Source organism: Loxodonta africana, chromosome 11 (genome assembly GCF_030014295.1).
Source record: "Loxodonta africana isolate mLoxAfr1 chromosome 11, mLoxAfr1.hap2, whole genome shotgun sequence".
Taxonomy (NCBI): domain Eukaryota; kingdom Metazoa; phylum Chordata; class Mammalia; order Proboscidea; family Elephantidae; genus Loxodonta; species Loxodonta africana.
Genome location: NC_087352.1, coordinates 108,895,224 through 108,964,737, shown reverse-complemented (window position 1 = coordinate 108,964,737; position 69,514 = coordinate 108,895,224).

Sequence of the window (69,514 nt, the reverse complement as noted above, 5' to 3'; positions counted from 1 at the left end):
ATTTCTCTAGGCAGTCTGTTTTCCCTGGGCCTCGCTGTAGGAACACTATCTCGCCAGGGCAACACTGCATGGGATTTCCTCTGCCAGGAGAGAGCTGCTGCTTTGTAGTTTGTGCTGGGAAACCTTGCTTTGGCAAGTGCCAATTGACCGCATTCGGGCAGAAAGAAAAGAGAATCGCAAGAGGCCTTTTCTCGCCGGCTGCTCTGCCAAGCCCTTCCAGCTAAAACTATGCCGTTGCTCCTCTGGAAGGATCCCTGCACCGCGACGTAGTTTTTCAGAAGAAGCCTTGCGTTTGCAAGAGCAAAGGAGGAATTCGTTGCAGGAAAGAGGAAGGAAAGAAAGTTTCTCTCCGTCTGCCTGCTTTGCTCAGAGGACTGGATGAAGTCAGGGAGTTCTCCCTTTCACTGAGAAACGTGCGGGCTGCTGTTGCCTGTGCGCTCTCTTCTTTGCAAAAGAGTCTGCTGTTCCACGCTTTGAACCGTGGAAAGGCGCCGGGCTCTGCTAAGATTTCCCCCGGCGCTTCGTTTGCCCTGGGCCAAAGCGAGCCTTCACAATAGCTGAACGCTAACACTGCATACTCGTTCCACTTCCAGAACAGGGCTACCGCGAGGCAGTTCTCCGGGAGAAAACGGCCCTTCGCGAAGGGCAGATCTGCCGAGCTCACTGCGGGAAAGCGAAAGCAAAGGACGCTTTTCTCCCTCTAACCGCTTTCGTCAGAGGAACGGGGGAAGTGACAGTGTTCTTTCTCTCCCTGAGATACACACAATCTGACGTTGCCTCTGAGCTCCGTTGCTGGCAAAGAACTGAAACTGACATACATTCCTGTGGGGAAACACAGGGCTTTGCTAGGATTTCTCTAGGCAGTCTGTTTTCCCTGGGCCTCGCTGTAGCAACACTATCTCGCCAGGGCAACACTGCATGGGATTTCCTCTGCCAGGAGAGAGCTGCTGCTTTGTAGTTTGTGCTGGGAAACCTTGCTTTGGCAAGTGCCAATTGACCGCATTCAGGCAGAAAGAAAAGAGAATCGCAAGAGGCCTTTTCTCCCCGGCTGCTCTGCCAAGCCCTTCCAGCTAAAACTATGCCGTTGCTCCTCTGGAAGGATCCCTGCACCGCGACGTAGTTTTTCAGAAGAAGCCTTGCGTTTGCAAGAGCAAAGGAGGAATTCGTTGCAGGAAAGAGGAAGGAAAGAAAGTTTCTCTCCCTCTGCCTGCTTTGCTCAGAGGACTGGATGAAGTCAGGGAGTTCTCCCTTTCACTGAGAAACGTGCGGGCTGCTGTTGCCTGTGCGCTCTCTTCTTTGCAAAAGAGTCTGCTGTTCCACGCTTTGAACCGTGGAAAGGCGCCGGGCTCTGCTAAGATTTACCCCGGCGCTTCGTTTGCCCTGGGCCAAAGCGAGCCTTCACAATAGCTGAACGCTAACACTGCATACTCGTTCCACTTCCAGAACAGGGCTACCGCGAGGCAGTTCTCCGGGGGAAAACGGCCCTTCGCGAAGGGCAGATCTGCCGAGCTCACTGCGGGAAAGCGAAAGCAAAGGACGCTTTTCTCCCTCTAACCGCTTTCGTCAGAGGAACGGGGGAAGTCCCAGTGTTCTTTCTCTCACTGAGATACACACAATCTGATGTTGCCTGTGAGCTCCGTTGCTGGCAAAGAACTGAAACTGACATACATTCCTGTGGGGAAACACAGGGCTTTGCTAGGATTTCTCTAGGCAGTCTGTTTTCCCTGGGCCTCGCTGTAGCAACACTATCTCGCCAGGGCAACACTGCATGGGATTTCCTCTGCCAGGAGAGAGCTGCTGCTTTGTAGTTTGTGCTGGGAAACCTTGCTTTGGCAAGTGCCAATTGACCGCATTCAGGCAGAAAGAAAAGAGAATCGCAAGAGGCCTTTTCTCCCCGGCTGCTCTGCCAAGCCCTTCCAGCTAAAACTATGCCGTTGCTCCTCTGGAAGGATCCCTGCACCGCGACGTAGTTTTTCAGAAGAAGCCTTGCGTTTGCAAGAGCAAAGGAGGAATTCGTTGCAGGAAAGAGGAAGGAAAGAAAGTTTCTCTCCCTCTGCCTGCTTTGCTCAGAGGACTGGATGAAGTCAGGGAGTTCTCCCTTTCACTGAGAAACGTGCAGGCTGCTGTTGCCTGTGCGCTCTCTTCTTTGCAAAAGAGTCTGCTGTTCCACGCTTTGAACCGTGGAAAGGCGCCGGGCTCCGCTAAGATTTCCCCCGGCGCTTCGTTTGCCCTGGGCCAAAGCGAGCCTTCACAATAGCTGAACGCTAACACTGCATACTCGTTCCACTTCCAGAACAGGGCTACCGCGAGGCAGTTCTGCGGGGGAAAACGGCCCTTCGCGAAGGGCAGATCTGCCGAGCTCACTGCGGGAAAGCGAAAGCAAAGGACGCTTTTCTCCCTCTAACCGCTTTCGTCAGAGGAACGGGGGAAGTCACAGTGTTCTTTCTCTCACTGAGATACACACAATCTGATGTTGCCTGTGAGCTCCGTTGCTGGCAAAGAACTGAAACTGACATACATTCCTGTGGGGAAACACAGGGCTTTGCTAGGATTTCTCTAGGCAGTCTGTTTTCCCTGGGCCTCGCTGTAGCAACACTATCTCGCCAGGGCAACACTGCATGGGATTTCCTCTGCCAGGAGAGAGCTGCTGCTTTGTAGTTTGTGCTGGGAAACCTTGCTTTGGCAAGTGCCAATTGACCGCATTCAGGCGGAAAGAAAAGAGAATCGCAAGAGGCCTTTTCTCCCCGGCTGCTCTGCCAAGCCCTTCCAGCTAAAACTATGCCGTTGCTCCTCTGGAAGGATCCCTGCACCGCGACGTAGTTTTTCAGAAGAAGCCTTGCGTTTGCAAGAGCAAAGGAGGAATTCGTTGCAGGAAAGAGGAAGGAAAGAAAGTTTCTCTCCCTCTGCCTGCTTTGCTCAGAGGACTGGATGAAGTCAGGGAGTTCTCCCTTTCACTGAGAAACGTGCGGGCTGCTGTTGCCTGTGCGCTCTCTTCTTTGCAAAAGAGTCTGCTGTTCCACGCTTTGAACCGTGGAAAGGCGCCGGGCTCTGCTAAGATTTCCCCCGGCGCTTCGTTTGCCCTGGGCCAAAGCGAGCCTTCACAATAGCTGAACGCTAACACTGCATACTCGTTCCACTTCCAGAACAGGGCTACCGCGAGGCAGTTCTGCGGGGGAAAACGGCCCTTCGCGAAGGGCAGATCTGCCGAGCTCACTGCGGGAAAGCGAAAGCAAAGGACGCTTTTCTCCCTCTAACCGCTTTCGTCAGAGGAACGGGGGAAGTCCCAGTGTTCTTTCTCTCACTGAGATACACACAATCTGATGTTGCCTGTGAGCTCCGTTGCTGGCAAAGAACTGAAACTGACATACATTCCTGTGGGGAAACACAGGGCTTTGCTAGGATTTCTCTAGGCAGTCTGTTTTCCCTGGGCCTCGCTGTAGCAACACTATCTCGCCAGGGCAACACTGCATGGGATTTCCTCTGCCAGGAGAGAGCTGCTGCTTTGTAGTTTGTGCTGGGAAACCTTGCTTTGGCAAGTGCCAATTGACCGCATTCAGGCAGAAAGAAAAGAGAATCGCAAGAGGCCTTTTCTCCCCGGCTGCTCTGCCAAGCCCTTCCAGCTAAAACTATGCCGTTGCTCCTCTGGAAGGATCCCTGCACCGCGACGTAGTTTTTCAGAAGAAGCCTTGCGTTTGCAAGAGCAAAGGAGGAATTCTTTGCAGGAAAGAGGAAGAAAAGTTTCTCTCCCTCTGCCTGCTTTGCTCAGAGGACTGGATGAAGTCAGGGAGTTCTCCCTTTCCCTGAGAAACGTGCGGGCTGCTGTTGCCTGTGCGCTCTCTTCTTTGCAAAAGAGTCTGCTGTTCCACGCTTTGAACCGTGGAAAGGCGCCGGGCTCTGCTAAGATTTCCCCCGGCGCTTCGTTTGCCCTGGGCCAAAGCGAGCCTTCACAATAGCTGAACGCTAACACTGCATACTCGTTCCACTTCCAGAACAGGGCTACCGCGAGGCAGTTCTCCGGGGGAAAACGGCCCTTCGCGAAGGGCAGATCTGCCGAGCTCACTGCGGGAAAGCGAAAGCAAAGGACGCTTTTCTCCCTCTAACCGCTTTCGTCAGAGGAACGGGGGAAGTGACAGTGTTCTTTCTCTCACTGAGATACACACAATCTGACGTTGCCTCTGAGCTCCGTTGCTGGCAAAGAACTGAAACTGACATACATTCCTGTGGGGAAACACAGGGCTTTGCTAGGATTTCTCTAGGCAGTCTGTTTTCCCTGGGCCTCGCTGTAGCAACACTATCTCGCCAGGGCAACACTGCATGGGATTTCCTCTGCCAGGAGAGAGCTGCTGCTTTGTAGTTTGTGCTGGGAAACCTTGCTTTGGCAAGTGCCAATTGACCGCATTCAGGCAGAAAGAAAAGAGAATCGCAAGAGGCCTTTTCTCCCCGGCTGCTCTGCCAAGCCCTTCCAGCTAAAACTATGCCGTTGCTCCTCTGGAAGGATCCCTGCACCGCGACGTAGTTTTTCAGAAGAAGCCTTGCGTTTGCAAGAGCAAAGGAGGAATTCGTTGCAGGAAAGAGGAAGGAAAGAAAGTTTCTCTCCCTCTGCCTGCTTTGCTCAGAGGACTGGATGAAGTCAGGGAGTTCTCCCTTTCACTGAGAAACGTGCGGGCTGCTGTTGCCTGTGCGCTCTCTTCTTTGCAAAAGAGTCTGCTGTTCCACGCTTTGAACCGTGGAAAGGCGCCGGGCTCTGCTAAGATTTACCCCGGCGCTTCGTTTGCCCTGGGCCAAAGCGAGCCTTCACAATAGCTGAACGCTAACACTGCATACTCGTTCCACTTCCAGAACAGGGCTACCGCGAGGCAGTTCTCCGGGGGAAAACGGCCCTTCGCGAAGGGCAGATCTGCCGAGCTCACTGCGGGAAAGCGAAAGCAAAGGACGCTTTTCTCCCTCTAACCGCTTTCGTCAGAGGAACGGGGGAAGTCCCAGTGTTCTTTCTCTCACTGAGATACACACAATCTGATGTTGCCTGTGAGCTCCGTTGCTGGCAAAGAACTGAAACTGACATACATTCCTGTGGGGAAACACAGGGCTTTGCTAGGATTTCTCTAGGCAGTCTGTTTTCCCTGGGCCTCGCTGTAGCAACACTATCTCGCCAGGGCAACACTGCATGGGATTTCCTCTGCCAGGAGAGAGCTGCTGCTTTGTAGTTTGTGCTGGGAAACCTTGCTTTGGCAAGTGCCAATTGACCGCATTCAGGCAGAAAGAAAAGAGAATCGCAAGAGGCCTTTTCTCCCCGGCTGCTCTGCCAAGCCCTTCCAGCTAAAACTATGCCGTTGCTCCTCTGGAAGGATCCCTGCACCGCGACGTAGTTTTTCAGAAGAAGCCTTGCGTTTGCAAGAGCAAAGGAGGAATTCGTTGCAGGAAAGAGGAAGGAAAGAAAGTTTCTCTCCCTCTGCCTGCTTTGCTCAGAGGACTGGATGAAGTCAGGGAGTTCTCCCTTTCACTGAGAAACGTGCAGGCTGCTGTTGCCTGTGCGCTCTCTTCTTTGCAAAAGAGTCTGCTGTTCCACGCTTTGAACCGTGGAAAGGCGCCGGGCTCCGCTAAGATTTCCCCCGGCGCTTCGTTTGCCCTGGGCCAAAGCGAGCCTTCACAATAGCTGAACGCTAACACTGCATACTCGTTCCACTTCCAGAACAGGGCTACCGCGAGGCAGTTCTGCGGGGGAAAACGGCCCTTCGCGAAGGGCAGATCTGCCGAGCTCACTGCGGGAAAGCGAAAGCAAAGGACGCTTTTCTCCCTCTAACCGCTTTCGTCAGAGGAACGGGGGAAGTCACAGTGTTCTTTCTCTCACTGAGATACACACAATCTGATGTTGCCTGTGAGCTCCGTTGCTGGCAAAGAACTGAAACTGACATACATTCCTGTGGGGAAACACAGGGCTTTGCTAGGATTTCTCTAGGCAGTCTGTTTTCCCTGGGCCTCGCTGTAGCAACACTATCTCGCCAGGGCAACACTGCATGGGATTTCCTCTGCCAGGAGAGAGCTGCTGCTTTGTAGTTTGTGCTGGGAAACCTTGCTTTGGCAAGTGCCAATTGACCGCATTCAGGCGGAAAGAAAAGAGAATCGCAAGAGGCCTTTTCTCCCCGGCTGCTCTGCCAAGCCCTTCCAGCTAAAACTATGCCGTTGCTCCTCTGGAAGGATCCCTGCACCGCGACGTAGTTTTTCAGAAGAAGCCTTGCGTTTGCAAGAGCAAAGGAGGAATTCGTTGCAGGAAAGAGGAAGGAAAGAAAGTTTCTCTCCCTCTGCCTGCTTTGCTCAGAGGACTGGATGAAGTCAGGGAGTTCTCCCTTTCACTGAGAAACGTGCGGGCTGCTGTTGCCTGTGCGCTCTCTTCTTTGCAAAAGAGTCTGCTGTTCCACGCTTTGAACCGTGGAAAGGCGCCGGGCTCTGCTAAGATTTCCCCCGGCGCTTCGTTTGCCCTGGGCCAAAGCGAGCCTTCACAATAGCTGAACGCTAACACTGCATACTCGTTCCACTTCCAGAACAGGGCTACCGCGAGGCAGTTCTGCGGGGGAAAACGGCCCTTCGCGAAGGTCAGATCTGCCGAGCTCACTGCGGGAAAGCGAAAGCAAAGGACGCTTTTCTCCCTCTAACCGCTTTCGTCAGAGGAACGGGGGAAGTCCCAGTGTTCTTTCTCTCACTGAGATACACACAATCTGATGTTGCCTGTGAGCTCCGTTGCTGGCAAAGAACTGAAACTGACATACATTCCTGTGGGGAAACACAGGGCTTTGCTAGGATTTCTCTAGGCAGTCTGTTTTCCCTGGGCCTCGCTGTAGCAACACTATCTCGCCAGGGCAACACTGCATGGGATTTCCTCTGCCAGGAGAGAGCTGCTGCTTTGTAGTTTGTGCTGGGAAACCTTGCTTTGGCAAGTGCCAATTGACCGCATTCAGGCAGAAAGAAAAGAGAATCGCAAGAGGCCTTTTCTCCCCGGCTGCTCTGCCAAGCCCTTCCAGCTAAAACTATGCCGTTGCTCCTCTGGAAGGATCCCTGCACCGCGACGTAGTTTTTCAGAAGAAGCCTTGCGTTTGCAAGAGCAAAGGAGGAATTCTTTGCAGGAAAGAGGAAGAAAAGTTTCTCTCCCTCTGCCTGCTTTGCTCAGAGGACTGGATGAAGTCAGGGAGTTCTCCCTTTCCCTGAGAAACGTGCGGGCTGCTGTTGCCTGTGCGCTCTCTTCTTTGCAAAAGAGTCTGCTGTTCCACGCTTTGAACCGTGGAAAGGCGCCGGGCTCTGCTAAGATTTCCCCCGGCGCTTCGTTTGCCCTGGGCCAAAGCGAGCCTTCACAATAGCTGAACGCTAACACTGCATACTCGTTCCACTTCCAGAACAGGGCTACCGCGAGGCAGTTCTCCGGGGGAAAACGGCCCTTCGCGAAGGGCAGATCTGCCGAGCTCACTGCGGGAAAGCGAAAGCAAAGGACGCTTTTCTCCCTCTAACCGCTTTCGTCAGAGGAACGGGGGAAGTGACAGTGTTCTTTCTCTCACTGAGATACACACAATCTGACGTTGCCTCTGAGCTCCGTTGCTGGCAAAGAACTGAAACTGACATACATTCCTGTGGGGAAACACAGGGCTTTGCTAGGATTTCTCTAGGCAGTCTGTTTTCCCTGGGCCTCGCTGTAGCAACACTATCTCGCCAGGGCAACACTGCATGGGATTTCCTCTGCCAGGAGAGAGCTGCTGCTTTGTAGTTTGTGCTGGGAAACCTTGCTTTGGCAAGTGCCAATTGACCGCATTCAGGCAGAAAGAAAAGAGAATCGCAAGAGGCCTTTTCTCCCCGGCTGCTCTGCCAAGCCCTTCCAGCTAAAACTATGCCGTTGCTCCTCTGGAAGGATCCCTGCACCGCGACGTAGTTTTTCAGAAGAAGCCTTGCGTTTGCAAGAGCAAAGGAGGAATTCGTTGCAGGAAAGAGGAAGGAAAGAAAGTTTCTCTCCCTCTGCCTGCTTTGCTCAGAGGACTGGATGAAGTCAGGGAGTTCTCCCTTTCACTGAGAAACGTGCGGGCTGCTGTTGCCTGTGCGCTCTCTTCTTTGCAAAAGAGTCTGCTGTTCCACGCTTTGAACCGTGGAAAGGCGCCGGGCTCTGCTAAGATTTACCCCGGCGCTTCGTTTGCCCTGGGCCAAAGCGAGCCTTCACAATAGCTGAACGCTAACACTGCATACTCGTTCCACTTCCAGAACAGGGCTACCGCGAGGCAGTTCTCCGGGGGAAAACGGCCCTTCGCGAAGGGCAGATCTGCCGAGCTCACTGCGGGAAAGCGAAAGCAAAGGACGCTTTTCTCCCTCTAACCGCTTTCGTCAGAGGAACGGGGGAAGTCCCAGTGTTCTTTCTCTCACTGAGATACACACAATCTGATGTTGCCTGTGAGCTCCGTTGCTGGCAAAGAACTGAAACTGACATACATTCCTGTGGGGAAACACAGGGCTTTGCTAGGATTTCTCTAGGCAGTCTGTTTTCCCTGGGCCTCGCTGTAGCAACACTATCTCGCCAGGGCAACACTGCATGGGATTTCCTCTGCCAGGAGAGAGCTGCTGCTTTGTAGTTTGTGCTGGGAAACCTTGCTTTGGCAAGTGCCAATTGACCGCATTCAGGCAGAAAGAAAAGAGAATCGCAAGAGGCCTTTTCTCCCCGGCTGCTCTGCCAAGCCCTTCCAGCTAAAACTATGCCGTTGCTCCTCTGGAAGGATCCCTGCACCGCGACGTAGTTTTTCAGAAGAAGCCTTGCGTTTGCAAGAGCAAAGGAGGAATTCGTTGCAGGAAAGAGGAAGGAAAGAAAGTTTCTCTCCCTCTGCCTGCTTTGCTCAGAGGACTGGATGAAGTCAGGGAGTTCTCCCTTTCACTGAGAAACGTGCAGGCTGCTGTTGCCTGTGCGCTCTCTTCTTTGCAAAAGAGTCTGCTGTTCCACGCTTTGAACCGTGGAAAGGCGCCGGGCTCCGCTAAGATTTCCCCCGGCGCTTCGTTTGCCCTGGGCCAAAGCGAGCCTTCACAATAGCTGAACGCTAACACTGCATACTCGTTCCACTTCCAGAACAGGGCTACCGCGAGGCAGTTCTGCGGGGGAAAACGGCCCTTCGCGAAGGGCAGATCTGCCGAGCTCACTGCGGGAAAGCGAAAGCAAAGGACGCTTTTCTCCCTCTAACCGCTTTCGTCAGAGGAACGGGGGAAGTCACAGTGTTCTTTCTCTCACTGAGATACACACAATCTGATGTTGCCTGTGAGCTCCGTTGCTGGCAAAGAACTGAAACTGACATACATTCCTGTGGGGAAACACAGGGCTTTGCTAGGATTTCTCTAGGCAGTCTGTTTTCCCTGGGCCTCGCTGTAGCAACACTATCTCGCCAGGGCAACACTGCATGGGATTTCCTCTGCCAGGAGAGAGCTGCTGCTTTGTAGTTTGTGCTGGGAAACCTTGCTTTGGCAAGTGCCAATTGACCGCATTCAGGCGGAAAGAAAAGAGAATCGCAAGAGGCCTTTTCTCCCCGGCTGCTCTGCCAAGCCCTTCCAGCTAAAACTATGCCGTTGCTCCTCTGGAAGGATCCCTGCACCGCGACGTAGTTTTTCAGAAGAAGCCTTGCGTTTGCAAGAGCAAAGGAGGAATTCGTTGCAGGAAAGAGGAAGGAAAGAAAGTTTCTCTCCCTCTGCCTGCTTTGCTCAGAGGACTGGATGAAGTCAGGGAGTTCTCCCTTTCACTGAGAAACGTGCGGGCTGCTGTTGCCTGTGCGCTCTCTTCTTTGCAAAAGAGTCTGCTGTTCCACGCTTTGAACCGTGGAAAGGCGCCGGGCTCTGCTAAGATTTCCCCCGGCGCTTCGTTTGCCCTGGGCCAAAGCGAGCCTTCACAATAGCTGAACGCTAACACTGCATACTCGTTCCACTTCCAGAACAGGGCTACCGCGAGGCAGTTCTGCGGGGGAAAACGGCCCTTCGCGAAGGGCAGATCTGCCGAGCTCACTGCGGGAAAGCGAAAGCAAAGGACGCTTTTCTCCCTCTAACCGCTTTCGTCAGAGGAACGGGGGAAGTCCCAGTGTTCTTTCTCTCACTGAGATACACACAATCTGATGTTGCCTGTGAGCTCCGTTGCTGGCAAAGAACTGAAACTGACATACATTCCTGTGGGGAAACACAGGGCTTTGCTAGGATTTCTCTAGGCAGTCTGTTTTCCCTGGGCCTCGCTGTAGCAACACTATCTCGCCAGGGCAACACTGCATGGGATTTCCTCTGCCAGGAGAGAGCTGCTGCTTTGTAGTTTGTGCTGGGAAACCTTGCTTTGGCAAGTGCCAATTGACCGCATTCAGGCAGAAAGAAAAGAGAATCGCAAGAGGCCTTTTCTCCCCGGCTGCTCTGCCAAGCCCTTCCAGCTAAAACTATGCCGTTGCTCCTCTGGAAGGATCCCTGCACCGCGACGTAGTTTTTCAGAAGAAGCCTTGCGTTTGCAAGAGCAAAGGAGGAATTCTTTGCAGGAAAGAGGAAGAAAAGTTTCTCTCCCTCTGCCTGCTTTGCTCAGAGGACTGGATGAAGTCAGGGAGTTCTCCCTTTCCCTGAGAAACGTGCGGGCTGCTGTTGCCTGTGCGCTCTCTTCTTTGCAAAAGAGTCTGCTGTTCCACGCTTTGAACCGTGGAAAGGCGCCGGGCTCTGCTAAGATTTCCCCCGGCGCTTCGTTTGCCCTGGGCCAAAGCGAGCCTTCACAATAGCTGAACGCTAACACTGCATACTCGTTCCACTTCCAGAACAGGGCTACCGCGAGGCAGTTCTGCGGGGGAAAACGGCCCTTCGCGAAGGGCAGATCTGCCGAGCTCACTGCGGGAAAGCGAAAGCAAAGGACGCTTTTCTCCCTCTAACCGCTTTCGTCAGAGGAACGGGGGAAGTGACAGTGTTCTTTCTCTCACTGAGATACACACAATCTGACGTTGCCTCTGAGCTCCGTTGCTGGCAAAGAACTGAAACTGACATACATTCCTGTGGGGAAACACAGGGCTTTGCTAGGATTTCTCTAGGCAGTCTGTTTTCCCTGGGCCTCGCTGTAGCAACACTATCTCGCCAGGGCAACACTGCATGGGATTTCCTCTGCCACGAGAGAGCTGCTGCTTTGTAGTTTGTGCTGGGAAACCTTGCTTTGGCAAGTGCCAATTGACCGCATTCAGGCAGAAAGAAAAGAGAATCGCAAGAGGCCTTTTCTCCCCGGCTGCTCTGCCAAGCCCTTCCAGCTAAAACTATGCCGTTGCTCCTCTGGAAGGATCCCTGCACCGCGACGTAGTTTTTCAGAAGAAGCCTTGCGTTTGCAAGAGCAAAGGAGGAATTCGTTGCAGGAAAGAGGAAGGAAAGAAAGTTTCTCTCCCTCTGCCTGCTTTGCTCAGAGGACTGGATGAAGTCAGGGAGTTCTCCCTTTCACTGAGAAACGTGCGGGCTGCTGTTGCCTGTGCGCTCTCTTCTTTGCAAAAGAGTCTGCTGTTCCACGCTTTGAACCGTGGAAAGGCGCCGGGCTCTGCTAAGATTTCCCCCGGCGCTTCGTTTGCCCTGGGCCAAAGCGAGCCTTCAGAATAGCTGAACGCTAACACTGCATACTCGTTCCACTTCCAGAACAGGGCTACCGCGAGGCAGTTCTCCGGGGGAAAACGGCCCTTCGCGAAGGGCAGATCTGCCGAGCTCACTGCGGGAAAGCGAAAGCAAAGGACGCTTTTCTCCCTCTAACCGCTTTCGTCAGAGGAACGGGGGAAGTCCCAGTGTTCTTTCTCTCACTGAGATACACACAATCTGATGTTGCCTGTGAGCTCCGTTGCTGGCAAAGAACTGAAACTGACATACATTCCTGTGGGGAAACACAGGGCTTTGCTAGGATTTCTCTAGGCAGTCTGTTTTCCCTGGGCCTCGCTGTAGCAACACTATCTCGCCAGGGCAACACTGCATGGGATTTCCTCTGCCAGGAGAGAGCTGCTGCTTTGTAGTTTGTGCTGGGAAACCTTGCTTTGGCAAGTGCCAATTGACCGCATTCGGGCAGAAAGAAAAGAGAATCGCAAGAGGCCTTTTCTCCCCGGCTGCTCTGCCAAGCCCTTCCAGCTAAAACTATGCCGTTGCTCCTCTGGAAGGATCCCTGCACCGCGACGTAGTTTTTCAGAAGAAGCCTTGCGTTTGCAAGAGCAAAGGAGGAATTCGTTGCAGGAAAGAGGAAGGAAAGAAAGTTTCTCTCCCTCTGCCTGCTTTGCTCAGAGGACTGGATGAAGTCAGGGAGTTCTCCCTTTCACTGAGAAACGTGCGGGCTGCTGTTGCCTGTGCGCTCTCTTCTTTGCAAAAGAGTCTGCTGTTCCACGCTTTGAACCGTGGAAAGGCGCCGGGCTCTGCTAAGATTTCCCCCGGCGCTTCGTTTGCCCTGGGCCAAAGCGAGCCTTCACAATAGCTGAACGCTAACACTGCATACTCGTTCCACTTCCAGAACAGGGCTACCGCGAGGCAGTTCTCCGGGGGAAAACGGCCCTTCGCGAAGGGCAGATCTGCCGAGCTCACTGCGGGAAAGCGAAAGCAAAGGACGCTTTTCTCCCTCTAACCGCTTTCGTCAGAGGAACGGGGGAAGTCACAGTGTTCTTTCTCTCACTGAGATACACACAATCTGACGTTGCCTGTGAGCTCCGTTGCTGGCAAAGAACTGAAACTGACATACATTCCTGTGGGGAAACACAGGGCTTTGCTAGGATTTCTCTAGGCAGTCTGTTTTCCCTGGGCCTCGCTGTAGGAACACTATCTCGCCAGGGCAACACTGCATGGGATTTCCTCTGCCAGGAGAGAGCTGCTGCTTTGTAGTTTGTGCTGGGAAACCTTGCTTTGGCAAGTGCCAATTGACCGCATTCGGGCAGAAAGAAAAGAGAATCGCAAGAGGCCTTTTCTCCCCGGCTGCTCTGCCAAGCCCTTCCAGCTAAAACTATGCCGTTGCTCCTCTGGAAGGATCCCTGCACCGCGACGTAGTTTTTCAGAAGAAACCTTGCGTTTGCAAGAGCAAAGGAGGAATTCGTTGCAGGAAAGAGGAAGGAAAGAAAGTTTCTCTCCCTCTGCCTGCTTTGCTCAGAGGACTGGATGAAGTCAGGGAGTTCTCCCTTTCACTGAGAAACGTGCGGGCTGCTGTTGCCTGTGCGCTCTCTTCTTTGCAAAAGAGTCTGCTGTTCCACGCTTTGAACCGTGGAAAGGCGCCGGGCTCTGCTAAGATTTCCCCCGGCGCTTCGTTTGCCCTGGGCCAAAGCGAGCCTTCACAATAGCTGAACGCTAACACTGCATACTCGTTCCACTTCCAGAACAGGGCTACCGCGAGGCAGTTCTCCGGGAGAAAACGGCCCTTCGCGAAGGGCAGATCTGCCGAGCTCACTGCGGGAAAGCGAAAGCAAAGGACGCTTTTCTCCCTCTAACCCCTTTCGTCAGAGGAACGGGGGAAGTCACAGTGTTCTTTCTCTCACTGAGATACACACAATCTGATGTTGCCTCTGAGCTCCGTTGCTGGCAAAGAACTGAAACTGACATACATTCCTGTGGGGAAACACAGGGCTTTGCTAGGATTTCTCTAGGCAGTCTGTTTTCCCTGGGCCTCGCTGTAGCAACACTATCTCGCCAGGGCAACACTGCATGGGATTTCCTCTGCCAGGAGAGAGCTGCTGCTTTGTAGTTTGTGCTGGGAAACCTTGCTTTGGCAAGTGCCAATTGACCGCATTCGGGCAGAAAGAAAAGAGAATCGCAAGAGGCCTTTTCTCCCCGGCTGCTCTGCCAAGCCCTTCCAGCTAAAACTATGCCGTTGCTCCTCTGGAAGGATCCCTGCACCGCGACGTAGTTTTTCAGAAGAAGCCTTGCGTTTGCAAGAGCAAAGGAGGAATTCGTTGCAGGAAAGAGGAAGGAAAGAAAGTTTCTCTCCCTCTGCCTGCTTTGCTCAGAGGACTGGATGAAGTCAGGGAGTTCTCCCTTTCACTGAGAAACGTGCGGGCTGCTGTTGCCTGTGCGCTCTCTTCTTTGCAAAAGAGTCTGCTGTTCCACGCTTTGAACCGTGGAAAGGCGCCGGGCTCTGCTAAGATTTCCCCCGGCGCTTCGTTTGCCCTGGGCCAAAGCGAGCCTTCACAATAGCTGAACGCTAACACTGCATACTCGTTCCACTTCCAGAACAGGGCTACCGCGAGGCAGTTCTCCGGGGGAAAACGGCCCTTCGCGAAGGGCAGATCTGCCGAGCTCACTGCGGGAAAGCGAAAGCAAAGGACGCTTTTCTCCCTCTAACCGCTTTCGTCAGAGGAACGGGGGAAGTGACAGTGTTCTTTCTCTCACTGAGATACACACAATCTGACGTTGCCTGTGAGCTCCGTTGCTGGCAAAGAACTGAAACTGACATACATTCCTGTGGGGAAACACAGGGCTTTGCTAGGATTTCTCTAGGCAGTCTGTTTTCCCTGGGCCTCGCTGTAGGAACACTATCTCGCCAGGGCAACACTGCATGGGATTTCCTCTGCCAGGAGAGAGCTGCTGCTTTGTAGTTTGTGCTGGGAAACCTTGCTTTGGCAAGTGCCAATTGACCGCATTCAGGCAGAAAGAAAAGAGAATCGCAGGAGGCCTTTTCTCCCCGGCTGCTCTGCCAAGCCCTTCCAGCTAAAACTATGCCGTTGCTCCTCTGGAAGGATCCCTGCACCGCGACGTAGTTTTTCAGAAGAAGCCTTGCGTTTGCAAGAGCAAAGGAGGAATTCGTTGCAGGAAAGAGGAAGGAAAGAAAGTTTCTCTCCCTCTGCCTGCTTTGCTCAGAGGACTGGATGAAGTCAGGGAGTTCTCCCTTTCACTGAGAAACGTGCGGGCTGCTGTTGCCTGTGCGCTCTCTTCTTTGCAAAAGAGTCTGCTGTTCCACGCTTTGAACCGTGGAAAGGCGCCGGGCTCTGCTAAGATTTCCCCCGGCGCTTCGTTTGCCCTGGGCCAAAGCGAGCCTTCACAATAGCTGAACGCTAACACTGCATACTCGTTCCACTTCCAGAACAGGGCTACCGCGAGGCAGTTCTCCGGGGGAAAACGGCCCTTCGCGAAGGGCAGATCTGCCGAGCTCACTGCGGGAAAGCGAAAGCAAAGGACGCTTTTCTCCCTCTAACCGCTTTCGTCAGAGGAACGGGGGAAGTGACAGTGTTCTTTCTCTCACTGAGATACACACAATCTGACGTTGCCTCTGAGCTCCGTTGCTGGCAAAGAACTGAAACTGACATACATTCCTGTGGGGAAACACAGGGCTTTGCTAGGATTTCTCTAGGCAGTCTGTTTTCCCTGGGCCTCGCTGTAGCAACACTATCTCGCCAGGGCAACACTGCATGGGATTTCCTCTGCCAGGAGAGAGCTGCTGCTTTGTAGTTTGTGCTGGGAAACCTTGCTTTGGCAAGTGCCAATTGACCGCATTCGGGCAGAAAGAAAAGAGAATCGCAAGAGGCCTTTTCTCCCCGGCTGCTCTGCCAAGCCCTTCCAGCTAAAACTATGCCGTTGCTCCTCTGGAAGGATCCCTGCACCGCGACGTAGTTTTTCAGAAGAAGCCTTGCGTTTGCAAGAGCAAAGGAGGAATTCGTTGCAGGAAAGAGGAAGGAAAGAAAGTTTCTCTCCCTCTGCCTGCTTTGCTCAGAGGACTGGATGAAGTCAGGGAGTTCTCCCTTTCACTGAGAAACGTGCGGGCTGCTGTTGCCTGTGCGCTCTCTTCTTTGCAAAAGAGTCTGCTGTTCCACGCTTTGAACCGTGGAAAGGCGCCGGGCTCTGCTAAGATTTCCCCCGGCGCTTCGTTTGCCCTGGGCCAAAGCGAGCCTTCACAATAGCTGAACGCTAACACTGCATACTCGTTCCACTTCCAGAACAGGGCTACCGCGAGGCAGTTCTCCGGGGGAAAACGGCCCTTCGCGAAGGGCAGATCTGCCGAGCTCACTGCGGGAAAGCGAAAGCAAAGGACGCTTTTCTCCCTCTAACCGCTTTCGTCAGAGGAACGGGGGAAGTGACAGTGTTCTTTCTCTCACTGAGATACACACAATCTGACGTTGCCTCTGAGCTCCGTTGCTGGCAAAGAACTGAAACTGACATACATTCCTGTGGGGAAACACAGGGCTTTGCTAGGATTTCTCTAGGCAGTCTGTTTTCCCTGGGCCTCGCTGTAGCAACACTATCTCGCCAGGGCAACACTGCATGGGATTTCCTCTGCCAGGAGAGAGCTGCTGCTTTGTAGTTTGTGCTGGGAAACCTTGCTTTGGCAAGTGCCAATTGACCGCATTCGGGCAGAAAGAAAAGAGAATCGCAAGAGGCCTTTTCTCCCCGGCTGCTCTGCCAAGCCCTTCCAGCTAAAACTATGCCGTTGCTCCTCTGGAAGGATCCCTGCACCGCGACGTAGTTTTTCAGAAGAAGCCTTGCGTTTGCAAGAGCAAAGGAGGAATTCGTTGCAGGAAAGAGGAAGGAAAGAAAGTTTCTCTCCCTCTGCCTGCTTTGCTCAGAGGACTGGATGAAGTCAGGGAGTTCTCCCTTTCACTGAGAAACGTGCGGGCTGCTGTTGCCTGTGCGCTCTCTTCTTTGCAAAAGAGTCTGCTGTTCCACGCTTTGAACCGTGGAAAGGCGCCGGGCTCTGCTAAGATTTCCCCCGGCGCTTCGTTTGCCCTGGGCCAAAGCGAGCCTTCACAATAGCTGAACGCTAACACTGCATACTCGTTCCACTTCCAGAACAGGGCTACCGCGAGGCAGTTCTCCGGGGGAAAACGGCCCTTCGCGAAGGGCAGATCTGCCGAGCTCACTGCGGGAAAGCGAAAGCAAAGGACGCTTTTCTCCCTCTAACCGCTTTCGTCAGAGGAACGGGGGAAGTGACAGTGTTCTTTCTCTCACTGAGATACACACAATCTGACGTTGCCTCTGAGCTCCGTTGCTGGCAAAGAACTGAAACTGACATACATTCCTGTGGGGAAACACAGGGCTTTGCTAGGATTTCTCTAGGCAGTCTGTTTTCCCTGGGCCTCGCTGTAGCAACACTATCTCGCCAGGGCAACACTGCATGGGATTTCCTCTGCCAGGAGAGAGCTGCTGCTTTGTAGTTTGTGCTGGGAAACCTTGCTTTGGCAAGTGCCAATTGACCGCATTCAGGCAGAAAGAAAAGAGAATCGCAGGAGGCCTTTTCTCCCCGGCTGCTCTGCCAAGCCCTTCCAGCTAAAACTATGCCGTTGCTCCTCTGGAAGGATCCCTGCACCGCGACGTAGTTTTTCAGAAGAAGCCTTGCGTTTGCAAGAGCAAAGGAGGAATTCGTTGCAGGAAAGAGGAAGGAAAGAAAGTTTCTCTCCCTCTGCCTGCTTTGCTCAGAGGACTGGATGAAGTCAGGGAGTTCTCCCTTTCACTGAGAAACGTGCGGGCTGCTGTTGCCTGTGCGCTCTCTTCTTTGCAAAAGAGTCTGCTGTTCCACGCTTTGAACCGTGGAAAGGCGCCGGGCTCTGCTAAGATTTCCCCCGGCGCTTCGTTTGCCCTGGGCCAAAGCGAGCCTTCACAATAGCTGAACGCTAACACTGCATACTCGTTCCACTTCCAGAACAGGGCTACCGCGAGGCAGTTCTGCGGGGGAAAACGGCCCTTCGCGAAGGGCAGATCTGCCGAGCTCACTGCGGGAAAGCGAAAGCAAAGGACGCTTTTCTCCCTCTAACCGCTTTCGTCAGAGGAACGGGGGAAGTCACAGTGTTCTTTCTCTCACTGAGATACACACAATCTGATGTTGCCTCTGAGCTCCGTTGCTGGCAAAGAACTGAAACTGACGTACATTCCTGTGGGGAAACACAGGGCTTTGCTAGGATTTCTCTAGGCAGTCTGTTTTCCCTGGGCCTCGCTGTAGCAACACTATCTCGCCAGGGCAACACTGCATGGGATTTCCTCTGCCAGGAGAGAGCTGCTGCTTTGTAGTTTGTGCTGGGAAACCTTGCTTTGGCAAGTGCCAATTGACCGCATTCGGGCAGAAAGAAAAGAGAATCGCAAGAGGCCTTTTCTCCCCGGCTGCTCTGCCAAGCCCTTCCAGCTAAAACTATGCCGTTGCTCCTCTGGAAGGATCCCTGCACCGCGACGTAGTTTTTCAGAAGAAGCCTTGCGTTTGCAAGAGCAAAGGAGGAATTCGTTGCAGGAAAGAGGAAGGAAAGAAAGTTTCTCTCCCTCTGCCTGCTTTGCTCAGAGGACTGGATGAAGTCAGGGAGTTCTCCCTTTCACTGAGAAACGTGCGGGCTGCTGTTGCCTGTGCGCTCTCTTCTTTGCAAAAGAGTCTGCTGTTCCACGCTTTGAACCGTGGAAAGGCGCCGGGCTCTGCTAAGATTTCCCCCGGCGCTTCGTTTGCCCTGGGCCAAAGCGAGCCTTCACAATAGCTGAACGCTAACACTGCATACTCGTTCCACTTCCAGAACAGGGCTACCGCGAGGCAGTTCTCCGGGGGAAAACGGCCCTTCGCGAAGGGCAGATCTGCCGAGCTCACTGCGGGAAAGCGAAAGCAAAGGACGCTTTTCTCCCTCTAACCGCTTTCGTCAGAGGAACGGGGGAAGTGACAGTGTTCTTTCTCTCACTGAGATACACACAATCTGACGTTGCCTCTGAGCTCCGTTGCTGGCAAAGAACTGAAACTGACATACATTCCTGTGGGGAAACACAGGGCTTTGCTAGGATTTCTCTAGGCAGTCTGTTTTCCCTGGGCCTCGCTGTAGCAACACTATCTCGCCAGGGCAACACTGCATGGGATTTCCTCTGCCAGGAGAGAGCTGCTGCTTTGTAGTTTGTGCTGGGAAACCTTGCTTTGGCAAGTGCCAATTGACCGCATTCAGGCAGAAAGAAAAGAGAATCGCAGGAGGCCTTTTCTCCCCGGCTGCTCTGCCAAGCCCTTCCAGCTAAAACTATGCCGTTGCTCCTCTGGAAGGATCCCTGCACCGCGACGTAGTTTTTCAGAAGAAGCCTTGCGTTTGCAAGAGCAAAGGAGGAATTCGTTGCAGGAAAGAGGAAGGAAAGAAAGTTTCTCTCCCTCTGCCTGCTTTGCTCAGAGGACTGGATGAAGTCAGGGAGTTCTCCCTTTCACTGAGAAACGTGCGGGCTGCTGTTGCCTGTGCGCTCTCTTCTTTGCAAAAGAGTCTGCTGTTCCACGCTTTGAACCGTGGAAAGGCGCCGGGCTCTGCTAAGATATCCCCCGGCGCTTCGTTTGCCCTGGGCCAAAGCGAGCCTTCACAATAGCTGAACGCTAACACTGCATACTCGTTCCACTTCCAGAACAGGGCTACCGCGAGGCAGTTCTCCGGGGGAAAACGGCCCTTCGCGAAGGGCAGATCTGCCGAGCTCACTGCGGGAAAGCGAAAGCAAAGGACGCTTTTCTCCCTCTAACCGCTTTCGTCAGAGGAACGGGGGAAGTCACAGTGTTCTTTCTCTCACTGAGATACACACAATCTGATGTTGCCTGTGAGCACCGTTGCTGGCAAAGAACTGAAACTGACATACATTCCTGTGGGGAAACACAGGGCTTTGCTAGGATTTCTCTAGGCAGTCTGTTTTCCCTGGGCCTCGCTGTAGCAACACTATCTCGCCAGGGCAACACTGCATGGGATTTCCTCTGCCAGGAGAGAGCTGCTGCTTTGTAGTTTGTGCTGGGAAACCTTGCTTTGGCAAGTGCCAATTGACCGCATTCAGGCAGAAAGAAAAGAGAATCGCAAGAGGCCTTTTCTCCCCGGCTGCTCTGCCAAGCCCTTCCAGCTAAAACTATGCCGTTGCTCCTCTGGAAGGATCCCTGCACCGCGACGTAGTTTTTCAGAAGAAGCCTTGCGTTTGCAAGAGCAAAGGAGGAATTCGTTGCAGGAAAGAGGAAGGAAAGAAAGTTTCTCTCCCTCTGCCTGCTTTGCTCAGAGGACTGGATGAAGTCAGGGAGTTCTCCCTTTCACTGAGAAACGTGCGGGCTGCTGTTGCCTGTGCGCTCTCTTCTTTGCAAAAGAGTCTGCTGTTCCACGCTTTGAACCGTGGAAAGGCGCCGGGCTCTGCTAAGATTTCCCCCGGCGCTTCGTTTGCCCTGGGCCAAAGCGAGCCTTCACAATAGCTGAACGCTAACACTGCATACTCGTTCCACTTCCAGAACAGGGCTACCGCGAGGCAGTTCTCCGGGAGAAAACGGCCCTTCGCGAAGGGCAGATCTGCCGAGCTCACTGCGGGAAAGCGAAAGCAAAGGACGCTTTTCTCCCTCTAACCGCTTTCGTCAGAGGAACGGGGGAAGTCACAGTGTTCTTTCTCTCACTGAGATACACACAATCTGATGTTGCCTGTGAGCTCCGTTGCTGGCAAAGAACTGAAACTGACATACGTTCCTGTGGGGAAACACAGGGCTTTGCTAGGATTTCTCTAGGCAGTCTGTTTTCCCTGGGCCTCGCTGTAGCAACACTATCTCGCCAGGGCAACACTGCATGGGATTTCCTCTGCCAGGAGAGAGCTGCTGCTTTGTAGTTTGTGCTGGGAAACCTTGCTTTGGCAAGTGCCAATTGACCGCATTCAGGCAGAAAGAAAAGAGAATCGCAAGAGGCCTTTTCTCCCCGGCTGCTCTGCCAAGCCCTTCCAGCTAAAACTATGCCGTTGCTCCTCTGGAAGGATCCCTGCACCGCGACGTAGTTTTTCAGAAGAAGCCTTGCGTTTGCAAGAGCAAAGGAGGAATTCGTTGCAGGAAAGAGGAAGGAAAGAAAGTTTCTCTCCCTCTGCCTGCTTTGCTCAGAGGACTGGATGAAGTCAGGGAGTTCTCCCTTTCACTGAGAAACGTGCGGGCTGCTGTTGCCTGTGCGCTCTCTTCTTTGCAAAAGAGTCTGCTGTTCCACGCTTTGAACCGTGGAAAGGCGCCGGGCTCTGCTAAGATTTCCCCCGGCGCTTCGTTTGCCCTGGGCCAAAGCGAGCCTGCACAATAGCTGAACGCTAACACTGCATACTCGTTCCACTTCCAGAACAGGGCTACCGCGAGGCAGTTCTCCGGGGGAAAACGGCCCTTCGCGAAGGGCAGATCTGCCGAGCTCACTGCGGGAAAGCGAAAGCAAAGGACGCTTTTCTCCCTCTAACCGCTTTCGTCAGAGGAACGGGGGAAGTCCCAGTGTTCTTTCTCTCACTGAGATACACACAATCTGACGTTGCCTCTGAGCTCCGTTGCTGGCAAAGAACTGAAACTGACATACATTCCTGTGGGGAAACACAGGGCTTTGCTAGGATTTCTCTAGGCAGTCTGTTTTCCCTGGGCCTCGCTGTAGCAACACTATCTCGCCAGGGCAACACTGCATGGGATTTCCTCTGCCAGGAGAGAGCTGCTGCTTTGTAGTTTGTGCTGGGAAACCTTGCTTTGGTAAGTGCCAATTGACCGCATTCGGGCAGAAAGAAAAGAGAATCGCAAGAGGCCTTTTCTCCCCGGCTGCTCTGCCAAGCCCTTCCAGCTAAAACTATGCCGTTGCTCCTCTGGAAGGATCCCTGCACCGCGACGTAGTTTTTCAGAAGAAGCCTTGCGTTTGCAAGAGCAAAGGAGGAATTCGTTGCAGGAAAGCGGAAGGAAAGAAAGTTTCTCTCCCTCTGCCTGCTTTGCTCAGAGGACTGGATGAAGTCAGGGAGTTCTCCCTTTCACTGAGAAACGTGCGGGCTGCTGTTGCCTGTGCGCTCTCTTCTTTGCAAAAGAGTCTGCTGTTCCACGCTTTGAACCGTGGAAAGGCGCCGGGCTCTGCTAAGATTTCCCCCGGCGCTTCGTTTGCCCTGGGCCAAAGCGAGCCTTCACAATAGCTGAACGCTAACACTGCATACTCGTTCCACTTCCAGAACAGGGCTACCGCGAGGCAGTTCTGCGGGGGAAAACGGCCCTTCGCGAAGGGCAGATCTGCCGAGCTCACTGCGGGAAAGCGAAAGCAAAGGACGCTTTTCTCCCTCTAACCGCTTTCGTCAGAGGAACGGGGGAAGTGACAGTGTTCTTTCTCTCACTGAGATACACACAATCTGACGTTGCCTGTGAGCACCGTTGCTGGCAAAGAACTGAAACTGACATACATTCCTGTGGGGAAACACAGGGCTTTGCTAGGATTTCTCTAGGCAGTCTGTTTTCCCTGGGCCTCGCTGTAGCAACACTATCTCGCCAGGGCAACACTGCATGGGATTTCCTCTGCCAGGAGAGAGCTGCTGCTTTGTAGTTTGTGCTGGGAAACCTTGCTTTGGCAAGGGCCAATTGACCGCATTCAGGCAGAAAGAAAAGAGAATCGCAAGAGGCCTTTTCTCCCCGGCTGCTCTGCCAAGCCCTTCCAGCTAAAACTATGCCGTTGCTCCTCTGGAAGGATCCCTGCACCGCGACGTAGTTTTTCAGAAGAAGCCTTGCGTTTGCAAGAGCAAAGGAGGAATTCGTTGCAGGAAAGAGGAAGGAAAGAAAGTTTCTCTCCCTCTGCCTGCTTTGCTCAGAGGACTGGATGAAGTCAGGGAGTTCTCCCTTTCACTGAGAAACGTGCGGGCTGCTGTTGCCTGTGCGCTCTCTTCTTTGCAAAAGAGTCTGCTGTTCCACGCTTTGAACCGTGGAAAGGCGCCGGGCTCTGCTAAGATTTCCCCCGGCGCTTCGTTTGCCCTGGGCCAAAGCGAGCCTTCACAATAGCTGAACGCTAACACTGCATACTCGTTCCACTTCCAGAACAGGGCTACCGCGAGGCAGTTCTCTGGGGGAAAACGGCCCTTCGCGAAGGGCAGATCTGCCGAGCTCACTGCGGGAAAGCGAAAGCAAAGGACGCTTTTCTCCCTCTAACCGCTTTCGTCAGAGGAACGGGGGAATTCACAGTGTTCTTTCTCTCACTGAGATACACACAATCTGACGTTGCCTGTGAGCTCCGTTGCTGGCAAAGAACTGAAACTGACATACATTCCTGTGGGGAAACACAGGGCTTTGCTAGGATTTCTCTAGGCAGTCTGTTTTCCCTGGGCCTCGCTGTAGCAACACTATCTCGCCAGGGCAACACTGCATGGGATTTCCTCTGCCAGGAGAGAGCTGCTGCTTTGTAGTTTGTGCTGGGAAACCTTGCTTTGGTAAGTGCCAATTGACCGCATTCAGGCAGAAAGAAAAGAGAATCGCAGGAGGCCTTTTCTCCCCGGCTGCTCTGCCAAGCCCTTCCAGCTAAAACTATGCCGTTGCTCCTCTGGAAGGAACCCTGCACCGCGACGTAGTTTTTCAGAAGAAGCCTTGCGTTTGCAAGAGCAAAGGAGGAATTCGTTGCAGGAAAGAGGAAGGAAAGAAAGTTTCTCTCCCTCTGCCTGCTTTGCTCAGAGGACTGGATGAAGTCAGGGAGTTCTCCCTTTCACTGAGAAACGTGCGGGCTGCTGTTGCCTGTGCGCTCTCTTCTTTGCAAAAGAGTCTGCTGTTCCACGCTTTGAACCGTGGAAAGGCGCCGGGCTCTGCTAAGATTTCCCCCGGCGCTTCGTTTGCCCTGGGCCAAAGCGAGCCTTCACAATAGCTGAACGCTAACACTGCATACTCGTTCCACTTCCAGAACAGGGCTACCGCGAGGCAGTTCTCCGGGGGAAAACGGCCCTTCGCGAAGGGCAGATCTGCCGAGCTCACTGCGGGAAAGCGAAAGCAAAGGACGCTTTTCTCCCTCTAACCGCTTTCGTCAGAGGAACGGGGGAAGTCACAGTGTTCTTTCTCTCACTGAGATACACACAATCTGACGTTGCCTGTGAGCTCCGTTGCTGGCAAAGAACTGAAACTGACATACATTCCTGTGGGGAAACACAGGGCTTTGCTAGGATTTCTCTAGGCAGTCTGTTTTCCCTGGGCCTCGCTGTAGCAACACTATCTCGCCAGGGCAACACTGCATGGGATTTCCTCTGCCACGAGAGAGCTGCTGCTTTGTAGTTTGTGCTGGGAAACCTTGCTTTGGCAAGTGCCAATTGACCACATTCAGGCAGAAAGAAAAGAGAATCGCAAGAGGCCTTTTCTCCCCGGCTGCTCTGCCAAGCCCTTCCAGCTAAAACTATGCCGTTGCTCCTCTGGAAGGATCCCTGCACCGCGACGTAGTTTTTCAGAAGAACCCTTGCGTTTGCAAGAGCAAAGGAGGAATTCGTTGCAGGAAAGCGGAAGGAAAGAAAGTTTCTCTCCCTCTGCCTGCTTTGCTCAGAGGACTGGATGAAGTCAGGGAGTTCTCCCTTTCACTGAGAAACGTGCGGGCTGCTGTTGCCTGTGCGCTCTCTTCTTTGCAAAAGAGTCTGCTGTTCCACGCTTTGAACCGTGGAAAGGCGCCGGGCTCTGCTAAGATTTCCCCCGGCGCTTCGTTTGCCCTGGGCCAAAGCGAGCCTTCACAATAGCTGAACGCTAACACTGCATACTCGTTCCACTTCCAGAACAGGGCTACCGCGAGGCAGTTCTCCGGGGGAAAACGGCCCTTCGCGAAGGGCAGATCTGCCGAGCTCACTGCGGGAAAGCGAAAGCAAAGGACGCTTTTCTCCCTCTAACCGCTTTCGTCAGAGGAACGGGGGAACTGACAGTGTTCTTTCTCTCACTGAGATACACACAATCTGACGTTGCCTCTGAGCTCCGTTGCTGGCAAAGAACTGAAACTGACATACATTCCTGTGGGGAAACACAGGGCTTTGCTAGGATTTCTCTAGGCAGTCTGTTTTCCCTGGGCCTCGCTGTAGCAACACTATCTCGCCAGGGCAACACTGCATGGGATTTCCTCTGCCAGGAGAGAGCTGCTGCTTTGTAGTTTGTGCTGGGAAACCTTGCTTTGGCAAGGGCCAATTGACCGCATTCAGGCAGAAAGAAAAGAGAATCGCAAGAGGCCTTTTCTCCCCGGCTGCTCTGCCAAGCCCTTCCAGCTAAAACTATGCCGTTGCTCCTCTGGAAGGATCCCTGCACCGCGACGTAGTTTTTCAGAAGAAGCCTTGCGTTTGCAAGAGCAAAGGAGGAATTCGTTGCAGGAAAGAGGAAGGAAAGAAAGTTTCTCTCCCTCTGCCTGCTTTGCTCAGAGGACTGGATGAAGTCAGGGAGTTCTCCCTTTCACTGAGAAACGTGCGGGCTGCTGTTGCCTGTGCGCTCTCTTCTTTGCAAAAGAGTCTGCTGTTCCACGCTTTGAACCGTGGAAAGGCGCCGGGCTCTGCTAAGATTTCCCCCGGCGCTTCGTTTGCCCTGGGCCAAAGCGAGCCTTCACAATAGCTGAACGCTAACACTGCATACTCGTTCCACTTCCAGAACAGGGCTACCGCGAGGCAGTTCTCCGGGAGAAAACGGCCCTTCGCGAAGGGCAGATCTGCCGAGCTCACTGCGGGAAAGCGAAAGCAAAGGACGCTTTTCTCCCTCTAACCGCTTTCGTCAGAGGAACGGGGGAAGTCCCAGTGTTCTTTCTCTCACTGAGATACACACAATCTGATGTTGCCTGTGAGCTCCGTTGCTGGCAAAGAACTGAAACTGACATACATTCCTGTGGGGAAACACAGGGCTTTGCTAGGATTTCTCTAGGCAGTCTGTTTTCCCTGGGCCTCGCTGTAGCAACACTATCTCGCCAGGGCAACACTGCATGGGATTTCCTCTGCCAGGAGAGAGCTGCTGCTTTGTAGTTTGTGCTGGGAAACCTTGCTTTGGTAAGTGCCAATTGACCGCATTCAGGCAGAAAGAAAAGAGAATCGCAGGAGGCCTTTTCTCCCCGGCTGCTCTGCCAAGCCCTTCCAGCTAAAACTATGCCGTTGCTCCTCTGGAAGGAACCCTGCACCGCGACGTAGTTTTTCAGAAGAAGCCTTGCGTTTGCAAGAGCAAAGGAGGAATTCGTTGCAGGAAAGAGGAAGGAAAGAAAGTTTCTCTCCCTCTGCCTGCTTTGCTCAGAGGACTGGATGAAGTCAGGGAGTTCTCCCTTTCACTGAGAAACGTGCGGGCTGCTGTTGCCTGTGCGCTCTCTTCTTTGCAAAAGAGTCTGCTGTTCCACGCTTTGAACCGTGGAAAGGCGCCGGGCTCTGCTAAGATTTCCCCCGGCGCTTCGTTTGCCCTGGGCCAAAGCGAGCCTTCACAATAGCTGAACGCTAACACTGCATACTCGTTCCACTTCCAGAACAGGGCTACCGCGAGGCAGTTCTGCGGGGGAAAACGGCCCTTCGCGAAGGGCAGATCTGCCGAGCTCACTGCGGGAAAGCGAAAGCAAAGGACGCTTTTCTCCCTCTAACCGCTTTCGTCAGAGGAACGGGGGAAGTCCCAGTGTTCTTTCTCTCACTGAGATACACACAATCTGATGTTGCCTCTGAGCTCCGTTGCTGGCAAAGAACTGAAACTGACATACATTCCTGTGGGGAAACACAGGGCTTTGCTAGGATTTCTCTAGGCAGTCTGTTTTCCCTGGGCCTCGCTGTAGCAACACTATCTCGCCAGGGCAACACTGCATGGGATTTCCTCTGCCAGGAGAGAGCTGCTGCTTTGTAGTTTGTGCTGGGAAACCTTGCTTTGGCAAGTGCCAATTGACCGCATTCAGGCAGAAAGAAAAGAGAATCGCAAGAGGCCTTTTCTCCCCGGCTGCTCTGCCAAGCCCTTCCAGCTAAAACTATGCCGTTGCTCCTCTGGAAGGATCCCTGCACCGCGACGTAGTTTTTCAGAAGAAGCCTTGCGTTTGCAAGAGCAAAGGAGGAATTCGTTGCAGGAAAGAGGAAGGAAAGAAAGTTTCTCTCCCTCTGCCTGCTTTGCTCAGAGGACTGGATGAAGTCAGGGAGTTCTCCCTTGCACTGAGAAACGTGCGGGCTGCTGTTGCCTGTGCGCTCTCTTCTTTGCAAAAGAGTCTGCTGTTCCACGCTTTGAACCGTGGAAAGGCGCCGGGCTCTGCTAAGATTTCCCCCGGCGCTTCGTTTGCCCTGGGCCAAAGCGAGCCTTCACAATAGCTGAACGCTAACACTGCATACTCGTTCCACTTCCAGAACAGGGCTACCGCGAGGCAGTTCTCCGGGGGAAAACGGCCCTTCGCGAAGGGCAGATCTGCCGAGCTCACTGCGGGAAAGCGAAAGCAAAGGACGCTTTTCTCCCTCCAACCGCTTTCGTCAGAGGAACGGGGGAAGTCACAGTGTTCTTTCTCTCACTGAGATACACACAATCTGATGTTGCCTCTGAGCTCCGTTGCTGGCAAAGAACTGAAACTGACATACATTCCTGTGGGGAAACACAGGGCTTTGCTAGGATTTCTCTAGGCAGTCTGTTTTCCCTGGGCCTCGCTGTAGCAACACTATCTCGCCAGGGCAACACTGCATGGGATTTCCTCTGCCACGAGAGAGCTGCTGCTTTGTAGTTTGTGCTGGGAAACCTTGCTTTGGCAAGTGCCAATTGACCACATTCAGGCAGAAAGAAAAGAGAATCGCAAGAGGCCTTTTCTCCCCGGCTGCTCTGCCAAGCCCTTCCAGCTAAAACTATGCCGTTGCTCCTCTGGAAGGATCCCTGCACCGCGACGTAGTTTTTCAGAAGAAGCCTTGCGTTTGCAAGAGCAAATGAGGAATTCGTTGCAGGAAAGAGGAAGGAAAGAAAGTCTCTCTCCCTCTGCCTGCTTTGCTCAGAGGACTGGATGAAGTCAGGGAGTTCTCCCTTTCACTGAGAAACGTGCGGGCTGCTGTTGCCTGTGCGCTCTCTTCTTTGCAAAAGAGTCTGCTGTTCCACGCTTTGAACCGTGGAAAGGCGCCGGGCTCTGCTAAGATTTCCCCCGGCGCTTCGTTTGCCCTGGGCCAAAGCGAGCCTTCACAATAGCTGAACGCTAACACTGCATACTCGTTCCACTTCCAGAACAGGGCTACCGCGAGGCAGTTCTGCGGGGGAAAACGGCCCTTCGCGAAGGGCAGATCTGCCGAGCTCACTGCGGGAAAGCGAAAGCAAAGGACGCTTTTCTCCCTCTAACCGCTTTCGTCAGAGGAACGGGGGAAGTCACAGTGTTCTTTCTCTCACTGAGATACACACAATCTGATGTTGCCTCTGAGCTCCGTTGCTGGCAAAGAACTGAAACTGACATACATTCCTGTGGGGAAACACAGGGCTTTGCTAGGATTTCTCTAGGCAGTCTGTTTTCCCTGGGCCTCGCTGTAGCAACACTATCTCGCCAGGGCAACACTGCATGGGATTTCCTCTGCCACGAGAGAGCTGCTGCTTTGTAGTTTGTGCTGGGAAACCTTGCTTTGGCAAGTGCCAATTGACCGCATTCAGGCAGAAAGAAAAGAGAATCGCAAGAGGCCTTTTCTCCCCGGCTGCTCTGCCAAGCCCTTCCAGCTAAAACTATGCCGTTGCTCCTCTGGAAGGATCCCTGCACCGCGACGTAGTTTTTCAGAAGAAGCCTTGCGTTTGCAAGAGCAAAGGAGGAATTCGTTGCAGGAAAGAGGAAGGAAAGAAAGTTTCTCTCCCTCTGCCTGCTTTGCTCAGAGAACTGGATGAAGTCAGGGAGTTCTCCCTTTCACTGAGAAACGTGCGGGCTGCTGTTGCCTGTGCGCTCTCTTCTTTGCAAAAGAGTCTGCTGTTCCACGCTTTGAACCGTGGAAAGGCGCCGGGCTCTGCTAAGATTTCCCCCGGCGCTTCGTTTGCCCTGGGCCAAAGCGAGCCTTCACAATAGCTGAACGCTAACACTGCATACTCGTTCCACTTCCACAACAGGGCTACCGCGAGGCAGTTCTCCGGGGGAAAACGGCCCTTCACGAAGGGCAGATCTGCCGAGCTCACTGCGGGAAAGCGAAAGCAAAGGACGCTTTTCTCCCTCTAACCGCTTTCGTCAGAGGAACGGGGGAAGTCACAGTGTTCTTTCTCTCACTGAGATACACACAATCTGACGTTGCCTGTGAGCTCCGTTGCTGGCAAAGAACTGAAACTGACATACATTCCTGTGGGGAAACACAGGGCTTTGCTAGGATTTCTCTAGGCAGTCTGTTTTCCCTGGGCCTCGCTGTAGCAACACTATCTCGCCAGGGCAACACTGCATGGGATTTCCTCTGCCAGGAGAGAGCTGCTGCTTTGTAGTTTGTGCTGGGAAACCTTGCTTTGGCAAGTGCCAATTGACCGCATTCAGGCAGAAAGAAAAGAGAATCGCAAGAGGCCTTTTCTCCCCGGCTGCTCTGCCAAGCCCTTCCAGCTAAAACTATGCCGTTGCTCCTCTGGAAGGATCCCTGCACCGCGACGTAGTTTTTCAGAAGAAGCCTTGCGTTTGCAAGAGCAAAGGAGGAATTCGTTGCAGGAAAGAGGAAGGAAAGAAAGTTTCTCTCCCTCTGCCTGCTTTGCTCAGAGGACTGGATGAAGTCAGGGAGTTCTCCCTTTCACTGAGAAACGTGCGGGCTGCTGTTGCCTGTGCGCTCTCTTCTTTGCAAAAGAGTCTGCTGTTCCACGCTTTGAACCGTGGAAAGGCGCCGGGCTCTGCTAAGATTTCCCCCGGCGCTTCGTTTGCCCTGGGCCAAAGCGAGCCTTCACAATAGCTGAACGCTAACACTGCATACTCGTTCCACTTCCAGAATAGGGCTACCGCGAGGCAGTTCTGCGGGGGAAAACGGCCCTTCGCGAAGGGCAGATCTGCCGAGCTCACTGCGGGAAAGCGAAAGCAAAGGACGCTTTTCTCCCTCTAACCGCTTTCGTCAGAGGAACGGGGGAAGTCACAGTGTTCTTTCTCTCACTGAGATACACACAATCTGACGTTGCCTCTGAGCTCCGTTGCTGGCAAAGAACTGAAACTGACATACATTCCTGTGGGGAAACACAGGGCTTTGCTAGGATTTCTCTAGGCAGTCTGTTTTCCCTGGGCCTCGCTGTAGCAACACTATCTCGCCAGGGCAACACTGCATGGGATTTCCTCTGCCACGAGAGAGCTGCTGCTTTGTAGTTTGTGCTGGGAAACCTTGCTTTGGCAAGTGCCAATTGACCACATTCAGGCAGAAAGAAAAGAGAATCGCAAGAGGCCTTTTCTCCCCGGCTGCTCTGCCAAGCCCTTCCAGCTAAAACTATGCCGTTGCTCCTCTGGAAGGATCCCTGCACCGCGACGTAGTTTTTCAGAAGAAGCCTTGCGTTTGCAAGAGCAAAGGAGGAATTCGTTGCAGGAAAGCGGAAGGAAAGAAAGTTTCTCTCCCTCTGCCTGCTTTGCTCAGAGGACTGGATGAAGTCAGGGAGTTCTCCCTTTCACTGAGAAACGTGCGGGCTGCTGTTGCCTGAGCGCTCTCTTCTTTGCAAAAGAGTCTGCTGTTCCACGCTTTGAACCGTGGAAAGGCGCCGGGCTCTGCTAAGATTTCCCCCGGCGCTTCGTTTGCCCTGGGCCAAAGCGAGCCTTCACAATAGCTGAACGCTAACACTGCATACTCGTTCCACTTCCAGAACAGGGCTACCGCGAGGCAGTTCTGCGGGGGAAAACGGCCCTTCGCGAAGGGCAGATCTGCCGAGCTCACTGCGGGAAAGCGAAAGCAAAGGACGCTTTTCTCCCTCTAACCGCTTTCGTCAGAGGAACGGGGGAACTGACAGTGTTCTTTCTCTCACTGAGATACACACAATCTGACGTTGCCTCTGAGCTCCGTTGCTGGCAAAGAACTGAAACTGACATACATTCCTGTGGGGAAACACAGGGCTTTGCTAGGATTTCTCCAGGCAGTCTGTTTTCCCTGGGCCTCGCTGTAGCAACACTATCTCGCCAGGGCAACACTGCATGGGATTTCCTCTGCCAGGAGAGAGCTGCTGCTTTGTAGTTTGTGCTGGGAAACCTTGCTTTGGCAAGTGCCAATTGACCGCATTCAGGCAGAAAGAAAAGAGAATCGCAAGAGGCCTTTTCTCCCCGGCTGCTCTGCCAAGCCCTTCCAGCTAAAACTATGCCGTTGCTTCTCTGGAAGGATCCCTGCACCGCGACGTAGTTTTTCAGAAGAAGCCTTGCGTTTGCAAGAGCAAAGGAGGAATTCGTTGCAGGAAAGAGGAAGGAAAGAAAGTTTCTCTCCCTCTGCCTGCTTTGCTCAGAGGACTGGATGAAGTCAGGGAGTTCTCCCTTTCACTGAGAAACGTGCGGGCTGCTGTTGCCTGTGCGCTCTCTTCTTTGCAAAAGAGTCTGCTGTTCCACGCTTTGAACCGTGGAAAGGCGCCGGGCTCTGCTAAGATTTCCCCCGGCGCTTCGTTTGCCCTGGGCCAAAGCGAGCCTTCACAATAGCTGAACGCTAACACTGCATACTCGTTCCACTTCCAGAACAGGGCTACCGCGAGGCAGTTCTCCGGGGGAAAACGGCCCTTCGCGAAGGGCAGATCTGCCGAGCTCATTGCGGGAAAGCGAAAGCAAAGGACGCTTTTCTCCCTCTAACCACTTTCGTCAGAGGAACGGGGGAAGTCCCAGTGTTCTTTCTCTCACTGAGATACACACAATCTGATGTTGCCTGTGAGCTCCGTTGCTGGCAAAGAACTGAAACTGACATACATTCCTGTGGGGAAACACAGGGCTTTGCTAGGATTTCTCTAGGCAGTCTGTTTTCCCTGGGCCTCGCTGTAGCAACACTATCTCGCCAGGGCAACACTGCATGGGATTTCCTCTGCCAGGAGAGAGCTGCTGCTTTGTAGTTTGTGCTGGGAAACCTTGCTTTGGCAAGTGCCAATTGACCGCATTCAGGCAGAAAGAAAAGAGAATCGCAGGAGGCCTTTTCTCCCCGGCTGCTCTGCCAAGCCCTTCCAGCTAAAACTATGCCGTTGCTCCTCTGGAAGGATCCCTGCACCGCGACGTAGTTTTTCAGAAGAAGCCTTGCGTTTGCAAGAGCAAAGGAGGAATTCGTTGCAGGAAAGAGGAAGGAAAGAAAGTCTCTCTCCCTCTGCCTGCTTTGCTCAGAGGACTGGATGAAGTCAGGGAGTTCTCCCTTTCACTGAGAAACGTGCGGGCTGCTGTTGCCTGTGCGCTCTCTTCTTTGCAAAAGAGTCTGCTGTTCCACGCTTTGAACCGTGGAAAGGCGCCGGGCTCTGCTAAGATTTCCCCCGGCGCTTCGTTTGCCCTGGGCCAAAGCGAGCCTTCACAATAGCTGAACGCTAACACTGCATACTCGTTCCACTTCCAGAACAGGGCTACCGCGAGGCAGTTCTGCGGGGGAAAACGGCCCTTCGCGAAGGGCAGATCTGCCGAGCTCACTGCGGGAAAGCGAAAGCAAAGGACGCTTTTCTCCCTCTAACCGCTTTCGTCAGAGGAACGGGGGAAGTCACAGTGTTCTTTCTCTCACTGAGATACACACAATCTGATGGTGCCTCTGAGCTCCGTTGCTGGCAAAGAACTGAAATTGACATACATTCCTGTGGGAAACACAGGGCTTTGCTAGGATTTCTCTAGGCAGTCTGTTTTCCCTGGGCCTCGCTGTAGCAACACTATCTCGCCAGGGCAACACTGCATGGGATTTCCTCTGCCAGGAGAGAGCTGCTGCTTTGTAGTTTGTGCTGGGAAACCTTGCTTTGGTAAGTGCCAATTGACCACATTCAGGCAGAAAGAAAAGAGAATCGCAGGAGGCCTTTTCTCCCCGGCTGCTCTGCCAAGCCCTTCCAGCTAAAACTATGCCGTTGCTCCTCTGGAAGGAACCCTGCACCGCGACGTAGTTTTTCAGAAGAAGCCTTGCGTTTGCAAGAGCAAAGGAGGAATTCGTTGCAGGAAAGAGGAAGGAAAGAAAGTTTCTCTCCCTCTGCCTGCTTTGCTCAGAGGACTGGATGAAGTCAGGGAGTTCTCCCTTTCACTGAGAAACGTGCGGGCTGCTGTTGCCTGTGCGCTCTCTTCTTTGCAAAAGAGTCTGCTGTTCCACGCTTTGAACCGTGGAAAGGCGCCGGGCTCTGCTAAGATTTCCCCCGGCGCTTCGTTTGCCCTGGGCCAAAGCGAGCCTTCACAATAGCTGAACGCTAACACTGCATACTCGTTCCACTTCCAGAACAGGGCTACCGCGAGGCAGTTCTCCGGGGGAAAACGGCCCTTCGCGAAGGGCAGATCTGCCGAGCTCACTGCGGGAAAGCGAAAGCAAAGGACGCTTTTCTCCCTCTAACCGCTTTCGTCAGAGGAACGGGGGAAGTGACAGTGTTCTTTCTCTCACTGAGATACACACAATCTGATGTTGCCTGTGAGCTCCGTTGCTGGCAAAGAACTGAAACTGACATACATTCCTGTGGGGAAACACAGGGCTTTGCTAGGATTTCTCTAGGCAGTCTGTTTTCCCTGGGCCTCGCTGTAGCAACACTATCTCGCCAGGGCAACACTGCATGGGATTTCCTCTGCCACGAGAGAGCTGCTGCTTTGTAGTTTGTGCTGGGAAACCTTGCTTTGGCAATTGCCAATTGACCACATTCAGGCAGAAAGAAAAGAGAATCGCAAGAGGCCTTTTCTCCCCGGCTGCTCTGCCAAGCCCTTCCAGCTAAAACTATGCCGTTGCTCCTCTGGAAGGATCCCTGCACCGCGACGTAGTTTTTCAGAAGAAGCCTTGCGTTTGCAAGAGCAAAGGAGGAATTCGTTGCAGGAAAGAGGAAGGAAAGAAAGTTTCTCTCCCTCTGCCTGCTTTGCTCAGAGGACTGGATGAAGTCAGGGAGTTCTCCCTTTCACTGAGAAACGTGCGGGCTGCTGTTGCCTGTGCGCTCTCTTCTTTGCAAAAGAGTCTGCTGTTCCACGCTTTGAACCGTGGAAAGGCGCCGGGCTCTGCTAAGATTTCCCCCGGCGCTTCGTTTGCCCTGGGCCAAAGCGAGCCTTCACAATAGCTGAACGCTAACACTGCATACTCGTTCCACTTCCAGAACAGGGCTACCGCGAGGCAGTTCTCCGGGGGAAAACGGCCCTTCGCGAAGGGCAGATCTGCCGAGCTCACTGCGGGAAAGCGAAAGCAAAGGACGCTTTTCTCCCTCTAACCGCTTTCGTCAGAGGAACGGGGGAAGTCACAGTGTTCTTTCTCTCACTGAGATACACACAATCTGATGGTGCCTCTGAGCTCCGTTGCTGGCAAAGAACTGAAATTGACATACATTCCTGTGGGAAACACAGGGCTTTGCTAGGATTTCTCTAGGCAGTCTGTTTTCCCTGGGCCTCGCTGTAGCAACACTATCTCGCCAGGGCAACACTGCATGGGATTTCCTCTGCCAGGAGAGAGCTGCTGCTTTGTAGTTTGTGCTGGGAAACCTTGCTTTGGTAAGTGCCAATTGACCACATTCAGGCAGAAAGAAAAGAGAATCGCAGGAGGCCTTTTCTCCCCGGCTGCTCTGCCAAGCCCTTCCAGCTAAAACTATGCCGTTGCTCCTCTGGAAGGAACCCTGCACCGCGACGTAGTTTTTCAGAAGAAGCCTTGCGTTTGCAAGAGCAAAGGAGGAATTCGTTGCAGGAAAGAGGAAGGAAAGAAAGTTTCTCTCCCTCTGCCTGCTTTGCTCAGAGGACTGGATGAAGTCAGGGAGTTCTCCCTTTCACTGAGAAACGTGCGGGCTGCTGTTGCCTGTGCGCTCTCTTCTTTGCAAAAGAGTCTGCTGTTCCACGCTTTGAACCGTGGAAAGGCGCCGGGCTCTGCTAAGATTTCCCCCGGCGCTTCGTTTGCCCTGGGCCAAAGCGAGCCTTCACAATAGCTGAACGCTAACACTGCATACTCGTTCCACTTCCAGAACAGGGCTACCGCGAGGCAGTTCTGCGGGGGAAAACGGCCCTTCGCGAAGGGCAGATCTGCCGAGCTCACTGCGGGAAAGCGAAAGCAAAGGACGCTTTTCTCCCTCTAACCGCTTTCGTCAGAGGAACGGGGGAAGTCACAGTGTTCTTTCTCTCACTGAGATACACACAATCTGACGTTGCCTGTGAGCTCCGTTGCTGGCAAAGAACTGAAACTGACATACATTCCTGTGGGGAAACACAGGGCTTTGCTAGGATTTCTCTAGGCAGTCTGTTTTCCCTGGGCCTCGCTGTAGCAACACTATCTCGCCAGGGCAACACTGCATGGGATTTCCTCTGCCAGGAGAGAGCTGCTGCTTTGTAGTTTGTGCTGGGAAACCTTGCTTTGGCAAGTGCCAATTGACCACATTCAGGCAGAAAGAAAAGAGAATCGCAAGAGGCCTTTTCTCCCCGGCTGCTCTGCCAAGCCCTTCCAGCTAAAACTATGCCGTTGCTCCTCTGGAAGGATCCCTGCACCGCGACGTAGTTTTTCAGAAGAAGCCTTGCGTTTGCAAGAGCAAAGGAGGAATTCGTTGCAGGAAAGAGGAAGGAAAGAAAGTTTCTCTCCCTCTGCCTGCTTTGCTCAGAGGACTGGATGAAGTCAGGGAGTTCTCCCTTTCACTGAGAAACGTGCGGGCTGCTGTTGCCTGTGCGCTCTCTTCTTTGCAAAAGAGTCTGCTGTTCCACGCTTTGAACCGTGGAAAGGCGCCGGGCTCTGCTAAGATTTCCCCCGGCGCTTCGTTTGCCCTGGGCCAAAGCGAGCCTTCACAATAGCTGAACGCTAACACTGCATACTCGTTCCACTTCCAGAACAGGGCTACCGCGAGGCAGTTCTCCGGGGGAAAACGGCCCTTCGCGAAGGGCAGATCTGCCGAGCTCACTGCGGGAAAGCGAAAGCAAAGGACGCTTTTCTCCCTCTAACCGCTTTCGTCAGAGGAACGGGGGAAGTCACAGTGTTCTTTCTCTCACTGAGATACACACAATCTGATGTTGCCTCTGAGCTCCGTTGCTGGCAAAGAACTGAAACTGACATACATTCCTGTGGGGAAACACAGGGCTTTGCTAGGATTTCTCTAGGCAGTCTGTTTTCCCTGGGCCTCGCTGTAGCAACACTATCTCGCCAGGGGAACACTGCGTGCGATTTCCTCTGCCAGGACAGAGCTTCTGCTTTGTAGTTTGTGCTGGGAAACCTTGCTTTGGCAAGTGCGAATTGACCGCATTCAGGCAGAAAGAAAAGAGAATAGCAAGAGGCCTTTTCTCCCCGGCTGCTTTCCCAAGCCCTTCCAGCTCAAACTATGTCTTTGCTCCTCTGGAAGGATCCCTGCACCGCGACGTAGTTTCTCAGAAGAAGCCCTGCGTTTGCAAGAGCAAATGAGGAATTCGTTGCAGGAAAGAGGAAGGAAAGAAAGTTTCTCTCCCTCTGCCTGCTTTGCTCAGAGGACTGGATGAAGTCAGGGAGTTCTCCCTTTCACTGAGAAACGTGCGGGCTGCTGTTGTCTGTGCGCTCTCTTCTTTGCAAAAGAGTCTGCAGTTCCACGCTTTGAACCGTGGAAAGGCGCCGGGCTCTGCTAAGACTTCCCCGGGCGCTTCGTTTGCCCTGGGCCAAAGCGAGCCTTCACATTAGCTGAACGCTAACACTGCATACTCGTTCCACTTCCAGAACAGGGCTACCGCGAGGCAGTTCTCCGGGGGAAAACGGCCCTTCGCGAAGGGCAGATCTGCCGAGCTCATTGCCGGAAAGCGAAAGCAAAGGACGCTTTTCTCCCTCTAACCGCTTTCGTCAGAGGAACGGGGGAAGTCACAGTGTTCTTTCTCTCACTGAGATACACACAATCTGACGTTGCCTCTTTGCTCCGTTGCTGGCAAAGAACTGAAACTGACCTGCATTCCTGTGGGGAAACACAGGGCTTTGCTAGGATTTCTCTAGGCAGTCTGTTTTCCCTGGGTCTCACTGTAGCAACACTATCTCGCAAGGGCAGCACTGCATGGGATTTCCTCTGCCAGGAGAGAGCTGCTGCTTTGTAGTTTGTGCTGGGAAACCATGCTTTGGCAAGTGCCAATTGACCGCATTCAGGCAGAAAGAAAAGATAAGAGCAAGAGGCCTTTTCTCCCCGGCTGCTCATCCAAGCCCTTCCACCTAAAACTATGTCGTTGCTCCTCTGGAAGGATCCCTGCACCGTGACGTAGTTTTGTAGAAGAAGCCTTGCGTTTGCAAGAGCAAATGAGGAATTCGTTGCAGGAAAGAGGAAGGAAAGAAACGTTTTCTCCCTCTGCCTGCTTTGCTCAGAGGACTGGATGAAGTCAGGGAGTTCTTCCTTTCACTGAGAAACGTGCGGGCTGCTGTTGCCTGTGCGCTCTCTTCTTTGCAAAAGAGTCTGCAGTTCCACGCTTTGAACCTTGGAAAGGCGACGGGCTCTGCTAAGACTTCCCCGGGCGCTTCGTTTGCCCTTGGCCAAAGCGAGCCTTCACAATAGCTGAACGCTAACACTGCATACTCGTTCCACTTCCAGAACAGGGCTACCGAGAGGCAGTTCTCCGGGGGAAAACGGCCCTTCGCGAAGGGCAGATCTGCCGAGCTCATTGCGGGAAAGCGAAAGCAAAGGACGCTTTTCTCCCTCTAACCGCTTTCGTCAGAGGAACGGGGGAAGTCACAGTGTTCTTTCTCTCACTGAGATACACACAATCTGACGTTGCCTCTTTGCTCCGTTGCCGGCAAAGAACTGAAACCGACATACATTCCTGTGGGGAAACACAGGGCTTTGCTAGGATTTCTCTAGGCAGTGTGTTTTCCCTGGGTCTCACTGTAGCAACACTATCTCGCAAGGGCAGCACTGCATGGGATTTCCTCTGCCAGGAGAGAGCTGCTGCTTTGTAGTTTGTGCAGGGAAACCTTGCTTTGGCAAGTGCGAATTGACCGCAGTGAGGCAGAAAGAAAAGAGAATAGCAAGAGGCCTTTTCTCCCCGGCTGCTTTCCCAAGCCCTTCCGGCTAAAACTATGTCGTTGCTCCTCTGGAAGGATCCCTGCACCGCGACGTAGTTTCTCAGAAGAAGCCCTGCTTTTGCAAGAGCAAATGAGGAATTCGTTGCAGGAAAAAGGAAGGAAAGAAAGTTTCTCTCCCTCTGCCTGCTTTGCTCAGAGGACTGGATGAAGTCAGGGAGTTCTCCCTTTCACTGAGAAACGTGCGGGCTGCTGTTGCCTGTGCGCTCTCTTCTTTGCAAAAGAGTCTGCAGTTCCACGCTTTGAACCGTGGAAAGGCGCCGGGCTCTGCTAAGATTTCCCCCGGCGCTTCGTTTGCCCTGGGCCAAAGCGAGCCTTCACATTAGCTGAACGCTAACACTGCATACTCCTTCCACTTCCAGAACAGGGCTACCGCGAGGCAGTTCTCCGGGGGAAAACGGCCCTTCGCGAAGGGCAGATCTGCCGAGCTCATGCGGGAAAGCGAAAGCAAAGGACGCCTTTCTCCCTCTAACCGCTTTCGTCAGAGGAACGGGGGAAGTCACAGTGTTCTTTCTCTCACTGAGATACACACAATCTGACGTTGCCTCTGAGCTCCGTTGCTGGCAAAGAACTGAAACTGACATGCATTCCTGTGGGGAAACACAGGGCTTTGCTAGGATTTCTCTAGGCAGTCTGTTTTCCCTGGGCCTCGCTGTAGCAACACTATCTCGCCAGGGCAACACTGCGTGGGATTTCCTCTGCCAGGAGAGAGCTGCTGCTTTGTAGTTTGTGCTGGGAAACCTTGCTTTGGCAAGTGCGAATTGACCTCATTCAGGCAGAAACAACAAACAACTCTAACCCACTAACAACAAACAAAACTAACCCCCTAACAAACAACACTAACCCCCAACAAAAAAATCGCTAACCCCCAACAGCAAACAGCACTAACCCACTAAAAAGAAACAATACTAACCCACTAAGAACAAACAACCCTAAACCCCTAACAACAAAAACAACCCTCGCCCCCTCACAAAAACAACCCTAACCCCCAATGAACCCCCCTAAGCCCCTAACAAGCACAACTCTAAACCCCTAAAAATACAAACGCAACCCCGTAACAAACACAACCCTAACCCCCTAACAAACCCTAACAATAACTTTAAACCTGACCATAAGGATAACCCCAAACCCTAGCACTAACTCTAACTCTAAACCTAACACTAACCTAGCCCTGCCCTTTACCGTAAACCTAGCCTTAACCCTAACCTTACCCCTACCCGAACCCTAACTCTATACCTAACCCGAACACTAACCTTGACCCTACTCTAACTTTAACTCTAACGTGACTATTAACTGAAACATCACCCTAACCCTAAGCCTAACTCTAACTCGAGCCCTAACCATAACAATTACCCTAAACCCTCGCCTTAACTGTAAACCTAACCCTAACCCTCACCCTAATCCTTAACCGTATCCCCAACCCTAAACCTAACGCTATCCCCAAACTTATCCCTAACCCTAACCCTAATACGAACAGTAACCCAAATCTAACCCTAACCCTAATATTAAACCTAAACTTAAACCTACCCTAACCATAAACCTAACCCTAACACCCTAAACCTAACGTCTAACACCGTCTATAATCCTAACCCTTATCATAACCCTCACCCTTAACCTAAACTTCACACTAACCCTAAACGTAACCTAACGCTGACCCGAGACATAACGCCTAACCCTAACCGAACCCTAAACCTATCCTTAACACTAACCTGAACACAAACCCAAACCCTAGCCCTCACCATAAAAATAACCCTCACCCTATCCTGAACTTCATCCAAACACTAACCATAACCTTAACCCTAAACCTAGACCTAACCCATACCCTAACCTTAAGCCTAACTCTAAGAATAACACTAGTCCATCTGTAACCCTAAACTGAACACTTACAATAGCCCTGAACCTAACCCTAAAATAATCCTAATCCTAACCCTAGACCTAATCCTAACCCTACCCCTAACCTTTACCCTAAATAGAACACTAAGTCTAACCCTCAACATGGACCTAAATCTAATTCTTACCCTACACCTAACCCTAATCCTAAACCAAACCCTAACTCTGACTATAACCCTAATCATAACAATTACCCTAAACCCTCACCTTAACTGTAAAACTAACCGTAACCCTCACCCTAAATCCTAAACGTATCCCACGACCCTAACCCTAATGCTATCCCTAACCCTAACCCTAACATTAACCTGAAACCCCTGAGCCCTAATGATAAACCTAACCCTAACACAAACCCTAACCCTAACACCAAAGCCTAGCAAAAGCCTTAACCCTAACTCTCACCCTAACTCTAACACTAACCCGAAACCGAATCATGAACCTAACCCTAACCCTAAACCAAACCTAACCATGACCAGAACCGCAAGGCCTAACCGGAACCCTCACCCAAACCCTAACCCTAAACTACACCTCTAACCCCTAACGCCTTATCATAACGATAATCTGAACCCTACCCAACCCTAACCCTAAAACTAACCCTCACCCCAACCACAACGCCTAACACAACCATGACCCTAACCCTAAACGTAACACTAAACTTAACCCTAACCTTAAATCTAACCCTAACCCTAAAACTGAACACAACCCCTGAACGTAACCCTAACCCTAAACATAACCTTAACACTAACCTGAAAACAAGCCCAAACCTTAGCCATAACCCTAACCCTCACCCTATTTTAAACTTCACCCTATCCCTAACCTAAAACTCACCCTGACTTTAACCCTAACCCTACCCATAAACCGAACCCTCACCTTAACCTTGGCCCAACTGTAACCCGAAACCTAACCCTTACAACAACTCTGACCCTAATCCTCGCCCTAAACCTAATTCTAATTCTAACCCTGACCCTAACCCTAACCTAACCTTAACCCTATCTTTAAGCCTACCAGAAACTAAAACCTAACCCTAACCCTTAACCTTAACTCTAACCCTAACCCTAGCCCTAACCCTAACCCTATCCCTAACCCTAACCTTAACGGTAACACTTACCCAAAACCCTCACCTTAACTGTAAATGTAACTCTAACTCTTACCCTAACCCTAAACTTAACCCTAATTATAACCTTAACCTAAACCTAACTGAAACAGTAACCCTTAACCCTAACTCTAATCCTAATCCTTAGCCTAAAACTAACCTTAACCCTAAACCTAACCCTAACCACTGACCCTAACTCTAACCCTAACCCTAAGCCGAACCCTCACCCCTAACCAGAATTTCACCCTAAGCATAACGCTAAGCGTACCCTAACTTCATTCAAACACGAACCCCAAGCAAAACTAACACCAACACTACACGTAACCCTAACCCTAAACCTAACCCTAACCCTGACTCTAACCTGAACCCAAACCCCTAACCCCAACCCTCTCGCTTAACATAAACTTCTCTGTAACCCTAACCCTAAAACTAAACGTAACACCAAATCTCCCCTAACCCTGACCGTACCATAAACGTAACCCTAACTCTAAACTCAAAACTAACCCTGACCCTAACTCTAACTCTAACCCTAATCCTAACCCTAAAACTTACCCTACACACTCAGCTTAAATGGAAACCTAGCACTAACCCTCATCTTACCATCTAAACCTAACCTCAACCCTTAACCTAACCCTATCTATAACCTTCACCTAGCCCTAAACCTAAACATGACTTAACCCTAACACTAACCCTAACCCTAAATCTAAACCTAACCTTAACCCTAAACTTAATCCTAACCTAAGCTCTAACCCTAACCCCTAATGCTAACCCTAAGCTCAACCCTCACCCTTCAATTAAACTTTACCCCAGCTGTAGCCCTAACCCTAAACCGAACCCTAAACCTGACCCTAAACCTGACCCTAACATTAACCCAAACACCTAACCCTAACCCTAAGCCTAATCCTAAACCTAACCCTAACCTTAACCCAAATGCCTAACCCTAACCCTAACCCTCATCCTTAACCTAAACTTCACCCTAAACCTAAGGCTAACCCTAACCCTGAAACTAAAGCTAACCCTTAACTATCCCCTAACTCTAGCCCTGACCCTAAACCTAATGCTAACTCTAGCCCTAACAGTAACACCCTAAAACATCAGCTTAATGTAAACTTAACACTAACCCTCCCATGAACCCCTAACCCTAACCCTATCCCGCATCCTACACCTAACCCAGACCTAAACCTAACCCTTTCTCTAACCCTAAATTAACCCTAACCTTAACTCTACCCTAACCCTAACAATAACTCTAAACCTGACCATAACCATAATCCTAAACCCTAGCACTAACTCTAACTCTAAATCTAACCCTAAGCTAGCCCTACCCTTTACCGTAAACCTAGCCTTAACCCTAACCTTACCCCTACCCAAACCCTAACTCTATACCTAACCCGAACACTAACCTTAACCCTACTCTAACCTTAACCCTAACCCTGACTATTAACTGAAATTTCACCCTAACCCTAAGCCTAACTCTAACTCTAACCCTAACCATAACAATTACCCTAAACCCTCGGCTTAACTGTAAACCTAACCCTAACCCTCACCCTAATCCTTAACCGTATCCCCAACCCTAAACCTAACGCTATCCCCAAACTTATCCCTAACCCTAACCCTAATACGAACAGTAACCCAAATCTAACTCTAACCCTAATATTAAACCTAAACTTAAACTTACCCTAACCATAAACCTAACCCTAACACCCTAAACCTAACGTCTAACACCGTCTATAATCCTAACCCTTACCATAACCCTCACCCTTAACCTAAACTTCACACTAACCCTAAACCTAACCTAACGCTGACCCTAGACATAACGCCTAACCCTAACCGAACCCTAAACCTATCCTTAACACTAACCTGAACACAAACCCAAACCCTAGCCCTCACCATAAAAATAACCCTCACCCTATCCTGAACTTCATCCAAACACTAACCATAACCTTAACCCTAAACCTAAAGCTAACCCAAACCCTAACCTTAAACCTAACTCTAACAGTAACGCTAGTCCATCTGTAACCCTAAACCAAACACTTACAATAGCCCTGAACCTAACCCTAAACTTAATCCTAATCCTAAACCTATACCTAATCCTAGCCCTAACCCTAACTCTAACCTTGACCCTAAATAGAACACTAAGTCTAACCCTCAACTTGGACCTAAACCTAAATCTTACCTTACACCTAACCCTAACCCTAAACCTAACCCTAACTCTAACTCTAACCCTAATCGTAACACTTACCCTAAACCCTCACCTTAACTGTAAAACTAACCATCACCCTCACCCCAACTCCTAACCGTATGCCACAACGCTAACCCTAATGCTATCCCTAACCCTAACCCTAACACTAACCTGAAACCCCTGAACCCTAACGATAACCCTAACCCTAACACCAAAGCGAAAGCCTAGCAAAAACCTTAACCCTAACTCTCACCCTAACTCTAACACTAACCCAAAACCTAATCATGAACCTAAACCTAACCCTAAACCAAACCTAACCATGACCAAAACCACAAGGTCTAACCGGAACCCTCACCCAAAACCTAATCCTAAACTACACCTCTAACTCTAACACCTTACCATAACCATAATCCAAACCCTACCCAACCCTAACACTAAACCTAACCCTCACCCCAAGCACAACGCCTAACACAACCATAACCCTTACCCTAACCGTAACACTAAACTTAACCCTAACCTTAAATCTAACCCTAACCCTAAAACTAAACACAACCCATGAACTTAACCCTAACCCTGAACATAACCTTAACACTAACCTGAAAACAAGCCCAAACCTTAGCCATAACCCTAACCCACACCGTGTCTTAAACTTCACCCTATCCTTAACCTAAAACTCACCCTAACTTTAACCCTAACCCTACCCCTAAACCTAACCCTCACCTTAACCTTGACCCACCTGTAACCCTAAACCTAACCCTTACAATAACTCTGACCCTAATCCTCACCCTAAACCTAATTCTAATCCTAACCCTGACCCTAACCCTAACCTAACCTTAACCCTATCTTTAAGCCTACCATAATCTTAAACCTAACCCTAACCCTTAACCCTAACTCTAACCCTAACCCTAGCCCTAACCCTAATCTTAACTGTAACACTTACCCAAAACCCTCATCTTAACTGTAAATGTAATGCTAACTCTTACCCTAACCCTAAACTTAACCCTAATTATAACCCTAACCTAAACCTAACTGAAACGCTAACCCTTAACTGTAACTCTAACCCTAATCCTTAGCCTAAACCTAACCTTAACCCTAAACCTAACCCTAACCACTGACCCTAACTCTAACCCTAAGCCTAAGCCGAACCCTCACCCTTAACCAAAATTTCACCCTAAGCATAACACTAAGCCTACCCTAACTTCATTCAAACCCTAACCCTAAGCAAAACTAACACTAACACTAAACCTAACCCTAACCCTAAACCTAACTCTAACCCTGACTCTAACCTGAACCCAAACCCCTAACCCTAACCCTCTCGCAGAACATAAATTCACTGTAACCCTAAACACTAAATCTCCCCAACCCTGACCCTAACCATAAACATAATCCTAACACTAAACTTTAACCTAACCCTGACTCTAACTCTAACTTTAACCCTAAAACTTACCCTACACACTCAGTTTGAATGGAAACCTAGCACTATCCCTCACCCTAACATCTAAACCTAACCCCAACCCTGAACCCAACCCTATCTCTAACTAAAAACTAGTCCTAAACCTAACTATGACTTAACCCTAACACTTACCCTAACTCTAAACCTGACCTTAACCCTAAACTTAATCCTAACCTTAACCCTAACCCTAACCCCTAACACTAACCCTAAGCTCAACACTCACCCTTAACTTAAATTTCACCCTAACCCTAACCCTAAACCAAACACTAACCCTAACCCTAAAACTAACCTTAAACCTGACCCTAACATTAACCCAAACACTTAACGCTAAACCTAACACTAAGCCTAACCCTAAACGTAACCCTAACCTTAACCTAAACACCAAAGCCTAATCCTAACCCTCATCCTTAACCTAAACTTCACCCTAAACCTAAGCCTAACCCTAACCCTAAAATTACACCTAACCCTAAACTATCCTCTAACTCTCGCCCTAACCCTAAACCTAACCCTAACCCTAACTCTAACCCTAACCCAGGCAGTAACACCCTAAAACAGCAGCTTAACTGTAAATGTAACACTAACCCTCACACGAACCCCTAACCCTTTCCCTAACCTTATCACTCATCCTAACCCTAACCCTGACCTAAACTTAATCCTTACCCTAACCCTAAACTTAACCCTAACCTTAACTCTACCCTAACCCTAACCCTAAACCTAACAATAACTCCAAACCAGACCCTAACCCTAACCCTAAACCCTAGATCTAACTCTAACTCTAAACCTAACCCTAAACCTAACCCTTACAATATCAATAACCCCTAGCAGGGTCCTGCCTAGTCTCTCCCACCTCATCACTCCTTACAAAGAGCCCTGCTTTGTCTCTCCCACATCCTCACTCCCTAAGCAGGGCTCTGCCTGTCCTCTCCCACCTCCTCACTCTCTATGCAGGACTCTGCCTTGTTCTCCCACCTCTTCACTCCCTACACAGGGCCCTGGCTAGTGTCTCCCATCTTCTCCCTCCATACACAGCTTTCTGCCTGTTCTTTCCCACTTCCTCACTTCCTACACGGAGCCCTGCCTGGTCTCTCCCACCTCCTCACTCCCTACACCAGTCCCTGCCTGATCTCTCCTACCTCCTCACTCCCTGCACAGGGCCCTGCCTGGTCTCTCCCACATCCTTACTCCGTACAAAGGGACTTGCCTGATCTCTGGCCTCCTCACTCCCTGCACAGAGCCCTGCCTGGTCTCTCCCAACTCCTCACTCCCTATTCAGGTCTCTGAATGGTTCTCCCACCTCTTCACTCCCTACACAGGGCCCTGCCTGCTGTCTTCCATCTTCTCACTCCCTACACAAGTTTCTGCCTATTCTCTCTCACCCCCTCACTTGCTAAACACAGTCCTGCCTGTTCTTTCCCACCTCCTGACTCAGTACACAGGTCTCTGCCTGGTCTCTTCCAACTCCTCACTCCCTAGACAGGGCCCTGCCTGGTCTCTGCCACCTCCTCACTCCCTACACAGGTCTCTGACTGCTCCCTGCCACTTCCTCACTCCCTACCCAGGGCCCTGCCTGGTATCTCCCACCTCCTCACTCCCTACACAGGGCTCTGTCTTTTCTCTCCCACCTCCTCAGTCCCTACACAGGTATCTGGGTGGTCTCCCCCACCTCCTCACTCCCTTTACAGGGCCCTGATGATCTCTCCCACCTCCTCACTCCCTAAACAGGACCCTGCCTGGTCTCTCCACCTCCTTACTCCCTACACAGGGCTCTGGCTAGTCTCTCCTACATCCTCACTCTTTATACAGCATCCTACCTGGTCTCTCTCACCTCCTCACTCCCTATGCAGGTCTCTGCCTGGTCTCTCCCACCTCCTCATTCCCTACACAGGGCTCTCTTCCTGTTCTCTCCCACCTCCTCAGTTCCTACACAGGTAACTGCATGGTCTCTCCTACCTCCTCACTCCCTTTACAGGGCCCTGATGACCTCTCCCACCTCCTCACTCCCTAAACAGGACTCTGCCTGGTCTCTCCACCTCCTTACTCCCTACACAGGGCCCTGCCTAGTCTCTCCAACATCCTCACTCTTTACACAGCATTCTACCTGGTGTCTCTCACTTCCTCACTCCCTACACAGGTCCCTGCCTGGCCTCTCCCACCTCGTCACTCCCTAGACAGAGCCCTGCCTTGTCCCTCCCACATCCTCAATGCACACAGGGCCCTGCCTCCTCTCTCTCACATCCTGACTACACACACAGGGCCCTAACTGGTCCCTCCCACCTTCCCCATCCCTACACAGGTCTCTGCACGGTTTCTCCCACCTCCTCATTCCCTACAAGGGTCTCTGCCTGTGCTTTCCCACCTCTTCAGTCCCTAGACAGTACCCTGCCTCTTCTCTCCCACTTCCTCACTCCCTACTCAGGGCCCTGCCTGGTATTTCTAACCTCCTCAGGCCCTACACAGGGCCCTGCCTGGTCTCTCCCACATCCTCACTCCCTACACAGGACTCTGCCTGGTCTCTCCCAACACCTCACTCCCTACAAAGGGCCCTGCCTGGAATCTCCCACCTCCTCACACCCTACCCAGGGTCCTGCCTAGTCAATCCCACCTTCTCACTCACTATGCAGGAGTCTTCCTGGTTCTCCACCTCTTCGCTCCCTACACAGGGCCCTGCCTGGTCTCTCCTACCTCCTCACTCCCTACACAGTTCTCTGCCTGTTCTCTCCCATTCCTCAATCCCTACACAGGTCTCTGGGTGGTCTTTCCCACTTCCTTACTACATACACAGGTGTTAGCCTGTTTTCTCCCTCCTCCTCACTCCCTACGCAGGGCCCTGATGTTCTCTCGCACCTGCTCACTCCCTAAACAAGCCACTGCCTGGTCTCTCCACCTCCTTACTCCCTCCACAGGGCCCTGCCTGGTCTCTCCCACCTCCTCACTCCCTACACAGGGCTCTGCCTGATCTCTCCCACATCCTGACTCCCTACTCAGGTATCTGGGTGGTCTCTCCCAACTCCTCACTGTGTATGCAGGGCCTTACCTGTTCTCTATCACCTCCTCACTCCCTACACAGGGCCCTGATTGTCTCTCCCACCTCCTCACTCCCTACACAGGGTCCTGCCTGGTCTCTCCCACTTCCTCAATCCCTACACAGGTCCCTGACTGGTATCTCCACCACCTTACTTCCTACACACAGCCTTGCCTGTTCTCTTCCACATCCTCACTCTGTACACAGGGTCCTACCTGGTCTCTCTCACCTCATCACTCCCTACACAGGGCCCTGCCTGGTCTCTCCTAACACCTCACTCCCTACACAGGGCTCTGCCTGGCCTCTCCCACCTCCTCACTCCCTACACAGGGCCCGGCCTGGTCTCTCCTTCTTCTCAATCCCTACACAGGTCTCTGCCTCTTCTCTCCAAGATACTCACTCCCTACACTGGGCCCTGCCAGGTCTCTCCCACCTCCTCAGTCCCTTCACAGGTCTTTGCCTGGTCTCTCCCACATCTCTGCCTCTTCTCTCCTGCATCCTCACTCCCAACATAGGGCCCTGCCTGGTCTCTCCCACCTTCTCACTCCCTACACAGGACGCTGCCTGGCCTCTCCCACCTCCTCAGGACCTACACAGGTCCCTGCCTGGTCTCTTCCAGCTCCTCACTCCCTACACAGGTGTCTGCCTGGATTCTCCCACCTCCTCACTCCTTACACAGGGCCCTGCCTGGTATGTCCCTCCTCCTCACTCCCTACAGAGGGCCCTGCCTGGTGTCTCCCTTCTGCTTACTCCCTACATATGTCTCTGTCTGTTCTCTCCCACCTCCTCACTCCCTACACAGGGCCCTGCCTGATCTCTGGCACATTCTCACTCCCTACACAGGACCTGTGTGGTCTCTCCCAACACCTCACTCCCTACACAGGGCCCTGCCTGGATGCTCCCTCCCCCTCACACCCTGCACAGGGTCCTGCTTGGTCTCTCCCACCTCATCACTCCTTACACAGGGCCTGCCTGGTCTCTCCCATATCCTCACTCCCTATACTTGGCTCTGCCTGGTCTCTCCCATCTCCTCACTCCCTAAGCAGGACTCTGCCTGGGTCTCCCTCTTCTTCACTCCCTACACAGGGCCCTGTCTGGTGTCTCCCATCTTCTCTATGCACAGAGCCCTGCCTGGTCTGTCCCACCTCCTCACTCCCTACACTCTTCTCTGCCTCTTCTCTCCCACCTCCTAACTCCCTGCACAGGGCCCTGCCTGGTCTCTCCCATATCCTTACTCCATACAGGGACATGCCTGATCTCTGGCCAACTCACTCCCTACAGAGGGCCCTTCCTGGTCTCTCCCATCTCCTCACTCCCTATGCAGGTCTCTAAATGGTTCTCCCACCTCTTCACTCCCTACACAGGGCCCTGCCTGCTGTCTACCATCTTCTCAATCCCTACACAGGTTTCTGCCTATTCTCTCCCACCTCCTCACTCCCTACACAGGTCTCTGCCTGGCCTCTCCCACTTCCTCACTCCCTACACAGGTCCCTGCTTCGTCTCTCCCACCTCATCACTCCTTACACAGGGCCCTGCCTGGTCTCTCCTACATCCTCACTCTTTACACAGCATCCTACCTGGTCTCTCTCACCTCCTCACTCCCTATGCAGGTCTCTGCCTGGTCTCTCCTAAGGCCTAACTCCCTACACAGGTCCCTGCCTGACCTCTCCCACCTCCTCACTCCCTAGACATGGCCGTGCCTGGTTGCTCCCAGCTCCTCACTCCCTACTCAGGGCCCTGCCTTTTCTCTCCCACCTCCTCCATCCCTGTAAAGGTCTCTGCCTGGTCTGTCCCACCTCCTTACTCCCTACAGAGTTCTCTGCCTGTTCTCTTCCACATCCTCACTCCTTACACAGGGCCCTTCCTGGTCCCTCCCACCTCCTCACTTCCTACACCTGTCCCTGCCTGGTCTCTTCCATCTCCTCTCTCCCTACTCAGGGCCCTGCCTGGTCTCACCCACCTCCTCACTCCCTACAAAGGTCTCTGTCTGGTCTCTCAGCTCTTCACTCCCTACACAGGTTTCTGTCTCTTTTGTCCCACCATCTTACTCCCTACACAGTGCCCTGCCTGGTCTCTCACTCTCTATACAGGGCCCTGCATGGTCTCTCCCACCTCCTGACTCCCTTCACAGCGCCCAGCCTAGTCCCTCCCACCTCCTCACTCCCTACACAGGTTAGGGTTTAGGGTTTAGTTTAGTGTTAGGGTTATGGTTAGGGATCGGGTTTAGGGGTTAAGGTTAGGTTTTAGGGTTTAGTGTTCGAGTTTAGGGTCAGGGTCAGTTTTTAGTGTCAGGGTCAGGGTTTATGGTCAGGGTTTAGGGTCAGGGTCAGGGTCAGGGTTAGGGGTTAGGGTCAGGGTTAGGTTTAGGGTTTGTTTTTATGGTTAGGGTTTAGGGTTTAGGATTAGGGTTGGGGTAAGGTTAGGGCTATGTGTTAGGGCTAGGGGTTAGGGTTTAGTGTTTAGTGATAGAGTTTAGGGTCAGGGTCAGAGTCAGTGTTTAGTGTCAGGGTCAGAGTTTAGGGTCAGGGTTAGGGTCATGGTCAGGGTTAGGGTCATGGTCAGGGTTAGGGTCATGGTCAGGGTTTAGCGTCATTGTCACGGTTTAGGGTCAGGGTCTGGGTCAGGGTTAGGGGTTAGAGTCAGGGTTAGATTTAGGGTTTGGGTTTAGGGTTAGGATTTAGGGTTTAGGGTTAGGGCTAGGGTTAGTTTTAGAGGTTAGAGGTTAGGGTTAGGGTTAGGGCTAGGGCTAGGGCTTGGTGTTAGGGCTATGGCTAGGGCTAGGGTTTTAGGGCTAGAGTTTAGGGTTAGGGTTAGGGTTTTGGGTTAGGCTGATGGTTAGAGTTTAGGGTTAGGGTTTATGGTTAGTTTTAGGGTTAGTGTTAGGGTTTAGGGTTAGGGCTAAGGTTTAGGGTTAGCAGTTAGTGTTAGGGTTAGTGTTAGTTTTTAGGGTTTGGGTTTAGGGTTAGCGGTTAGTGTTAGGGTTAGTGTTCAGGGTTAGGGTTAATGTTTAGGGTTAGGTTTTAGGGTTCGAGTTAGTGTTAGGGTTAGGGCTAGGGCTAGGGCTAGGACTTGGGCTAGGGCCTAGGGCTAGGGCTAGTGATATGGTTTGGGTTTAGGGTTCGGGTTTGGGTTCACGTTACGCTTCGGTTTAGGCTTCGGGTTAGGATTTGGGTTAGGGTTTTGGGTAAGGGTTACTGTTAGGTTCAGGGCTATTGTAAGGGTTAGGTTTAGGGTTACAGGTGGACTAGCGTTATGATTAGAGTTAAGTTTAAGTTTAGGGTTTGGGTTAGGTTTAGATTTAGGGTTAGGGTTTGGATGAAGTTTACGATATGGTGAGTGTTATTTTTAAGGTTAGGGCTAGAGTTTGGGTTCGTGTTCAGGTTAGTGTTAACGTTAGGCTTAGCGTTTGGATTAGGGTTAGGGGTTATGTTTGGGGGTAGGGTTATGTTTAGATTTAGGGTTAGTGTGAAGTTTAGGTTAAGGGTGAGGGTTACGGTTAGGGTTAGGGTAAGGGTGAGGGTTAGGGTCAGAGTTATTGTAAGGGTTAGGTTTAGGGTACTACAGGTGGGCCAAGGTTAAGTTTAGGGTTTGATTTAGGGGTAGGGTTAGGGTTAAAGTTAGGGTGAGCTTTTTTTAGCTTAGGAATAGGATGAAGTTTAAGATAGGCTGAGGGTTAGTGTTAGGCTTATGGCTAAGGTTTGAGTTTGGTTTCAGGTTAGTGTTAAGGTTATGTTTAGGGTTAGGGTTAAGTTTACGGGTTCTTTTTAGTTTTAGAGTTAGGGTTAAGTTTAGTGTTATGGTTAGGATTAGGATCACGGTTTGTGTTAGGCTTTGTCGTTTGGGTGAGGGTTAGGTTTAGGGTTCGGGTTGGGTAGGGTTAGGATTATGGTTATGGTAAGGTGTTAAGGGTTAGAGTTTTAGTTTAGGGTTAGGGTTTGGGTGAGGGTTCCGGTTAGTCATTGTGGTTCTGGTCATGGTTAGGTTTGGTTTAGGGTTAGGGTTAGGTTTATTATTAGGTTTCGGGTTAATGTTAGAGTTAGAGTTAGGGTGAGACTTAGGGTTAAGGTTTGGGTTAGGCTTTGGTGTTAGGGGTTAGGGTTTGGGTTAGGGGTTAGGGTTATCGTTAGGGCTTAGGGGTTCAGGTTAGTGTTAGGGTTAGGAATAGCATTAGGGTTAGGGTTGGGGGATACGGTTAGGGGTTAGGGTGAGGGTTGCGGTTAGTTTTACAGTTAAGGTGAGGGTTTAGGGTAAGTGTTATTCTTAGGGTTAGAGTTAGGGTTAGGTTCAGGGTTAGGGTTAGGTGTAGGGTAAGATTTCGGTTTAGGTTCAGGTTTAGAATTAGAGTTAGTGTTCTCTTTAGGATCAAGCTTAGAGTTAGGGTTAGGGTTAGGATTAGGGTTAGGTCTAGGGTTAGGTTCAGGGCTAATGTAAGGCTTAGTTTTAGGGTTACAGGTGGAGTAGTGTTATGGTTAGAGTTTGGTTTAAGGTTAGGGTTTGGGTTAGGTTTAGGTTTAGGGTGAAGGTTAGGGTTAGTGTTGGATGAACCTTAGGACGGGGTGAGGGTTATTCTTATGATTAGGGCTAAAGTTTGATTTTGTGTTCAGGTTAGTGTTAAGGTTAGTTTTAGGGTTCGGGTTAGTGTTAGGAGTTACGTTTAGGGTTAGTGTTAGGTTTAGGTTCAGGGTTAGAGTGATGTTTAGGTTCATAGTGAGGGTCAAGGTAAGGGTTAGGATTACGGTGAGGATTATACTTAGTGTTAGAGTTTACGTTTAGGGTGTTAGGGTTAGGTTTATGGTTAGGGTAGGGTTAAGTTTAGGGTTAATGTAAGGGTTAGTATTAGATTAGTGTTACTGTTCGTGTTTGGGTTAGGGTTAGGGATAAGTTTAGGGATAGCGGCAGGTTTAGGGTTGGGGATTCGGTTAGGGGTTCGGGTGAGGTTTAGTGTTAGGTTTACAGTTAAGGTGAGGGTTTAGGGTAAGTGTTATGGTTAGGGTTAGAGTTAGAGTTAGGGTTAGGGTTAGGGTGAATTTTCAGTTCATAGTGAGGGTTAGGGTAAGGGTTAGGGTTAAGGTTAGAGTTAGGATTAAGATTAGTGTTAGGGTTAGGTTTAGGGTTAGGGATAGGATAGGGGTAAGGTTAGGGTTAAGGCTAGGTTTACGGTCAAGGGTACGTCTAGGTTAGGGTTAGGATTAGGTGTAGAGTTAGAGTTAGTGCTAGGGTTTAGGGGTAGGGTTCGGGTCAGGTTTAGAGTTTTTGTTAGTGTTAGGGTTAGGGTAGAGTTAAGGTTAGGGTTAAGTTTAGGGTTAGGGTAAGGGTTATGTTTAGGTCAGGGTTAGGGTTAGGGTTAGGGATAGGGTTAGGTTTAGGGAAAGGGTTAGGGTTCGTGTGAGGGTTAGTGTTAGATTTACAGTTAAGCTGATGTTTTACAGTGTTACGGTTAGGGTCAGGGTTAGAGTTAGAGTTAGGGTTAGGGCTAGACTGAGGGGATAGTTTAGGGTTAGGTTTAATTTTAGGGTTATGCTTATGTATAGGGTGAAAGTTAAGTTAAGATTAGCGTTAGGGTAAATATTAGAGTTAGGTGTTTGGGTTAAGGTTAGGATCAGGTTAGGGTTAGGTTTAGGGTTAGTGTTAGTGTCAGGGTTAGGTTTTGGTGTTTGGGTTAATGTTAGGGTTAGCTTTAGGGTTAGGGTTTAGTTTAAGGTTAGGGTCAGGGTGAAGTTTAAGTTAAGGGTGAGGGTTGAGCTTAGGGTTAGTGTTAGGGGTTAGGGTTAGGGTTAGGGTTAAGGTTAGGATTAGGATTAGGGTTAAGATTAGTTTTAGGGTTAGGGTAAGTGTTACGGTTAAGTCATGGTTAGGTTTAGGGCTAGGTAAAGGTTAGAGATAAGATTAGGTTAAGGGTAGGGTTTAGGTTTAGATGTTAGTGTGAGGGTTAGTGCTAGGTTTCCATTTAAGCTGAGTGTGTAGGGTAAGTTTTAGGGTTAGGATTAGGGTTAGAGATAGATTTAGGGTCAGGGTTAGGATTATGTTTAAGGTTAGGGTTAGGTATATGGTTAGGATTAGGGTTAGGGTCAGGGTTGGGGAGATTTAGTATTATGTTTAGTTTTAGGGCTAGGGTTAGGGTGAAGTTTATGTTAAGCGTGAGGGTTAGGGTTAGGGTTAGGGGTAAGGGTTCAGGTTAGGGTCAGGGTTAGGGTTTGCGTTAGGTTTAGGGTTAGCTTTAGTTTTGGTTAGGGTTAGGATTTGAATGAAGTTAGGGTAGGTTTAGGGTTATGGGTAGGGTGAAATTTTGGTTAGAGTTATTGTTCGGGGTTAGGCTTAGTTTTGAGTTTATCGTAGGGTTAAAGTTAGGGTTAAGGTTAGGTTAGGGTTATGGTCAGGGTTAGGATTAGGATTAGGTTTAGGGTGAGGGTTAGGGTCCGAGTTATTGTAAGGGTTAGTTTTAGGGTTACAGGTGGGCCAAGGTCAAGGTTAGGGTTAGGTTTAGGGGTAGGGATAGGTTTAGAATTAGGGTGAGCTTTAGGTTAGGGATAGGGTGAAGTTTAAGTTAGGGTGAGGGTTAGGGTTAGGGTTATGGCTAAGGTTTGGGTTAGTTTTCAGGTTAGTGTTAAGGTTGTGTTTCGTGTTAGGGTTAAGTTTACGGGTTCTGTTTAGTTTTAGGGTTAGGGTTATGTTTAAGGTTAGGGCTAAGTTTAGTGTTACAGTTAGGGTTAGGGTTACGTTTTGTGTTAGGCGTTGTGGTTGGGGTGAGGTTTAGGTTTAGGGTTAGGGTTGGGTAGGGTTAGGATTATGGTTACGGTAAGGTGTTAGATGTTAGAGGTGTAGTTTAGCGTTAGGGTTTGGGTGAGGGTTCCGGTCAGGCATTGTGGTTCTGGTCATGGTTAGGATTAGTTTAGGGTTAGGGTTAGGTTTATGATTAGGTTTCGGGTTAGTGTTAGAGTTAGAGTTAGGGTGAGAGCTACCTTTAAGGTTAGGGTTAGGTTTTGGTGTTATGGGTTAGGTTTGGGGTTAGGGTTAGGGTTATCATTAGGGCTTAGGTGTTCAGGTTAGTGTTAGGGTTAGGGATAGCATTAGGGTAAGGGTTGTGGGATACTGTTAGGGGTTAGAGTGAGTGTTACGGTTAGTTTTACATTTAAGGCGAGGGTTTAGGATAAGTGTCCCGATTATCATTAGACATAGAGTTAGGGGTAGGTTTACGTTTAGGGTTAGGTGTAGGGTAAGATTTAGCTTTAGTTTCAGGTTTAGGGGTAGAGTTAGTGTTCTATTTAGGGTCAAGGTTAGAGTTCGGGTTAGGGTTAGGATTAGGTCTAGGGTTAGGATTAGGTTTAGGGTTAGGTTGAGGGGTATTTTAAGGGTTAGGTTTAGGGTTACAGGTGGACTAGCATTATGGTTAGAGTTAGATTTAATGTTAGGGGTTGGGTTAGGTTTAGGTTTAGGACTAAGGTTAGCGTTAGGGTTTGGATGAAGTTTAGGATAGGGTGAGGGTTATTTTTAGGGTTAGGGCTAGACTTTGGGTTTGTGTTCATGTTAGTGCTAAGGTTAGGTTTAGGGTTCAGGTTAGGGTTAGTGGTTATGTTCAGATTAGGTTTAGGTTTAGGGTTAGTGTGAAGTTTAGGTTAAGGGTGAGGGTTAGGATAAGGGTTTGCATTAGGGTTTGGATTATAGTTATGTTAGAGTTTAGGTTTAGGGTGTTAGGGTTAGGTTTATGGTTAGGGAAGGGTTAAGTTTAGGGTTAATGTTAGGGTTAGCGTTAGATTAGGTTACTGTTCGTCTTCGGGTTAGGGTTAGGGATAATGTGAGGGATAGGTAGCATTTGGTTTAGGGTTGGGGATACGGTTAAGGGTTAGGTTTAGGTTTACATTGAAGGTGAAGGTTTAGGGTAATTGTTATGGTTAGGGTTAGAGTTAGAGTTAGGCTTAGGGTTAGGGTGAAGTTTCAGTTAATAGTCAGGGTTAGGGTTAAGGTTAGAGTTATGCTTAAGGTTAGTGTCAGGGTTAGGTTTAAGGTAGGGGTAAGGTTAGGGTTTAGGCTAGGTTTACGGTAAAGGGTAGGGCTAGGTTAGGGTTAGGGTTAGGTTTAGAGTTAGAGTTAGTGCTAGGGTTTAGGCTTAGGGTTAGGGTCAGGTTTAGAGTTATTGTTAGGGTTAGGGTTAAGTTCGAGTTAAGGTTAGTGTTAAGTTTAGGGTTAGGGTAAGGGTTAGGATTAGGTCAAGGTTAAGGTTAGGATTAGGGATAGGGGTAGGATTAGGGAAAGGGTTAGCGATTCATCTGATGGTTAGTGTTAGGTTTACAGTTTAGCTGATGTTTTAGAGTGTTATGGTTGGGGGTATGGTTGGAGTTAGGGTTAGGGTTAGGTTTAGGGTTAGGGCTAGACTGAGGGGATAGTTTAGGGTTAGGTTTAGTTTCAGGTTAGGCTTAGGCTTACGTTTAGGGTGAAGCATACGTTAAGGATGAGGGTTAGGACTAGTGTTAGCGTTACGTGTTTGCGTTAAGGTTAGGGTTAGATTTAGGGTTAGGGTTAGTATTAGGGTCAGGTTTACGTGTTTGGGTTAATGCTAGGGTCAGGTTTAGGCTTAGGTTTAGGGTTAGGGTTAGGGTTCAGTTTAGGGTTAGTGTTAGGGTGTATTTAAAGTTAAGGGCGAGTGTTGAGCTCAGGTTAGCGTTAGGGGTTAGGGTTAGGATTAAGGTTAGGATTAGGTTTAGGGTTAAGTTTAGGTTTATGCTTAGGTTTAGAGTACATGTTAGGGTTAAGTCATTGTTAGGTTTAGGGCTAGGTTAAGGTTAGCGATAGGGTTAGGTTAAGGGTTGGGGTTAGGTTTAGATGTTAGGGTGAGGGTTAGTTCTAGGTTTCCATTTAAGCTGAGTGTGTAGGGTAAGTTTTAGGGTTAGGATTAGGGTTAGGGTTAGAGTTAGGTTCAGGTTTGGGTTAGGTTTATGGTTGGGATTAGGGTTAGGGTCAGGGTTAGGCAGAGATTTAGTGTTATATTTAGTTTTAGGGTTAGAGTTAGGGTGAAGTTTATGTTAAGCGTGAGGGTTAGGGTTAGGGGTTAGGGTTCAGGTTATGGTCCGGGTTAGGGTTAGGTTTACATTTAGGGTTAGGTTTAAGTTTAGTTTTATTTTTGGTTAAGGTTAGGGTTTGAATGAAGTTAGGGGAGGTTTAGGGTCATGGTTAGGGTGAATTTTGGTTAAGAGTGAGAGTTCGGTTTAGGGTTAGGGTTAGGTTTACATTTAAGGGTAGGCTTAGGCTAAGGATTAGGGTTAGAGTTAGGGTTAGGGGTTAGTGTTTCAGTTTGGTTTACGGTAGAGTTATATTTAGGGTTAAGTTTAGGGTTAGGGTAAGAGTTAGAGTTACGTTTACAGTTAAGATGAGGGTTTAGGGTAAGTGTTAGTGTTAGGGTTAGGCTTAGTGCTAGGGTTAGGGTTAGAGTTAGGGTTTGGTTTAAGATTATGGTAGGGTTAAGGTTAGGTTAGGGTTAGGATTAGCATTAGGTTTAGGGCGAAGGATAGGGTCAGAGTTATTGTAAGGGTTTGGATGAGGGTTACAGGTTGGCCAAGTTTAAGGTTAGGATTAGGTTTAGGGTTAAAGTTAGGGTTAGCTTTAGGATAGGGATAGGGTGAAGTTTAAGATAGGGTGCAGGTTAGGTTTAGGGTTATGGCTAAGGTTTGCGTTAGTTTTCAGGTTATTGTTAAGGTTATGTTTAGGGTTAGGGTTAAGTTTACGGGTTCTGTTTAGTTTTAGGGTTAGGTTTAGATTTTAGGTTAGGGTTATTTACAGTGTTACTGTTAGGGTTAGGGGTATGGTTTGTGTCAGGCGTTGTGGTTGGGATGAGGGTTAGGTTTAGGGTTAGGTTTGGTTAGGGTTAGGATTATGGTTATGGTAATGTGTTAGGAGTTAGAGGTGTAGTTTAGGGTTAGGGTTTGGGTGAGGGTTTTGGTTAGGCATTGTGGTTCTGGTCATGGTTAGGTTTGGTTTAGGGTTAGGGTTAGATTTATGATTCGGTTTCGGGTTAGTGTTAGAGTTAGGGTGAGAGTTAGGGTTAAGGTTTGGGTTATGCTTTGGTGTTATGCGTTAGGGTTTGATTTCAGGTTCGGGTTATCCTTAGGGCTTAAAGGTTCAGGTGAGTGTTAGGGTTAGGCTTAGGGATAGCTTTAGGGTTAGGGTTCGGGATACAGTTAGGGGTTAGGTTGAGGGTTACGGTTAGTTTTACAGTTAAGGTGAGTGTTCAAGGTAAGTGTTATGGTTATGGTTAGAGTTAGGGTTAGGGTTCAGGTGAAGTTTCAGTTAATAGTGAGGGTTACGCTAAAAGTTAGGGTTAATGTTAGAGTTAAGGTTAAGGTTAGCGTTAGTGTTAGGTTTAGGGTAGGTAAGGTAAGGGTTAAGACTAGGTTTACGGTAAAGGGTTGGGCTGGGTTAGGGTTAGGGTTAGGTTTAGAATTATACTTAGTGCTGAGTTTAGGGTTAGGGTTAGGGTCAGGATTCGAGTTATTGTTTGGTTTAGGTATAGGTAGAGTTAAGGTTAGGTTTAAGTTTAGGTTTAGGGGAAGGGTTAGGTTTACGTCAGCGTTAGGTTTAGGATTAGGGATCGGGTTAGGGTTTGTGAAAGGGTTAGGGGTTCGTCTGAGGGTAAGTGTTAGGTTTACAGTTAAGCTGATGTTTTAGGGTGTTATGGTTAGGGTCATTGTTAGGTTTAGCGTTCGGGCTAGAGTTAGGTGATAGTTTAGGGTTAGGTTAAGTTTTAGGGTTAGGCTTAGGCTTAGGTTTAGGGTGAAGTTCAGGTTAAGGATGAGGGTTATGTTTAGGGTTAGGGTTAGGTGTTTGGGTTAAGGTTAGGGTCAGTTTAGGGTTCGGTTTAGAGTTCGGGTTAGCGTTAGGGTTCGGGTTAGGTGTTTGGGTTAACGTTAGGGTCAGGTTTATGTTTGCGTTTAGGGTTAGTGTTGGGTTCGTTTTAGGGTTAGTGTTTGGGTGAAATTTAATTTAAGAGTGAGGGTTGAGCTTAGGGTTAGGGGTTAGGGTTAGGGTTAAGGTTAGTTTTAGGTTTAGGTTTAAGATTAGGTTTAGGGTTAGGTTTAGGGTAAGTGTTAGGGTTAAATCATGGTTAGGCTAGGGCATGGTTAAGGTTAGAGATAGGGTCAGGTTAAGGGTTGGGGTTAGGTTTAGATGTTAGGGTGAGGGTTAGTGCTAGGTTTCCATTTAAGTTGAGTTTGTAGGGTAAATTTTAGGGTTGGATTAGGGTTAGAGTTAGAGTTAGGGTCAGGGTTAGGGTTAAGGTTCGGGTTAGGGTTAGGTTTATGGTTAGGATTTGGGTTACGGTCAGGGTTAGGGGGAGATTTAGTGTTATGTTTAGTTTCAGGGTCAGGGTTAGGGTGCAGTTTAGGTTAAGGATGAGGGTTAGGGTTAGGTTTAGTGTTAGGGTTAGGTGTTTTGGTTAAGGTTAGGGTCAGGTTAGGGTTAGGGTTAGGGTTAGGCTTACTGTTAGGGTTAGGTGTTTGGGTTAATGTTAGAGTCAGGTTTAGGGTTAGGTTTAGAGTTAGGATTAGGTTTTGGTTTAAAGTTAGAGTTCGGGATAGGGTGAAGTTTAATTTAAGAGTGAGGGTTGAGCTTAGGGTTTGGGGTAGGGGTTAGGGTTCAGGTTAGGATTAGGTTTAAGGTTAAGGTTAGGTTTAGGGTCAGGTTTAGGGTAAGTGTTAGGATTAAGTCATGTTTAGGTGTAGGGCTAGGATAAGGTTAGAGATAGGGTTAGGTTAAGGGTTGGGTTTAGGTTTAGATGTTAGGGTGTGGGTTAGTGGTAGGTTTCCATTTAAGCTGAGTGTGTAGGGTAATTTTTATGGTTAGGATTAAGGTTAGAGTTAGGATCAGGGCCAGGGTTAGGGTTAAGTTTAGGGTTAGTTTTATGCTTAGGATTGGGTTAGGTTCATGGTTGGGGGAGATTTAGTGTTATGTTTAGTTTTAGGATAGGGTTAGGGTGAAGTTGATGTTAAGCGTGCGGGTTAGGGTTAGGGCTAGGGGTTATTGTTCAGATTAGTGTCAGGGGTAGGGTTAGGGATAGGTTTAAGGTTTGTTTTAGTTTTGTTTAAGGTTAGGGTTTGAATAAATTTAGGGTAGGTTTAGGGTTATGGTTAGGTCTGGGCTAAGGATTAGGGTTAGAGTTAGGGTTAGGGGTGTTTTGGTTAGGTTTAGGGTAGGGTTTTATTTAGGGTTAGGGTAAGAATTAGAGTTACGTTTACAGTTAAGGTGAAGGTTTTGGGTATGTGTTACGGTTACGGTTAGGGTTAGAGTTAGGATTAGGGTTTAGGGTTAGGTTTAATTTTATGGTAGGGTTAAAGTTAAGGTTAAGGTTAGGTTAGAGTTCGGGTAGGGTTAGGATTAGGATTAGGTTTAGGGTGAGGTTTAGGGTCAGAGTTATTGTAAGGGTTAGGTGTAGGGTGACTGGTGGGTCAAGGTTAAGGTTAGTGTTAGGTTTAGGGGTAGGGTTAGGGTTAAAGTTAGGGTTAGCTTTAGGTTAGGGATAGAGTGAAGTCTAAGATAGGGTGTGGGTTAGGGTGAGGTTTATGGCTAAAGGTTTGGGTAAGTTTTCAGGTTATTGTTAAGGTTACGTTTAGGGTTAGGGTTAAGTTTATGGGTTATGTTTAGTTCTGGGTTAGGGTTAGATTTTAGGTTAGGGTTAAGTTTAGTGTTACGGTTATGGTTAGGGTTACGGTTTGTTTTAGGCGTTGTGGTTGGGTTGAAGGTTAGTTTTAGCGTCAGGGTTGAGCAGGCTTAGGATTATGGTTATGATAAGGTGTTAGGGGTTAGAGGTGTAGTTTATGGTTAGGGTTTCGGTGAGGGTTCTGGTTAGGCATTTTGGTTCTGGTCATGGTTAGGTTTGGTTTAGGGTTAGGGTTAGGTTTATGATTAGGTTTCGGGTTAGTGTTAGATTTAGGGTGAGTGTTTGGTTTAAGGTTTGGGTTAGGCTTTGGTGTTAGGGGTTTGGTTTGGGTTAGGGTTATCGTTAGGGCTTAGGGTTTCAGGTTAGTGTTAGGGCTAGCATTAGGGTTAGTGTTGGGGGATACGTTTAGGGGTTCTGGTGAGGGTTACGGTTAGTTTTACAGTTAAGGTGAGGGTTTAGGGCAAGTGTTATGATTAGGGTTAGAGTTAGAGTTAAGGTTAGGTTTAGGGTTAGGTTTAGATGTAGGGTAAGATTTAGGTTTACTTTCAGGTTCAGGGTGAGATGTAGTGTTCTATTTAGGGTCAAGGTTAGAGTTAGGTTTAGGATTCGGTCTAGGGTTAGGATTAGGATTAGTTTTAGGGTTAAGTTCAGGTCTATTGAAATGCTTAGGTTTAGGGTTACAGGTGGACTAGCATTATACTTAGAGTTAGGTTTAAGGTTAGGGTTTGGGTTAGGTTTAGGTTTACAGTTAAGATTAGGATTAGGGTTTGGATGAAGTTTAGGATAGGGTGAGGGTTATTTTTATGGTTTGGGCTAAAGTTTGGTTTTGTGTTCAGCTTAGTGTTAAGGTTAGGTTTAGGGTTCGGTTTTGGGTTAGGGGTTATGTTTAGGGTTTGGGTTACGCTTTGGTTTAGGGTTAGTGTGAAGTTCAGGTTAAGGGTGAGGGTTAGGATAAGAGTCAGAATTAGGGTTAGGATTATGGTTAGTGTTAGAGGTTAGATTTAGGATGCTAACGTTAGGTTTATGGTTAGGGTTGGGTTAATGTTAGAGTTAGGGTTAGATTAGGTTTAATGTTCGTGTTTGGGTTAGGGATAGGGTTAGGGATCGCATTAGGTTTAGGGTTGGGGATACGGTTAGGGGTTAGGGTGAGGGTTGTGGTTAGGGTGTGGGTTAGGGTTAGGTTTACAGTTAAGGTGAGGGTTTAGGGTAAGTGTTATAGTTAGGGTTCGAGTTAGAGTTTGGGTTAGGTTTAGGGTGAAGTTTCAGTTAATAGTCAGGGTCAGGGTAAGGGTTAGGGTTAAGATTACAGTTAGGGTTAAGTTTAGTGTTAGGGTTAGGGTTAGGGTAGGGGTAAGGTTAGGGTTAAGGCTAGGTTTACGGTAAAGGGTAGGGCTAGGTTAGGGTTAGGTTTAGAGTTAGAGCTAGTACTAGGGTTTAGGGTAAGAGGTAGGGTCAGGTTTAGAGTTTTTGTTAGTTTTAGGGTGGAGTTAAGGTTAAGTTTAGCGTTAGGGTAAGTGTTAGGTTTAGGTCAGGGTTAAGGTTAGGATTAGGGATAGGGTTAGGTTTAGGGAAAGGGTTAGGTGTTCGTGGGAGGGTTAGTGTTAGGTTTACACTTAAGCTGATGTTTTACAGTGTTACTGTTAGGTCAGGGTTGTAGTTAGGGTTAGGATGAGGTTCAGGTTTAGGGCTATATTTAGGGGATAGTTTAGGGTTAGGTTTAGTTTTAGGGTTAAGGTTAGGCTTAGGTTTATCTTGAAATTTATGTTAAGGATGAGGGTTAGGGTTAGCGTTAGGGTTAGGTGTTTGGGTTAAGGTTAGGGTTAGGTTTAGGGTTTGGATTAGGGTTAGGTGTTTCGGTTAATGTTAGGGTCAGGTTTAGGGTAAGAGTTAGGGTTCGGTTTAGGATCAGGCTTAGGGTTAGGGTTAGAATTAGGGTTAGTGGTTAGGGTTAGCCTTAGGGTTAAGGTTAGGTTTAGGCTAAAGATCAGGATTTGATTTCGAGTTAGGTGTTAGTGTTTCGGTTAGGTTTAGGGTAGGGTTATATTTAGGGTTAGGTTAAGAGTTAGATTTATGTTTACAGTTAAGGTGAGGGTTTTGGGTAAGTGTTACATTTAGGGTTAGGGTTAGGTTTAGGGCTAGGGCTAGGGTTAGGTTTAGATTTCGGGTTACCGGTTAGGGTTAGGTTTAAGTTTATGGTAGGGTAAAGTTAGGGTTAGGGTTTGGTTAGGGTTAGGGTCAGGGTTAGGATTAGGATTAGGTTTAGGGTGAGGGTTAGGGTCAGAGTTATTGTAAGGGTTAGGTTTGGGGTTACAGGTGGGCCAAGGTTAAGGTTAGGGTCAGGGTTAAAGTTAGGGTGTGCTTTAGATTAGGGATAAGGTGAAGTTTAAGATAGGGTGAGGGTTAGGGTTATGGCTAAGGTTTGCTTGAGTTTTCAGGTTAGTGTTAAGGTTATGTTTAGGGTTAGGAATAAGTTTATGGGTTCTGTTTACTTTTAGGGTTAGGGGTAGATTTTAGGTTAGGGTTAAGTTCAGTGATACTGTTAGGGATAGGTTTACGGTTTGTGTTAGGCATTGTGGTTGGTGTGAGGACTAGGTTTAGGATTAGGGTTGGGTAGGGTTAGGATTCTGGTTATGGTAAGGTGTTAGGGATTAGAGGAGTAGTTTTGGGTTAGGGCTTGGGTGAGGGTTCCGGTTAGGCATTGTGGTTCTGGTCATGGTTAGGTTTGGTTTAGGGTTAGGGTTAGTTTTATGATTAGGTTTAGGGTTAGTGTTAGAGTTAGGGTTAGGCTTTGGTGCTAGGGGTTAGGTTTTGGGTTAGGGTTAGGGTTATCGTTAGGGCTTAGGTTTTCAGGTGAGTGTTAGGGTTAGGGTTAGGGATAGCATTAGGGTTAGCTTTTGGGGGTACGGTTAGGGGTTAGGTGAGGGTTACAGTTAGTATTGCAGTTAAGGTTAGGTTTTAGGGCAAGTGTTAGGATTAGGGTTAGAGTTAGAGTTAGGGTTAGCTTTAGGGTTAGGTGCAGGGTAAGTTTTAGGTTTAAGTCCTGGTTTAGGGTTAGAGTTAGTGTTCTATTTAGGGTCAAGTTTAGAGTTCAGGTTAGGTTTAGGATTAGGTCTATTTTTGGGCTTCGGATTAAGGTTAGGTTCAGAGCTAATGTAAGGCTTAGGTTTAGGGTTACAGATGGACTAGCTTTACGGTTCGAGTTAGGTTTAAGGTTAGGGTTTGGGCTAGGTTTACGTTTACGGTTATGGTTAGGGTTAGGATTTGGTTGAAGTTTAGCATAGGCTGAGGGTTACTTTTAGGGTTAGGGCTAGAGTTTGGGTTTGTGTTCAGGTTAGTGTTATGGTTAGATTTAGGGTCCAGTTTAGGGTTAGGGGTTATGTTTAGTGTTAGGGTTAGTTTCAGGTTTAGGGTTAGTGTGAAGTTTAGGTTAAGGGTGAGAGTTAGGGTTAGGGTTAGGATTAGGGTTAGTGTTAGACGTTAGGTTTAGGGTGCTAGTTTTAGGTTTATGGTTAGGGTAGGTTTAAGTTTAGGGTGAATGTTAGGGTTAGTGTTAGATTAGGGTTACTGTTCGTGTTAGGGTTACAGTTAGGCTTAGGGATAGCATTAGGTTTAGGGTTAGGAATATAGTTAGGGGTTAGGGTGAGGGTTGGGGATATGGTGAGGGTTAGGTGTAGGTTTACAGTTAAGGTGAGGGTGTAGGGTAATTGTTATGGTTAGGGTTAGAGTTAGGGTCATGGTGAAGTTTCAGTTAATAGTGGGGTTCAGGGTTAATGTTAGATTTAGGGTTAAGGTTAGTGTTAGGGTTAGGTTCAGGTTAGGGTTAAGGTAGCGGTCGGGTTAGGGTTAAGACTAGGTTTACGGTAAAGTGTAAGGCTAGGTTAGGGTTAGGTTTAGAGTTAGTGCTAGGGTTTAGGGTTAAGGTCAGGTTTAGAGTTATTGTTAGGTTTACGGTTAAGGTTAGGGTAGAGTTAAGGTTAAGGTCAAGGTTAAGGTTAGGGTAAGAGTTAGGTTTACGTCAGGTTTAGGGTTAGGATGAGGGATAGGGTTAGGGTTAGGGAAAGGGTTCGGGTTTCGTGTGAGGATTAGTGTTATGTTTACATTAAGCTGATGTTTTTGGGTGTTACAGTAAGGTTTAGGGTTAGAGCTGGGTTAGGTTTAGAGTTAGGGCTAGAGTATGGTGATAGTGCTTTAGGCTTAGGTTTAGGGTGAAATTTAGGTTAAGGATGAGGGTTAGGGTTGGGGTAGGCATTTGGATTAATGTTAGGGTCAGGTTTAGGGTTTTGGTTTAGAGTTCAGGTTAGATTCAGGGTTAGGGTTAGATTTAGGTTTAGGGTTAGGGTTAGGTTTAGTGTTAGTTTAGCTTAGGGTTAGGGTTTGAATGAAGTTAGGGTAGGTTTAGGGTTATGGTTAGGTTGAAATTTTGGTTAAGTGTGAGGGTTTGGTTTCGGGTTAGGGTTAGAGTTAGGGTTAGTGGTTAAGGTTAGGTTTAGGGTTAAGGTTAGGTTTAGGCTAAGCATTAGGGTTAGAGTTAGGGTTAGTGGTTAGTGTTTCAGTTCGGTTTAGGATAGGGTTATAATTAGGGTTAAGTTTAGGGTTACGGTAAGAGTTAGATTTACGTTTACAGTTAAGGTGAGGGTTTTGCGTAACTGTTACGGTTAGGGTTAGGGCTAGGTTTAGGGTGAGAGTTGGGTTAGGGGTTAGGTTTAGGTTAAGTTTATGGTAGGCTTAAAGTTAGGGTTAAGGTTAGGTTAGGGTTAGGGTCAGGGTTAGGATTAGAATTAGGTTTCGGGCGAGGGTTAGTGTCAGAGTTATTATAAGGGTTAGGTTTAGGGTTACAGGTGGGCCAAGGTTAAGGTTAGGGTTAGGTTTAGGGGTAGGATTAGGGTTAAAGTTAGGGTTAGCTTTAGGTTAGGGATAGGGTGAAGTAAAGTAGGGTGAGGGCTAGGGTTATGGCTAAGGCTTGGGTTCGTTTTCAGGTTAGTGTTAAGTTTATGTTTAGGGTTAGGGTTAAGTTTATGGGTTCTGTTTAGTTTTAGGGTTAGGGTTAGATTTTAGGTTAGGGTTAAGTTAAGTGTAACAGTTAGGGTTACGATTTGTGTTAGGCATTGTGGTTGGGGTGAGTGTTAGGTTTAGGGTTAGGGTTGGGTAGAGTTAGGATTATGGTTATGGTAAGGTGTTAGGGTTTAGAGGTGTAGTTTAGGGTTAGGGTTTGGGTGAGGGTTTCGGTTAGGCATTGTGGTCCTGGTCATGGTTAAGTTTGGTTCAGTGTTAGGGTTAGGTTTATGATTAGGTTTCGGGTTAGTGTTAGAGTTAGGGTGAGGGATAGTGTTAAGGTTTAGGTTAGGTTTTGGTCTTATGGGTTAGGGTTTGCGTTAGGGTTAGTGTTATCTTTATGGCTTAGGGGTTTCAGGTTAGTGTTGTGGTTAGGGCTAGGGTTAGCATTAGGGTTAGGGTTGTGGGCTACGGTTAGGGGTTAGAGTGAAGGTTACGGTTAGTTTTACAGTTAAGGTGAGGGTTTAGGGTAAGTGTTATGATTAGGGTTAGAGTTCGAGTTAGGGTTAGGTCTAGGGTTAGGGTTAGGTGTAGGGTAATATTTAGGTTTACGTCCAAGTTTAGGGTTAGAGTTAGTGTTGTATTTAGGGTCAGAGCTAGTGTTCTATTTAGGGTCAAGTTTAGAGTTAGGGTTAGGTTTAGGTTTAGGATTATGTTTAGGGTTAGGGTTAGGTTCAGGGCTATCGTAAGGGTTAGGTTTAGGGTTTCAGATGGACTAGTGTTATGGTTAGAGTTAGGTTTAAGGTACGGGTTTTGCTTAGGTTTAGGTTAGGGCTAAGGTTAGGGTTAGGGTTTGGATGATGTTTAGGCTAGGGTGAGGGTTATTTTTATGGTTAGGGCTGGAGTTTGGGTTTGTGCTCATGTTACTTTTAAGGTCAGGTTTAGGGTTTGGATTAGGGTTAGGGGTTATGTTTAGGGTTAGATTTACAAACAGGGTTAGTATTAGTGTGAAGTTCAGGTTAAGTGTGAGGGTTAGGATAAGGGTTAGGATTAGGGTTAGAATTATAATGTTAGACATTAGGTTTAGGGTGTTAGGTTTAGGTTTATGGTTAGGCTAGTCTTAAGTTTAAGGTTAATGTTAGGGTTAGGATTAGATTAGGGTTACTCCGTGTTAGAGTTAGGGTTAGGGATAAGTTTAGGGATAGCATTAGGTTTAGGGTTGGGGACACGGTTAAGGGTTAGGGTGTGTGTTAGTGTTAGGTTTACCGTTAAGGAGAGGGTTTAGGTTAATTGTTATGGTTAGGGTTAGAGTGAGAGTTAGGGTTAGGGTGAAGTTTCAGTTAATAGTGAGTGTTAGGGTTAAGGTTAGAGTTAGGGTTAAGGTTAGTGTCAGGGTTAGGTTTAGGGTTAGGGTTACGGTAGGGGTAAGGTTACTGTGAAGGCTAGGTTTACAGTAAAGGGTAGTGCTGGGTTAGGGTTAGGGTTACGTTTAGGGTTATTCTTAGGCTTAAGTTTAGGGTTAGGGTAGAGTTAATGTTAGGGTTAATTTTAGGGTTAGGGTAAGGGTTAGGTTTAGTTCAGGGTTAGGGCTAGGATTAGGGATAGGGTTAGGATTGGGGGATGGGTTAGGGGTTCGTGTGAGGGTTAGTGTCAGGTTTACAGTTAAGCTGATGTTTTAGGGTGTTACAGTTAGGGTTAGGGTTAGAGGTTAGGGTTAGGTGTAAGTTTATGGTAGCCTTAATGTTAGGTTAAGGTTAGGTTAGGGTTAGGGTCAGGGTTAGGATTAGGTTTAGGGTGAGGGTTAGGGTCAGAGATGTTGTAAGGGTTAGGTTTAGGGTTACAAGTGGGCCATGGTTAAGGTTAGGGTTAGGTTTAGGGTTAAAGTTAGGGTTAGCTTTAGGTTAGGGATAGGATGAAGTTTAAGATAGGGTGAGGGTTAGGGTTATGGCTAAGGTTTGGGTTAGTTTTCGGGTTAGTGTTAAGGTTATGTTTAGGGTTAGGGTTAAGTTTATGGGTTGTGTTTAGTTTTAGGGTTAGGGTTAGATTTTAGGTTAGGGTTAAGTTTAGTGTAACAGTTAAGGTTACGGTTTGTGTTAGGCATTGTGGTTGGGGTGAGGTTTAGGTTTAGGGTTAGGGTTGTGTATGCTTAGGATTATGGTTATGGTAAGGTGTTAGGGGTTAGAAGTGTAGTTTAGGGTTAGGGGTGGGTGAGGGTTCTGGTAAAGCATTGTGGTTCTGACCATGGTTAGGTTTGGTTTAGGGTTACGGTTAGGTTTATGATTAGGTTTCAGGTTAGTGTTCGAGTTAGAGTTAAGGTTTGGGTTAGGCTTTGGTGTAAGGGGTTAGGGTTTGGGTTAGTGTTAGGGTTATTGTTAGGGCTCAGGGGTTCAGGTTAGTGTTAGGGTTATGGATAGCATTAGGGTTAGGGTTGGGGATACGGTTAGGGGTTAGGGTGAGGGTTACGGTTACTTTTACAGTTTAGGTGAGGGTTTAGGTTAAGTGTCATCATTAGGGTTAGAATTAGGGTTATGGTTAGGTGTAGGGCAATATTTAGGTTTAGGTGCCAGTTTAGTGTTAGAGTCAGTGGTCAATTTAGGGTCAAGGTTAGATTTAGGGTTAGGGTTAGGTTTAGGTCTAGGGTTAGGATCAGGTTTCGGGTTAGGTTCAGGGCTATTGTAAGGGTTAGGTTTAGGGTCACATTTGGACTAGCATTGTGGTTAGAGTTATGTTCAAGGATAGGGTTTGGGTTAGGTTTAGGTTTAGGTTTAGGGTTAGGGTTTGGATGAAGTTTAGGATAGGGTGAGGGTTATTTTTATGGTTTGGGCTAAAGTTTGGTTTTGTGTTCAGCTTAGTGTTAAGGTTAGGTTTAGGGTTCGGTTTTGGGTTGGGGTTATGTTTAGGGTTTGGGTTACGCTTTGGTTTAGGGTTAGTGTGAAGTTTAGGTTGAGGGTGAGGGTTAGGATAAAGGTTAGGATTAGGTTTATGGTCATGTGTTAGTGGTTAGAGGTGTAGTTTAGGGTTAGGGTTTGGGTGAGTGTTCCGGTTAGGAATTGTGGTTCTGGTCATGGTTGGGTTTGGTTTAGGTTTATGATTAGGTTTCGGGTTAGTGTTAGAGTTAGGGTGAGAGTTAGGGTTAAGGTTTGGATTAGGCTTTGGTGTTAGGGGTTAGGGTTTGTGTTAGAGTTAGGGTTATCGTTAGGGCTCAGGGGTTTCAGGTTAGTTTTAGGGTTAAGTTTAGGGATTGCATTAGGGTTAGGTTTAGGGGATACGGTTAGGGATTAGGGTGAGGGTTACGGTTAGATTTACAGTTAAAGTGTGGGTTTAGGATAAGTGGTATGATTAGGGTTAGATTTGGAGTTATTTTTAGGTTTAGGGTTAGGTGTAGGGGAAGATTTAGGTTTAGGTCCAGGTTTAGGGTTAGAGTTAGTGTTCTCTTTAGGGTCAAGGGTGCAGTTAGGGTTAGGTTAGGATTAGGTCTAGGGCTAGGATTAGGTTTAGGGTTAATTTCAGGGCTATTGTAAGGGTTAGGTTTAGGGTTACAGATGGACTAGCGTTATGGTTAGAGGTAGGTTTAAGGTTAGGGTTTGGGTTAGGTTTAGGTTTAGGTTTAAGGTAGTGTTAGAGTTTGGATGAAGTTTAGGATAGGGTGAGGGTTATTTTTATGCTTAGGGCTAGAGTTTGGGTTTGTGTCCAGGTTAGCTTTAAGGCTAGGGTTCAGGTTAGGGTTAGGGGTTATGTTTAGGGTTAGGGTTATGTTTTGGTTTAGGGTTAGTGTGAAGTTTAGGTTAAGGGTGAGGGTTAGGATAAGAGTTAGAATTAGGGTTAGGATTATAGTTAGTGTTAGAGGTTAGATTTAGGATGCTAACGTTAGGTTTATGCTTAGGGTTGGGCTAATGTTAGAGTTAGGGTTAGATTAGGTTTAATGTTCGTGTTTGGGTTAGGGATAGGGTTAGGGATCGCATTAGGTTTAGGGTTGGGGATACGGTTAGGGGTTAGGGTGAGGGTTGTGGTTAGGGTGTGGGTTAGGGTTAGGTTTACAGTTAAGGTGAGGGTTTAGGGTAAGTGTTATAGTTAGGGTTCGAGTTAGAGTTTGGGTTAGGTTTAGGGTGAAGTTTCAGTTAATAGTCAGGGTCAGGGTAAGGGTTAGGGTTAAGATTACAGTTAGGGTTAAGTTTAGTGTTAGGGTTAGGGTTAGGGTAGGGGTAAGGTTAGGGTTAAGGCTAGGTTTACGGTAAAGGGTAGGGCTAGGTTAGGGTTAGGTTTAGAGTTAGAGCTAGTACTAGGGTTTAGGGTAAGAGGTAGGGTCAGGTTTAGAGTTTTTGTTAGTTTTAGGGTGGAGTTAAGGTTAAGTTTAGCGTTAGGGTAAGTGTTAGGTTTAGGTCAGGGTTAAGGTTAGGATTAGGGATAGGGTTAGGTTTAGGGAAAGGGTTAGGTGTTCGTGGGAGGGTTAGTGTTAGGTTTACACTTAAGCTGATGTTTTACAGTGTTACGGTTAGGTCAGGGTTGTAGTTAGGGTTAGGATGAGGTTTAGGTTTAGGGCTATATTTAGGGAATAGTTTTTTTTTAGGGTTAGGTTTAGTTTTAGGGTTAAGGTTAGGCTTAGGTTTATCTTGAAATTTATGTTAAGG